General features: G+C 34.5%; 6 protein-coding genes and 1 pseudogene across 11 annotated transcripts; 4 read left to right on the top strand and 3 right to left on the bottom strand.

Moving 5' to 3' along the window:
* The first annotated feature begins 9,980 nt into the window (after positions 1-9,980).
* Positions 9,981-16,019, top strand: LOC110695105 (annotated as a pseudogene).
* A 3,959-nt stretch (positions 16,020-19,978) lies between these two features.
* Positions 19,979-26,425, top strand: LOC110695104 (transmembrane protein 56-like). Of its 3 annotated transcripts, XM_021872317.1 has the most exons (10): positions 19,979-20,232; positions 21,149-21,204; positions 21,286-21,421; positions 21,618-21,706; positions 21,796-21,934; positions 24,628-24,702; positions 24,903-25,024; positions 25,116-25,191; positions 25,422-25,481; positions 25,955-26,425. In XM_021872317.1, the coding sequence occupies exons 3-10, from the start codon at positions 21,308-21,310 to the stop codon at positions 26,084-26,086; spliced, it is 807 nt and encodes a 268-aa protein (XP_021728009.1). In that variant the 5' UTR covers positions 19,979-20,232; positions 21,149-21,204; positions 21,286-21,307; the 3' UTR covers positions 26,087-26,425. The 3 variants fall into 3 exon arrangements, with proteins under 3 accessions (XP_021728009.1, XP_021728008.1, XP_021728010.1); XM_021872316.1 differs by lacking the exon at positions 21,149-21,204 and having other exon boundaries at positions 19,981-20,232; XM_021872318.1 differs by lacking the exons at positions 19,979-20,232; positions 21,149-21,204 and adding an exon at positions 21,503-21,530 and having other exon boundaries at positions 21,332-21,421.
* A 1,511-nt stretch (positions 26,426-27,936) lies between these two features.
* LOC110695103 (protein TOM THREE HOMOLOG 1-like) lies at positions 27,937-35,264 on the bottom strand. The gene is made up of 11 exons (XM_021872315.1): positions 34,792-35,264; positions 34,380-34,470; positions 34,210-34,262; positions 34,015-34,107; positions 33,842-33,913; positions 31,496-31,568; positions 31,356-31,401; positions 29,497-29,560; positions 29,312-29,365; positions 28,671-28,748; positions 27,937-28,544 (listed from the first exon to the last, which is right to left on the bottom strand). Exons 1-11 carry the CDS (start codon positions 34,945-34,947, stop codon positions 28,452-28,454), a joined length of 873 nt encoding a protein of 290 aa, XP_021728007.1. The 5' UTR covers positions 34,948-35,264; the 3' UTR covers positions 27,937-28,451.
* Positions 35,265-38,971: 3,707 nt separating this feature from the next.
* LOC110695101 lies at positions 38,972-44,837 on the bottom strand. Of its 2 annotated transcripts, none has more exons than XM_021872313.1 (6): positions 44,579-44,837; positions 44,119-44,251; positions 42,446-43,048; positions 41,805-42,294; positions 40,495-40,585; positions 38,972-39,469 (listed from the first exon to the last, which is right to left on the bottom strand). In XM_021872313.1, the coding sequence occupies exons 1-6, from the start codon at positions 44,606-44,608 to the stop codon at positions 39,266-39,268; spliced, it is 1,551 nt and encodes a 516-aa protein (XP_021728005.1). In that variant the 5' UTR covers positions 44,609-44,837; the 3' UTR covers positions 38,972-39,265. The 2 variants fall into 2 exon arrangements, with proteins under 2 accessions (XP_021728005.1, XP_021728006.1); XM_021872314.1 differs by having other exon boundaries at positions 40,495-40,576; positions 44,579-44,836.
* Positions 44,838-46,224: 1,387 nt separating this feature from the next.
* LOC110695100 (vacuolar protein sorting-associated protein 26A) lies at positions 46,225-57,190 on the top strand. 2 transcript variants are annotated; one of them, XM_021872312.1, is made up of 12 exons: positions 46,225-46,506; positions 46,618-46,708; positions 46,809-46,883; positions 47,172-47,246; positions 47,364-47,436; positions 47,597-47,641; positions 51,810-51,921; positions 54,113-54,179; positions 55,334-55,378; positions 55,645-55,700; positions 56,008-56,183; positions 56,605-57,190. In XM_021872312.1, exons 2-12 carry the CDS (start codon positions 46,706-46,708, stop codon positions 56,784-56,786), a joined length of 909 nt encoding a protein of 302 aa, XP_021728004.1. In that variant the 5' UTR covers positions 46,225-46,506; positions 46,618-46,705; the 3' UTR covers positions 56,787-57,190. The 2 variants fall into 2 exon arrangements, with proteins under 2 accessions (XP_021728004.1, XP_021728003.1); XM_021872311.1 differs by having other exon boundaries at positions 46,226-46,506; positions 46,670-46,708.
* Positions 57,191-59,354: 2,164 nt separating this feature from the next.
* On the top strand, positions 59,355-65,739 carry LOC110695098 (uncharacterized WD repeat-containing protein C343.04c-like). 2 transcript variants are annotated; one of them, XM_021872308.1, is made up of 6 exons: positions 59,355-59,507; positions 59,637-59,715; positions 60,871-61,737; positions 63,485-63,586; positions 63,969-64,598; positions 65,351-65,739. In XM_021872308.1, the coding sequence occupies exons 3-6, from the start codon at positions 60,940-60,942 to the stop codon at positions 65,564-65,566; spliced, it is 1,746 nt and encodes a 581-aa protein (XP_021728000.1). In that variant the 5' UTR covers positions 59,355-59,507; positions 59,637-59,715; positions 60,871-60,939; the 3' UTR covers positions 65,567-65,739. The 2 variants fall into 2 exon arrangements, with proteins under 2 accessions (XP_021728000.1, XP_021728001.1); XM_021872309.1 differs by having other exon boundaries at positions 60,808-61,737.
* Positions 65,740-66,957: 1,218 nt separating this feature from the next.
* On the bottom strand, positions 66,958-69,151 carry LOC110695099 (oxygen-evolving enhancer protein 2, chloroplastic). The gene is made up of 4 exons (XM_021872310.1): positions 68,748-69,151; positions 67,866-68,098; positions 67,710-67,760; positions 66,958-67,375 (listed from the first exon to the last, which is right to left on the bottom strand). The coding sequence occupies exons 1-4, from the start codon at positions 69,025-69,027 to the stop codon at positions 67,115-67,117; spliced, it is 825 nt and encodes a 274-aa protein (XP_021728002.1). The 5' UTR covers positions 69,028-69,151; the 3' UTR covers positions 66,958-67,114.
* Positions 69,152-70,257: the final 1,106 nt, after the last annotated feature.

The raw sequence follows: 70,257 nt of genomic DNA, 5'->3' as shown, positions 1-70,257 counted from the left end.
GAGAGAGGTCTGTAATGTTGAATGATGTTTGTATGAATGTTGGTAATGACAATGGAGTGAATTTGTTTTATTTATGGCATTCTAGATTGGGTCATGTTAATTACAATAAGTTGAATTTCATGTCCAAACTAGAGTTAATTCCTCCTTGTGATATTTCTCTTGATAAATGTTCTACTTGCATGCTTAATAAGATCACTAAAACTCCTTTCAAGAAAGTTGAAAGATGTTCTAAGATCTTAGAATTGGTTCATAGTGATTTGTGTGACTTTTATAGTACACCTTCTTTGGGAAATAAAAGATACATAGTTACGTTTATTGATGATTTTTCAAGATTTTGCTATGTGTATCTTTTATATTCCAAAGATGAAGCCTTGGTTAAATTTGATATTTATAAGAAAGAGGTTGAAGTGCAAGTAGAGTCTTTTATTAAGAAATTGAGAACCGATAAAGGAGGAGAGTATTATGATCCTGCTTATTTCCAATCTTTGGGTATTATTCATGAGACTACAACTGGTTATGCACCACAATCAAATGGTGTGGCTGAAAGGAAGAACAGAACTCTTCAAGAAATGGTTAATTCCATGCTCTCTTACTTCGGTTTGAGTGAAGGGTTTTGGGGTGAAGCTATGTTGACGGCTTGTCACATACTTAACCGCGTTCCCACTAAGGGAAAGGAATCCACTCCTTATGAACTTTGGTACAAAAGGAAACCAAACTTGAAGTATCTCAAGGTTTGGGGTTGTAGGGCAGTTGTAAGAGTGCCCGGTAACAAAAAGAGAAAGCTCGGTGAAAGGGGCTTGGAATGCATTTTTATAGGTTATGCTAAGCATAGCAAAACCTATAGGTTCTATGTTATAGAACAAAGTGACTTTATTTCGAAACATTCGATAATTGAGTCAAGAGATGCAATATTTGATGACAATCGATTTTCATCAATGAGTAGACCTAAGGATCAAATAAGTACCAAAGGGAAGGAAATTGTTGATTATGATAATCAACATGTTTCTCATGAAGGTTCAACTAATAATGAGGATGAGACTCCTCATGTTAGAAGAAGTAAAAGACAAAGGAAAATTAGGAATCCTCTAGATGACTTCATAATTTATTTGGTTGAAGGATCTAGGGATGTCCTTAGTTCCACTACTCCATATTGTTTTAATGTGGATAGTGACCCAAAAACTTATAGCGAGGCCATATCTTCCTAAGATAGTGCATTTTGGAAAGAAGCTATAAATGATGAGATGGACTCCATCATGGGAAATGACACTTGGGTCATAGAGGATTTACCTCCCGGTTGCAAACATCTTGGTTGCAAGTGGATTTTCACTAGGAAAAGGAGACCGGATGGCTCCATAGTGAAATTTAAAGCCAGATTGGTTATCCAAGGCTTTAGGCAAAAGCATGTTGTTGATTATTTTGACACCTATGCACCGGTTGCAAGAATCACCTCAATAAGGTTATTAATTGTAATGGCTTCGGTATATAATCTAGTAATCCATCAAATGGATGTCAAGACGACATTTCTTTATGGAGATCTAGAGGAAGAAGTGTATATGAAACAACCCGAAGGGTTTGTTTTGGAAGGACAAGAAAAGAAGGTGTGTAAATTGGTTAAGTCATTGTATGGACTTAAACAAGCACCTAAGCAGTGGCATCGAAAATTTGATGACACGATTTTGTCTTTTGGATTCAAGGTGAATCAAGCTGATAAGTGTATTTATAGCAAATTTGATGACAAAGGTCATGGTGTCATCATTTGTCTATATGTTGATGATATGCTTATCTTTGGTACAAGTCTACAACAAGTAGAATTGACCAAGGAATTCTTATCCTCGTCTTTTCAGATGAAGGATTTGGGGGAGGCGGATGTCATTTTGGGCATCAAGATAATTAGGGACAATGGAAGGCTTATGTTAAGTCAATCTCATTACATTGAGAAAATGATCAAACGGTTCAATATGTTTGATAAGTGTCCCGTGAACACCCCCATGGAACCCAATGTAAAATTGGTTAAGAATTCGGGGAAAACGGTTTCCCAATTGGAGTATTCAAGGATAATTGGATCCTTGATGTATGCCATGACAAGTACAAGACCAGATATTGCATTGGCTGTGGGAAAACTAAGTAGATTTACTAGTAACCCGGGTTCACAGCATTGGTTTGCAGTTCGGAGGGTCTTGAGGTACCTTAAAGGTACATTGGACTATGGTTTGTCTTATAGTGGATTTCCTTCGGTTTTAGAAGGATATTCGGATGCAAGTTGGATCACTTACAAAGAGGATGACTCTTCTGTAAGTGGTTGGGTGTTTATGTTTGGGGGAGGTGCCATTTCAAGGTCTTCCAAGAAACAAACTTGCATTGCCGATTCCACTATGGCAGCGGAGTTTATAGCTCTTGCCTCAGCTAGTAAGGAAGCTGAGTGGTTGAGAAATCTCATGTTAGAGTTTCCTTTATTGCCTAAGCCAATCTCACCGGTGGCTATTCATTGTGATTCGAATTCGGCTTTAATAAAGGCTTATAGTCAAGTGTATAATGGTAAGTCTCGGCATATTTCACTAAGGCATAGCCTAGTGAAGGAGCTTATCAATGTTGGGGTCATAAGTCTTGACTATGTTCCTACGAAAATGAATTTGGCGGATTGCTTTACTAAAGCAATGCCAAGACATTCCATCATATTTGCTTTGACTGGAATGGGTTTATGTCCTATAGCACAAAGTTGTGAAACCCAATATAACGCTTGAAGAAACATCAAGTCTTAGATTCAATGTGGTTGAATTACAACTTTGTTGTTTGTTAGCAATATTTGATGACCCATATTGCTATGTTACTTGTGACGGTAAGGTAGCGTCAATTCAAAGTTCTCAAAGATTTAGAGTTGAGAAGCTCTAAATGAAAGTGTCTTGTCACAAGGACACGTTTACGTATATGAGAACCTACCTATATAAGTTCGAAGTTTAGCCACTTCAAGAAGTCTAGTTGGACATATAGACTTTGATGAACTTATGAAAGATACGGACACATGGCTGTATAAAAGTGTCAAGTGATGTTAAATTCGAGTTATCTTGTGTGTATTTCATCTTCGAATGATTAGAGATATCCGTGTGATTCAATCCATATGGAAATCATGGGATATGATCATCGTTAAGTGTGTTATACTGAGTGTCAATTCAATCCGTAGGGACATTGACATTGATGCATGAGATGAAGCTTATTTGATGGAAGTAGAGAAAGGATTTAAAGGAACACTCTAAATGGGGGAGGATTGTTGGATAATTTAGAGTGTTGTAGTGGAGAGATCGCTCCACTTGTTAGCGCGCTTGTGAAAGACAAGCGCGGACTGCTCCAAAAGCGCGACAAAATCGCGCTGAGTTTCTGGAAAATCTGTAAAGTTTAGGGGGGGGCGCCCGCGCCTTCGGATGGCGCGCCCGCGCCATGATTTGGCGCGACCCGCGCCTAAACCGCGACAAAATCGCGTCAGGTTTCTAGAAAAGGTGGATTTTTGGAAGAACGAGTAGGAGCGCCCGCGCCCTATGGTGGCGCGCCCGCGCCCTATGGTGGCGCGCCCGCGCCTCCTCGCTCGCGCCCGCGCCTCCTTGCTCGTCTTCGGTTTTTGCGGTTATTTCCTTTATATCGTTTTCGATGTTTTGTTTTTGGATATACAGAAAAACAGATTCCTCTCTGAAAAACTCTCTCTTCTCTACACTTTTAATTGAAGAATCTTGCAAACTCTTCATTAATTCTCCATCATTAAGTATTAGTTTGAGAATTTAATCATCTTATCACACATCTTTGTGCTTAGAGTGTGGTGTTGACTATTGTATCTCAAAGTGAGTTTCCGGTTTCAACCCAAGCACCGTGGTGGGGGAAATTATCACTTTAGGAAAGTGTATACACGCCTTAGTCAAGTATCCGGTATAGAAGACTCACGTGGTCATTGTTTTTCTCATGTTCTTGGTGGATATCGGCTTGGAGAGAGGCAAGTAAAGTACCTTTTACATTAGTGTTATTTTGTTGTAATTTTCTGAATTACTTTGTTTAATTTAGTGCTTGGTTTGTAATACTACTTGAAGTATTTGGTGTTGTATATTTCATTGAAATTTATACACATTTGAGGGTTTGTCCACCATCGTTATTTGATTCTTGTTGTGTAGAATCAAAGTAGTAAACCTTAACAGAACCTACATCCCTATGCATTTGCATAGTGCTCTACCACTTGAGCTAATAGGGTTTTTTTTTCCTATGTTCTAAATTTTTTCACCCTATGTTCTAAACTTTTTTCATATGTTCTAAAGTTTTTCACTCTATGATCTAAATTTTTTTCCTATGTTCTAAATATTTTCACTCTATGTTCTAAACTTTTTGACTATGTTCTACATTTTTTTTTCATGTTCTAAATTTTTTGTCTATGTTCTAAATTTTTTTCATACGTTCTGGATTATTTTCATATGTTCTAAATATTTTCACCCTATTTCTTCCCTATGTTCTAAAACCAAGGCTCCTCTTTTAGCCTACAACAATTTTGTAGAAGCCATATTTGTTCTAAATGACTGTCAAACTTATGTAACAAGTAACAAATCTCAAAATTCAAGAGTTGAGAGAAGACATTTATCAATACTTTGTTGTAAAGTAGAATTTTTTTTTTAAAAAAATGCAATATATATCTTGTTCTCAAGGCAAGTTAGTTCTAAAAAACAATAAGCTTAATAGGGCAACCAACTTGATAAATTAACAATACCAAATATCACATAAATGTATCTTATACTTTGCATGTGCGTGATAGAAATTATCACCCAAAAAACAAGTTAACCAAAAAGATTTTGATTCTTTCTTTCAAACGTTATGATAGGAGACAAATGTTAAGCTAAAGGTACAAGAAAGTCTTTTGCAATCATGGAGCAAAGATAACCTAACTCCACTACCATAGCTTTTCAAACTGTAAACAACAGCATTTGGCACATATTCCTACAACATACAAAACCAACCTTTCAAAAGAGTTTGCATATCTTTTACCAAATGCAAGTAACAACTTCAGTTAACTAAGTCACATTCACTCACAACATCAACAAACACTCTATGATCTGGGTGTGCCGGTGTGAAGCCTCGTGACATACTCATTAGTTCCAAACCAAAACTAAATATTGATTCTAGACATCATCATTGTATTCGAACATATAATTTAGAACATAATTCTACTAATTTTAGAACATGATTCTACTAATTTTAGAACATAATAGTAAATCTTTAGAACATAATTCTACTTTAAAAAGCATAAATTATCAAATTTAAACATGTTAATCATACATAAGGTTATTATTTTACAACACATTAGACGTAAATTCCAAATTTCTGGAGCATAGATATAGATTATTAGAACATAAACATAGACACTAATGTTAGAAAGGTTTTGAAATTAGCAAAAATCAAACAAAAAGCCAAATAAATACATAAAGTTCTTCAAAATTGTCAAATTATCAATTACCTTTGCATTTCGGCAATAATTTCTGTACGATTTGATGCTCTTCTCCTCCTTGCACTCAAATTTTTCTTCAATTTGTTCTTGCGTCAAATTAGGGCTCGTATTTACAAGATTGGCAAATAATTTAAATTGATCAATTTAACTTGTTTAATGAAAATTAATGTTATGAACACTAATTTTCGTTGAATTTGAGTGAAAATTAGAATAAAAACCACTGGAATTTCCTTTAAATGCAGCAATTTGGGTGAGTTTTGCCTATTTGGAGTGAATTGGGGGATTTTAGGAGAGAGAGCGTAGAAAGTACTGTGGGTTATGTTTGAGGAGAGAGAAAGTTTGGGATATATGTATGTAGATGGTTACTTTTCGTATTTACTATAATGCCATTACTTGCGCCCCTTTAATCTGGATCATCTATTCAATATAATCCTACGGATTAGATTGGTCCTTATATAGACTAGGGTTCTTATATAGGGAAGAGTTCTTACCGGATTCCTCCTATATATATATATATATATATATATATATATATATATATATATATATATATATATATATATATATATATATATATATATATATATATATATATATATATATATATATATATATATATAAGAACCCTAGTTATATAAGAACCAATCTCAGCCGTATGATCAAATTAGGATGAGCGGTCAGGATAAAACAAAATAAAATGAATTTTAATCTTTCCTACACTTAAAAAAAAGCAACTCTAACTTTCTCTCTCTTCGTATACATTCATGACTTTCTCTCTCTTCATCCCAAAAATCTTCATAGAAGTTGCAATTTAAAGGAGTTTCAAATCAGGTATGGTTTCTTTTTTTCGATTTTGCTCAAATTTGTATGAAATTCGCATGATGTTCAAGTAGATTTTCAGATTTTTCGATTTCATTTTTGCGATTTTTGTGGTTTGATTTTTTGCGATTTTTGTGATTTGTTTTTTGCGATTTTTGCGATTTTCTGATTTAATTCTCATGAATTTCGCATGAGTTATAGTTTATTATCATTTTTCAATTTCATTTTTGCGATTTTTGTGGTTTGATTTTTGCGATTTTTGTGATTTGTTTTTTGCGATTTTTGCGATTTTCTGATTTGATTCTCATAAATTTCGCATGAGTTAAAGTTTATTATCACGCTACTCTTGATTATTGTTGTTTGATTTTATTTTTCGTCATTTTACCATTTTTTGTGCGATTTATGTGAGGTTTTGTTGGGCGATTTTTTAGCTTTTTTTTTTTTTATTGTTGGTGTCGTTGTTGTTGTGCTATTTTTGTGCCATTTTTTGGTTGTTTGTGGTTGTTGTTGGGTGTGATTGGTGGCAGAGGAATGAGAAGCTTGGTGATGTTGGCAGTTGTGGAGGATTTTGTGTGATGATCATATAATCCATTGTTTTCCAGCTTGTGTAGTTGCCTCTTGATGTCATCCTGATTCTGAAAGTTGTTATCTGGCGTAACTACCCTCAACTGTTGCCACAAAACAAGTAAATAAATTAGTCATTGTACTGCTGCTTTAATTTGTTGTGTGACTTACTTAAGGAAATGCTTGTGTTGAATGCTGATTAATTAAGGCTTACTGGTTACATTGCATGGACGGGCACATAGTTCAACAGTATGTTTGCCATATGGGTGTCTTTAGCTGAGACCTGAAGCAACATAGTGAATTATTTGTCTAAAAAGGGAGTGAAGAGCATGCATATCTAGTTAAATGGTTAAGTAATGAAGTATTATTGTAATTTGAATTCATCTAAATAGGTAAGGAAATCCCAACTATTTGCAAATCAGTATTATATTATCATGCCAAACAGTAAATTAAGGCATAACAACCACTATGGATGTTATGGAGCACAGGACTTTCAATGGATTTCCACTGGTAGCTCTAACCTCATTTGCATAATTACATTAACGGAGTATTATATTAAATAAAAATTTGTAGATATAAATTTAATTGATGAGCTATTAAATTCTCAAGTCAATTTGATTTGTATAAGTTTTTGTGAGTAGTTGGTGTGGCTAAATTTAGAACATAGGAAAAAAAAACTTTAGAACATAAGTAGACTAAATTTAGAACATAGGAAAAAAAAATTTAGAACATAGGTAAAAGAATATTTAGAACATAGGAAAAAAAAAAACTTTAGAACATAAGTAGACTAAATTTAGAACATAGGCAAAAAAATTTAGAACATAGGTAAAAGAATATTTAGAACATAGGAAAAAAAAAACTTTAGAACATAGGTAGAAAAAAATTAGAACATAGGAAAAAAAAAATTTAGAATATAGGTAGAAAAAACTTTAGAACATAGGTGTAGAATAAACGAACAACTTTAGAACATAGGAAAAATTTGGAACATAAGAAAATGATTTGCAACATAGTAAAAATTTAGAACATAAAAAATTAGAACATTGGAAAAAAAAAATTAGATCATAGGAAAAAAATTGGAAATCTAGGATATTGGGAAAAAAAAAATAAGAGCATAGAAAATAAGTTTAGAACATATACTAAAAATTTAGAACATAGGGTGAAAAAATTTAAAACATAGGATAAAGTTTAGAACATAGATAGAAAAAATTTAGAATGTACAGAAAAAAAAATTAGAAAATAGGTAGAAAAAATTTAGAGCATAAGGATAAAATTTAGAGCATACGGAAAAAATTTAGAACATAGGATATAAATTTAAAACATAGACAAAAAAAATTTGAATATAAGATATATAATTAGAACATGGACAGAAATATTTAGAACATAAACAATAAAATGTAGAACATAGGAAAATAGTTTAGAACATACATATATTTAGAGCTTAGATTGAAAAATTTAGAGCTTAAGCAATAAATTTTAGAACATATGCAAATAATATTTAGAACATATGATAAAACCTATTAGCTCAATTGGAAGAGCACTATGCAAATGCATAGAGGATGTAGGTTCAATTCCTACATAGGTTATCTTTATAAATAACTAAAAAAACTTCAAATGTTTTTTTTTTTTTTAAAAAAAAAAAAAAATCCAATTAAACAAATTAAATTAGCACTAAGTTATATGAGCAGAAAATAAGTAGACTAAATATAGAACATAGGAAAAAAAAACTTTAGAACATAAGTAGACTTAATTTAGAACATAGGAAAAAAAAATTTAGAACATATGTAAAAGAATATTTAGAACGTAGGGAAAAAAAAAACTTTAGAACATAGGTAGTAAAAATTTAGAACATAGGAAAAAAAAAAAACTTTAGAACATAAATAGACTGAATTTAGAACATAGGCAAAAGAATTTAGAACATAGGTAAAAGAATATTTAGAACATAGGAAAAAAAAACTTTAGAACATAGGTAGAAAAAATTTAGAACATAGGAAAAAAAAAACTTTAGAACATAAGTAGACTTAATTTAGAACATAGGGAAAAAAAATTAGAACATAAGTAGACCAAATTTAGAACATAGGAGTGGGCAAAAAAAAATTAGAACATAAAAGAAGAATTACAGAAATGCCATTACTAAATGATCATTTTAGATTGTTGGATCAAAACTAATAAACAACTGAAATTGATTCTTATATAAGATTGGGTTCTTATATAGAGGAGGGTTCTTACATGAGTCTTCCTCTCTCTCTCTCTCTATATATATATATATATATACATATAAAGTAACAAAAATGAGAAACAAAGCTCTTGCTGGCAACAGATATTGAATTCACAAAAAAAAAAAAAAAAACTTTAGCGTACCTTATTCTTGAGAGGATCACAAAGCTCTTGCTGGCAACGGATATCCCCATTCTCGAAGCCCTAAATTATACTGTGAGATGAGTAAGAAAGCTCTTGCAAGAGAGACAAAGTGAGATGATAATTTTTGAGGGAGACATTAATTCTTGCATATAAAGCACAAAAGTTGTTTAAAATGAGTTTTTGAATAGTACAAATGAAAATTATGGTTGAATCAATTTATTGACAAAAAGTTTAGTAGAATTTAACTGTGAGACAAAAAGATGATTTTTATCTGATTAGTTCGCTTGTACTCAAAAAATTGATAAATGTTGTAATTTTGCGTGGTTCTTTATCAACGAATCAATTTCAAGCATTCATCTACAATGTTACATGTCAAGAAAAGCATAATTAAGGACGTTTTCCCAAACTAAGCCCTATTTGCAAAGTATTTTGCAAAATGTATGCGTGGCAAAACTATTTACCAAACTAAGCTTCTAAGGTAAAACGCTGTCCGATACCCTGATTTAAAATTCAATTTGTAAAACGTTGTCCGAGACAGCGTTTTACATGTTGACTTTTTTCTTTTTAATTTCGTAATTTTTGATTTAAAATTTTCTAAAAAAAAAAATTGAATATGTAATAGCGTTTTACATATTGACTTTTTTTTTATTAAAAATTATCAAGTTTCTGATTTTAAAAAAAAAAAAAAAAGTTAGTGAAACGCTGTCTGTTTCACTATCTAACTTTTTTTTTTTTTACAAAAAAATCAGATAATCAGACTTTTGAAATATCAAGATTGCTATGCAGAACACAGATCTTATATGCTCTTATGCTTGACACCAAGGAACCTGAAATTCGTATTGGATTTCTGAAGGATGGGAAGCCCATCCAACTGACAGAGGGACAGGAAATCACTGTTTCCATTGATTACAGCACGTTCTCCATTGAAGCGTACTCCACGATCACCATTGAAGCAATTACAACATTCTCCATTGAAGCACACTCCACGTTCTCCATTGAAGCAGCAACCATTACAACATTCCAGCCTTCCAGGGTTTATCATCAAATTTTATTGACGGTAAGATCAATTATTGAAAGATGGTGTGTCTGATTTTTCGAGCATAGTTTACTTTTGAACCGAATTTGCGGTCAATATTAAAGAGCTATGAAATTGACCTTTTTTTCCCCTAAAATTTGTGATTTTTTCGAGCCTAATTTTGGAGGAATCAAATTTGGTTGTTAATGAAGGAACTACTTCGTATGAAATTTGCTGCTTCAATGGAGAATGTGGAGCATGCTTCGGAGAACGCAAGGAGCGGTGGAGTAATTTTTTTAAAAAAAAATTAAAAAAAAAAAAAAAAGTTAGTGAAACGCTGTCTGAGGCAGCGTTTCACTACTTTTTTTTTTTTTTTTTTAAATCAGAAATTTGGTTTTTTTTTTTTAAAAAAAAAAGTCAATATGTAAAACGCTGACTGGGACTGCGTTTTACATATTCAATTTTTTTTTAAAAGATTTTAAATCAGAAATTACGAAATTAAAAAAAAAAAAGTCAACACGTAAAACACTGTCTGAGATATCGTTTTACACATTGGTTTTTTTTAAAAAAACCAGGGTATAAAACGCTGTCTCAGACAGCGTTTTACCCTTTAAGCTTAGTTTGGTAAATAGTTTTGTCACGCATCCATTTTGCAAAATACTTTGCAAATAGGGTTTAATTAATGATGATTGACATTTGACAGTTTTGTACGATGAACATTGTCAGCATTCATATTGTCGTGCACATAATATTGAACATTATCTTAACAGAATTGTATACGTACCAATGATATCGAGTTGGTTAATCCCTTTGATATGATAACACCAATCAACAATTTTCTTTATGCTTTAAATCGGGATGTTATTATCGTAGTGCAATTGCTGCTCACATTTGTTGTTGCTATTAATCGGTGCCATTTCTTTTATATGGTACTCCCTCCATCCCTTAATTACAGGCAAATATTTCTTTTTGGGTGTCTCAAAATGTTATGCCTATTTCTAAATATATCATATAATCATTACTTACTTTTTATCTTTTCCATACAAAGTACACATGTACCCAAAAATTCATTACTCACTTTTATCTTTCACATACAACATTCTCTCCTTTTTACTATTCTCATACAACATTCTCTACTTTTTATCTTTCCCATGTAATATTCCTTAACTATTTCCATCCACCTTAATTCCCATGTTTTTTGAAATATTTGCCTGTAATTAAGGGACGGAGGGAGTAACGCTTAAATTATCACTTAATACCCATTACTTCCAATTATAGTGTTAAGCCCAAAGTTTGGTAATCCACAAGCTGTCTAAGTACTTAATACCGGCCTATGACTATCAAGACAAGGGCAATGGTGCATTGATGTAGACGGGATTAAATAATGTCATTGTATTCACATTGCACACTGTATTTCGTCTGCCTTTATGTGGCTCTCTTTAGTAGTTCATGCATAGTACAGAGTAGACATTCATGAATTCGGATTTTCTAAGGAAACTAAGCCATCATTCACTTCAACACTTCAACAAAATTTAACATTTACTGCTTTCCTCTATCATTACTTGCTTTATAAATTTGTACTTAGAACAAATGTATCATGTTCATTCCTTCTTCAACTCTTCAACTTAATTTCTCATTATCTTTTGAGGATAATTCTTGAAATTTCCCTTCTTACTTTCTTAGAAACACTATCATCTCTCTTTTGAAGATTAAACCGCGAACATGAAACATTTGATTCAATCAATCTCTAAGGCAATCAAGGCCTTTAAATCCTTCCGGCCAAATAATTTATAATCTTATTAGGCCGTTAGCAATGCTTGCTTAATGTTTTGTTTACTTGCATTATCATTGTTAACATCCATTTGATAACATGTAACATTATATATCTGTTAGCTCCATTTGATAAAATTGATTTTTACATTTCCTTGTACTTTCTTATTAACATGTAACATTATTATCTATACAATTGACTGGATTATTTAGGCTAGTTGCTCATTTTATGTACCTTAAGTACTCCTGACACATGTTTGCTGCCTTTTTTTTTTTTTTTTTTGAAACTATGTTTGCTGCATTTTCGATTCTGCAGTCGAGTTCAAATCCAAAACATGCTGCTATTTCTGCCCCCCGGACCTCAAAACTGACCAGATATGCAAGTACAACTGATGCATCAGTAGACTCAACTACAGAAAGCAAGAAATGGTATATATGTAATTCTTTTCCAATCCTAACTTTACCTGTTTCGGTTTATAATTCAGATGATCACATCTCAGACATAGGTTCTGTCTCTATTTGTAGTTTTAGTTTCAAAGGGCATGGTATGCTGGCACCTTTCACATCTGGGTGGCAAACGACCAAATTAGGTCCATTGGTGATAGATAAGTCTGAGGTAAATCCTTCTTCATCATACTTCTATTAACTGTATCATACTTAAGATTGAAAGTTATATTGTTGTGCTTATACACTTATTTTCTCCCTGCAGGGTTGCTACGTGTATGATGTCAATGGCAATAAGTATCTTGATTCTCTTGCTGGCCTGTGGTGCAACGCCTTAGGTACTGATCTTAATATGATGAAAATATATACCTCAGTATCATTCATTATTGCTGATTTTGTTGTTACCTCGAATATATAGTTCAATTTTGTTGGTTGTGCTGCAACTTGCACACTATGACCATGTCTGATGCCTGGACTGAAACTTGCAGGAGGAAATGAAGCTCGACTTGCTGCTGCTGCAACTGCACAGTTGAATAAATTGCCGTTCTATCATTCTTTCTGGAATAAAACTACCAAAGTGTCTTTAGTAAGTGCTGCATACTGAGTTCTTCACACTCAGAAGTTACCTTTTGAGTTCTTACTCAGCATGTTATGATTAATAGTTTGATCTCGAGTTCTAGACTGTAAATTATATTCCAAGGCCTTTTGCCTTGGAGTTTTGATATTAGGTTGTTCGATGTTCATGTCAAGGTCTAATAAGTTAGGGAAGCAAACCTGGTATTTGTTCTGTGCTCTTGACATCCTGCATCCAATTCGAGGAATTGTTTATAGTAATGATTTGGTCAATTCTGCAGGATCTTGCTGAGGAGCTTTTGCAGACTTTTACAGCACGAAAAATGGCAAAAGCCTTTTTTGTAAATAGTGGATCAGAAGCTAATGATACTCAGGTAAGTAGTAAGTTCTCTGTGAAGTTTATTTTGTGTTAACATACGCGTTATTTTGTTTATGGGTGTTATATCTTGACACGAGGGTTGGGGAATTTATTTGTGTGCAGGTGAAGCTGGTTGGGTACTACAACAATGCCCTTGGAAGGCCTAAGAAGAAAAAAATTATTGCTCGAATGATTTCGTAATTTTTCCATCTTATTTTGTGTAATGTCTCATTTTCATTTTAAAGGAATTGATGAACTTTACCCTTTCATTCCTTACGTTTGACAGATACCATGGTACTACTCTTGTAGCTGCTAGCTTATCAGGGTAAGATAGGTTGCATTGTGGATACTTGTCGACTTCTTCGTGCTCATTATCAAACTAATTCTCACATGTTTTTTTTGAATAGGCTTCCTCCCATGCATCAGCAATTTGATTTGCCAGCTCCTTTTTCTTTGCACACTGATTGTCCTCATTATTGGCGTTATCATCTTCCAGGTTGCTGTTGATTTTTCAGTTCTGTGATCAATCTTCGCTTTGATTGTTCAGTTCCTTCTTGGACTTATACATGATACACTTCTTCTGTAATAGGTGAAACGGAGGGGGAGTTTGCAACCAGATTGGCAGATAATCTAGAAAATCTTATCCTCAAAGAAGGACCAGAGACGGTATTGAAATGCTATGGATTAGTATTTTGATTTTTGTGATGAAGTCTTCTATCACAAATTTGTCCATTGATATAAAGCATTTTTCTGTTTCAGATTGCTGCATTTATTGCCGAGCCTGTCATAGGAGCAGGAGGTGTAATACCTCCCCCAGCAACATACTTTGACGAGGTAAGAACTGATTATTATCTGTTTCAATATGCCAGTGTCGCGTCCTGAGTTTATGTTACAGGATCTGTTAACTGATATTTGCAAAGTTTCTACTACAATGTTTACTCCCTTAAATATCAAGAGTTTGATGCACCATTACTTACTGTATACTGTTCTAGTAAAACCGCTTGTATGTCATGTATACATCAGTAATTGAAGGTTTCTATCAATTGATTTTATATTTCTTCTGGCTTAGATATTAAACTTTATAATGTGGTCATACTTGGCACAGGTTCAAGCAGTATTGAAGAAATATGACATCCTCTTTATTGCGGATGAGGTATGTAGTTGTATATGTTCCCTTTTAATTACATATTTCGACAAGTTTGTTGGGATGAAGAAGTAACTATTGTGCTGTTGCTTCTTTACCTATATATGTTGTCTTGTGAAGGTTATCTGTGCATTTGGAAGACTTGGAGAAATGTTTGGTTCTGATAAATACAACCTTAAACCAGACATGGTTTCCATTGCCAAGGTATGGCCTGCTCGATCTTCAAAATCTCGGTCTCATAATAGTGCTAGCTGTAAGTCCTTAATTAATTATCTCCACTGCTTTTACAGGCTCTATCTTCAGCTTACATTCCCATTGGAGCCATTCTTTTAAGCCTGAAATCTCAGAAGTTATCTATTCAGAAAGCAACAAACTTGGTGTGGATCTATTACAGTAAAATAGTACTGCAATTGATTATATGTAAAACATTTAATTTAGTGCTTTGTTGTAACTTGTAAGTGATTAAGGAATTTAATTATATATTTACTTCAGGTTCCTTTTTCCATGGATTTACGTATTCTGGGCACCCGGTCTCATGTGCTGTTGCACTCGAATCATTGAAGTTGTACAAGTATGATTATCTATATAGTTCTCAGTTATGAAGTAAACTTTCAACTGCTTACTGCGTGATTATGGATTGTTAAATATTGGTAGAAGCTGATGTTATCTTATTTTTCTAGGGAAAGAAATATTGTTGAGCGAGTAAGAAACCTTACACCAAAATTTCAGGACGGAATGAGAACTTTTGCTGACAGTCCTATCATTGGGGAGGTATCTTAGTGTTCTAGTGGTTTTTTCCGTCTCTTTTTCAGTCTAGTGTGATAGTGTGTGCTGTTGCGCGCTGCTAGCTTGCACTTAATAATGTTTAAGTAATTTTGTGCTACAGATAAGAGGAACTGGCTTAAATCTTGCAATTGAATTCACTGACAATAATTCACCAAACGATCCATTTCCTTCTGAATGGGGCAAGTTTCCTGTTTCCTGTTTCCTGTTATCTGTTTTCTGTTATCTATCAGTTGATTTCAGTAAAATTGTTATCAGGCTTACTCCAATCTGTTCTTGGAGCGCAACTGATTCATGTTACTCTATTCTGTTTAGCCATCTCACAGTCCTGGACCTCCTTGTCATCATTGATGTGCAGGAGTAGGTGCATATTTCGTGACACAATGTCAGAAATACGGTATGATAGTTCGTGAGGCCGTTGATAACGTTATGCTATGCCCTCCACTAATTATCTCTGAAGAAGACATTGATGAGGTAAAAATTTCCGTTAACTAAAATAGTTCTTAAACTTCTGTACCATACTGATTTTTAGCATCTTCTGATACAATTTTGCATCAGTTAATTAGCACATTTGGAAAAGCACTTAAGGATACTGAGGAGAGAGTGAAGGAGCTGAAAGCCCAGAAGCAGTCTGATTTTATGTTTTAGAATTGAAGGTGCCTAGGGATGACATTGTAATCATTGTTAAAACAATATATAAAAAGCATCATTCCCCCTTTTATTATCATTTTTATACTCCACTCGTCAAGAGTTAATAGTCGCATAAAATCCATATTTTGAAATACTAATTGAAAAAAGTTTCTATCTTTATTATGTATAGAGTAGTAAACTAGTAAGTAGTAACTAATCATTGATTTGTTATTAATTTTCTCAATGTCACTACTTAATTACTGAAGGATCTTTTTGTAAAATGTTAATATATCTTTAATGTTGAGAGATAAAAAAGACGCTAATTACGTAATTCAAGTAAAATGGGCTTTGGGTCTAGTGATCACTAGTCACAAAGGACACACAAGCATGTTTGTGGAGTCGTGCAGAAAATTGAAGTTGCAAAGTAGCAAATCATGTATTCTAAATTTTGATTTTTTTAACACCACAAAAAATTCAAAAAATGGATTTTATCATCCGTTAACAGATTTCATTAAGAATTCGTTAGTGGGGACCATAACGGTTACATGTCGCCATGATATTATTGGTTAAAAAAAAAGGAAAAGCTAACCTAGACACCCCACCCCCACCCCCATCACCGGCACCCCTCCCCCACCCCACTTGCGCAGCCGTCGCCCTGTGCCCCACCTCCAACACACCCCTTCCAGGCTCCAGGCCAGCCATTGAAACCTGCCCCCCTCCCTTGTCCCCACCCCAAAACCGGCAGCCACCCCTTCCCTACCCAAAACGGCCATCCGTTTTTTCTAACTCCTTAATAATAACCACCGGAAATGGCCTCTAGCGTTTTAGGGTCGAATTCGACCACCAAGGCATTACTCCACGAAATATGTAAAATGCACATGCATGCATGTGTGGAGAATGTGTATGGTGTAAGTACTACGGACTAGTTAGTAGGAACTTGTGCTCCTTTTTGAATACTAAAATACGATCATTTGCTTTGCTTAAACTCGTCAACTTTGAGAATATAATGCCTGTATATTATGTATATGCTTTTCTTAAGTTGAGATATGTTGTTCTTCCAACCTTTGTCAAAAATTGGATGATATCTTGGAAAATTATTCTACTCCTTTTACAATAAATTTTTGAAGTTAATACAATCAATTAATAAATCTTAATCTTATATACTTTGTACTTGTATAATTTTTATAAACTATACAAGTACATATGTTGGCCTTTTCAATTCATTGGCATAATGACATAATGCTAATATGATTTGACCTCATAATCTACGTTATAAGGTAATTTTTAAGTAACTACATCAAATTAAATCTTTCACAATAAATTGTGCGAGATTAATTATGTAGTATAAGTTTTTTTTTTTAGGATATTTAGTTAGTTTTGCTTATTCATTCAATCATTCTTCTCTAATACACCTTTCAATATTTCACTAGTGTGTGACCCGGACTTCGCTCGGGGTGATATTTTGAATAATTTCATTTTTGTATTAGACGCTTTAAAAGATTTATTAATTTTTTTAAGGTTGGTAAATAAGAATACAATAACAACAATAATTTATTTTGGATTCTTTTTGGTTTTTAATCTACATTCTAACACATGTATGTATTTGTATATGAATGTGGGTTAATAGAGCATGATTTAATTCTAGCTAAGATGGTAATGCATATGGTTTCCATTTAATGAGGTTCGGGGTTCAAATTTTTTTTATATGAATTTTTAATTAAGATAATTGAATGATGATGTGGTATGACGCTAAGGTTGTTAAATGGTGATGTGGTGTGATACTGATATAAAGAAGGATACACGTGGCACATACACAGTTTTATAAACGCCTTTTAATATGTAGTATAGATAATGCCTACATTACATTCTAGTTCTTTTTTGTTTTTTACTCACACGCATTTTACATGTGATTGATATCAAAAACAACAAACTTTAGAAACCTATTAATTCAATTAAGAGAGGCACAAAGAGTATGAGCCTATTAAATTTCCAACTTGTACGCCATTGGATGGATTTTTCAACGGGTACTTTACACTCGTTATTTACTTGAACTCAATGTAATCTTTAATTATTAATTTATCTAATTTTATTTATTATATTACAAAATAATAAAAAGTTAGTTTTTAAAAAAATATGTTAAAACAAATCAAATAAAATCTTTCGTGATTATGTAGTATGTATAGTAGTCTATGTAACAATAAGAATTTATGGCCAATGCTTAGATTTTAGATACATAATCAAGAGTGTTAAGAAATTTCAAGATCATAAGTAAGAGTCCAATGTAGTATCCAAAAATCAAGATAATATCAATCAAAGTAACACATTGGCATATGTGCAGGTCAAAGATAATGAAGACTATGGAATACTTAAAAAAAAATTAAAAAAAAAATGAAGCATGTACAATTAGTCAATTACTCAACTTTTTAGCAGCCCAACTTCTAACACTATACTACACTATGTAATCTTTACCCTATTCACATGTGATACTCAAAATCTCGAGTCAATATCTTGACAACAAACACACACGATCTGTTAATGTTGATCTGGTTGCTCCGTCTCCGTCTAGTCGGCAGTCGCCTGCTCCGTCTCCGTGGACGGTGGACTCCGTCCTCTTCGCCTCAGCGCCTCTAGTCTTCGCATTTCGAAATCGCTAGTGCCTAGTAAGTTGATTTCTAATTTTTATTTTTAATTTCTAATCTTCAATTTAATTCAGTCTAATTAGTTAATTTTATTAAACTTTGGTTTAAACTTTGGTTGATTTGTAGTTAACGCAATTTAACTCACGCGGTCACGCCTCGTCGCCTACTCGCCTCAGTGCTGCTGACTGTTGTGCCGCCTGTGCGGGTTGTGCTGATGACTTGCTGAGTGTTGGCCGTGGCCCTGCTGCAGTGCTGTTCCGCCTGCTCCGCTGCTCGCCTCAATCAGCGCCTACCGCCTCCGCCTAGCAAGGTAGGTAATCATCAATTGATTCTTTTTTTTTTGTGAATTTTTGATCAAATTTGCATTACTTGTCTCTTAAAATTAGTATATACGGTGAATGTTCATTAAATTTGCATTATTTGTGTAAATTGTGTTTTGACTGTTAAATTGAACTTATTAGTTTATCTGTTTATGTCATCATGTGAAATTGTGAATATGTGATGCCGGACATTGTATAAGACAGCAATTAGACTATTAGAGTATTAGTGTAAGGAGGATTATAAATTTATAATTAGATTACATTGTGGACTGGTTAGTGCTTAGTGATGCTAGTCGCATATTCGACTGGAAGTTCCGTATAGACTAAATGGAGATATTAGATTGGAAGTTCCGTAATCTTGTCAATTTTCTATTTGGATGATCTTTGTAAATAATTTTCTTGGGGAATATTGCTTGATTTAGTTGAATATTTATTCAAATTTCAGAATGAAGAGAAAACACATTCTAAATGAAATGCAAAACATTACTAGCTTCTTTGCTAAAAAGAATCCTACTCCAACTTCTCTTCCACATCCAACACAAAATGAACAAACTATATCTCCACCTCAAGAAAGTGAACAACTTTCATCTCCATCTCATTATTCAACTCAAATGTTGAATGATTGTTTAATTACTTATTTGGAGAATGATTTGTTTTTGAATGTTAGTATGGAAGATATCATAAATCGATATCAAAACATGAAAACTCGTCGAGAACTATTGTAATAAGTTTGCATTACTATTTAATTGTCTTTTGTAGTATTACATGAACATTTGGTTGTATTTTGTACTATTTGAATATTTAGATGTATTTTTTAGTACTATTATTTGGTTGTTTGGTAAAAAAAAATTTTTACATATTTGATTATCAATTGTGATTCACCAGTCGGAAATTCCTGGGTCCGCCACTGCACACGATATATATAGTATACAGTTGGTCTACCTTTTGTCCTCTTTCTTAAGAAATATATGAAAATGAATTATAAGGTGTACTAATCACAGAAGAAATTTATATATCATCAAATAAGGTCAAGTTCTCATAACACAACATTAATTACTCATGTCACCTTTCGTACACAAACTCATTTAATAATGATCATCAAAAAAATTCATATTCATAATTCATAATAATAATAATAATAATAATTCATTTTCCATCAACTTCATCCTCCAATTTTTTCTAGATTCTTTAATTTTTCACATAATCTTTCTCTCATTTTTCATACTTATATAAATATATAGATTCTTCTTCTTCTTTCATCAACCCCTCTAATTTTCTCTCTCCTCTCACAAATTTTACATTCTAGAATCTTCGAGGAAGTTCGCTAATTCTCTCTCTAATTCTGGTAATCATCTTTAATCTTTGCTTTGATTTTCTGTAAATTTTCTGCTGTTATTTTTCTGTACTTAACAAAAAGGTGATGATTTTGTTTATTGTTTATTTATTGGTTGCTTTTTTTCTGGAAAACGACATTCATGTGTTCTTGGAATTTTTTTTTTGGAATGATTTTTGTTGTTATTGTTAGCATGATTACTGTTGATTATGGCAATGTACTTTATGAACAACATTCTTGAATAATTTTTGCATTAATAATATATTTGATGCTAAATTTTGCATATAAATTGTTAGCATATTAATAATATTGTTCGTTTTGATTAGTATTAATTGTTAGCAATATTGCTTGCATTTTTTCGCCGAATTATGTGATAGATAATATTTTGAGTCGTTTGATTTGTTAAACCTGGAAATTTTTTGTTCAAGATACTTTGTATTAAGTAATTATTGACGATTTTCGCAAGAGCTGTATCAAATGAAAGATTATTTACTACTTATATGTCAAGAATTACATATTTACATGTCATATGAAATGATTCTATGAATAATGAACTGGTTATTCTGTTCTTTTGGCGAAATATTGTTGTTAGTGGAATCATATAAGGAATTAGATTTTGGAAATGGTCATTTTGTGACTAGATTTTACAGTTAGGGGTTCTAACTCTATGTCAAGAGCTATGTGTCCAACAAGTTGACTTAATGAATATTGATTTATTGAACGATTCATATCCTTCTTTCAGTGAATTATTGCTGTTAGAGGAATCATGTGTAAGAATGAGGAATTTGATTTTGGAAATGGTGATTTTGTGACTAGACATTACAGTGTCTTTGCGGGGTTCTAATTCTATGCCAAGAATTACATGTTAAACGAGATTTTGTATTGAATATTGAATACATAGTATTGTAACCCAATCCTATTCTTTCAGGGAACTTTTGTTCGTGGAATCATATGTAGAATATGTGGAATTAGATTTTGGAAATGGTAGCTCTTTTGTACTTTTTTAATCTATGTACTAAGGTCATAAATACTAATACATGATCCTTGTTGATCCCCTTGACAAAGATCTTGGAAGGTCCATATTGCTATGACGATAACGGACTACAAGAATTGGGTCACTGAGCTTTCGAAAGAGTATCAGTTTGAATATCCATGGGTTCCATTTACTTCTGTATTATGTGGTATCTTCGCCTGCAAATTGGTATGTCTTCATTTTCCCTTTTAAAGAGTTGATTGTCTCCTTTTTTATGTTCAATCTGTTGAACTGACCATTTTCAAATAGGTATATGATTTGTCTCACTTAATCAATGGTATCTGCTTCAAACACTTTTCCCTTTTAAAGAGTTAATTGTCTCCTTTTTTATGTTCAATCTGTTGAACTGACCATTTTCAAATAGGTATATGATTTGTCTCACTTAATCAATGGTATCTGCTTCAAACGCTACTCTACCCTTCTGAAGATTAAACAAATTGAATGGGACAATAGGTGACTTTCCAAAGGCTTCTTTGTTGATTTATATTAAGTAGTTCTCTCCAAAGCTTCCATTTTTTTACTTGAATTTTGAATATTTGCAGGGCTATATCAACTCTGCACGCAATCTTTGTTACAGCTGTGTCGATTAATTTGGCATTTTGGTCTGATCTTTACTCTGATGACCTACAACGGGGGTCCATCCTATTTCGAAGTTCAACGCTGTCAACATTTGGTTTAGGGGTATTTTTCCCAATCTTTGTAGTTTCTGCACCTATCAAACTCTTTGATGGTCTTGCTTTTCTTTTCCATTTTCTTGGAATCTGTGGGGTGAATTATATGCTTAATCTCATCATAGCTTGATTACTTTTACCATGTCCTTTCATTGATAGTCTCTGTTGGGGCCAGGTGATGGCTGGGTATTCAGCCATTCACTGGTATGTCTTTTGATAAATATCTAGGTTTCTAGAAATTATTTGGTCTGCATCAGTGTTGATTGTTGCCTACACACTGTGTCTGCTATATGGATGCTGCAAAATCAACTTTTTTTAATTGATTTAGTTTTGATAGTGGTCTTTCTAGGATTTGTGTCATATGTCACTGAGGAGAATTTAGCTTGGAGAGTTGGAGAGAAGCAGTATATGATCTTCAGGTAGCTTTATGTCTAGTAGGGAAGAACTCCTAATAAGTGTTGTTTGGAATCTAGAAATGAGAGCTGGATTGATCTATCTACAAAGAGTACAGACTACAAACCTCTTTTTATTTTTTGGGTTGGGGGGGGGGGGGGGTGGTTAGAATGAATGCCAAATTCCAGTCCACTGTTAATACATTTCTGAAACAATTATAATCTTTTACATTTTTCAAACCAGACCTTGAGACTGGGCAGATAGGTAAGGCAACACTGTAGCCTTCACCAAGCCTCTTGATTATCCTTCTTATTCATTCCACCTTTGCAGTGGAATCCTCTTTACTTTAGAATTGATGTGCTTATACTTATTCACAGGTGCTTACCTGTTTGGCACTTAAGACATCCAATTTATGTGAATTGGCAAGTTATGGATCTATAAAATAAGCAATGAATTGTTCCTGAAGAGAATATGGGATTTTGTTTTCTCATGATAGCTAGAGAATGGGAAACTGAGCCTCAATCAAATGAGGATAGTTTCCCACTGTTTAACCTTGAATCAATGCTATGTAGATCTGTTGTGCATACATGTTTACTGTTCATTGAAGGAAAAGTGCCAGAGTGGTGATAGATCACCATAAGGCAAAACAGGTAGGTAGAGAGATTTAAAATTGACAAATAGGTGCATTCACATAGCAAAAGTCTAAAAACTCTAAATTATGTGGTTGGAGGCTTAAAGTCAAATTATGATATTCAGAGTTGTCAATAAGGTTCATAGCTGTGGGGTTTTTTTTATGCTACATTGAGGTTATTGGACGCTTCAGGACATGGAATTTCCCATAGTATTTTTTGGTACGGTCATTTTTTTGTTATATACGAGAGTCAAATATGTTTATGTGAGCAGTATAAGTTGTGTAGGAATTATCTTAATTTTCTGGTCATTCTCCTCTATTAATTTAGATCCTGAAGTCTGCACTAGTCTCAACTATCAAGAAGATTGTATTAGGTGTACTAAGCATGAGCGTACATGAATCATTTTGGTTGATCTTATTAGTCAAGATTACATAGCCTCCTTCCAGCTATTACGTGCTGTTGTTCTGTTAATGAGCTTAGACTCGTTTGTCAGCAGTGCTAGTTTCCACAGTGCTCCTGAGGTTTATCATACCTGAAGTGTGATGACTGGCAGTGGCTTGAGCTAGTGGTTCCAGGATGCGGAAGTGGTTGTGATGGGTTTGAGACTTACCTGCTTTAGATGTAAAGGGTTAATTGAGTCAGTTGGGTTGATTATGTGTGAATTTTACCTTTCCAAAAAAAAATAATGCTGCCAATCTGGTTTTAGTGATCACTAGCTCACAGACTTAGTTACTAGAAGTATGATGATCAATCTTATATTGACAGTTTACACTATGTTTGAGTTTACAACTTATGTTTCATATGTCATTGTTGGTTTGGCAGGAGTCACCCTTTTGGTCATGTATAAATGACCAAGAATTGAGTCCTTATGTTAGTCTGTGATTAATTTTTTCTGTAATTGTGCATAATAAGTAAAAGTTTGCCGAGACCTTTTTTTAGTGTTTCTAGAGTCCTATATTCAAAGCTGAAAATATGATTGTTGGTATGATTTGAACTGGTGAAACATTCTTTAAAAGCTAGCAGATAGCAGCTTCCAGAAGTTAAGGGTGTGTATATAAGATCCAATTCCATACCTTAAGCTCATCAATTAAGTCCATTAGATTGAAGTTAAAGGGATGGCTGCTGGAAAGAATTAGTAGTATTTAGTAGGCCCTTCTTGTATTTGATGAATTCCAGTTGATTGGGCACAGTGGAGGTGATGATTGGAATGTGGACTCTAGTGATTGAGATTACAGACCTTAAGGGATTTCGGAACCAAATTATGTACTTATTTACTAATTACTAGTACCATTTAGAAGCATTGTAGAGAAAAATGAGAGTTAAGTTGCCTTCAGCATTCTTTGTGATGTTGACACGTTAATATTATGCATTTATGAGGCAAGAACTAGTCATATGTCGTAGATTTTGAATGTTTTCTGTGGATAGTATTAGGACACTGGTGAATTGTCTTCTTTGACCTATCACTTGGAATTTAGAAATTATTTACTATGTGCTTGTCATTTCTGACTTGTGAAGGCATGGAAATGGGGATCACTATAATATGTGAATATTAGCTTATGGGAGGATTTTTTTTCCTCAGTATCATTAATACAATGTGTCAACTTGATTATATTCTGTTCTTGTCAACAATACTGTGGTAGAATTTCAAATTTATGCTGTGTCTTGTCTACGTTGACAGGTTTCAGTTGGATACTTCCTTTCTGATATTGCCATGATATTTTGGTTTTATCCTGCTTTAGGTGGAATGGAATATGTAAGTAATACCTTAACTTTATGTTTCACCTTATATTGATGTATCAATGGAATTTAAGCTAGCTTATTAGTTTAAGCTGCTAAGCTTAAAGGAAGCAACAAATGCTTGAGCATGGAGGACCAAATGTTGATATCATGTTTTTTTTTCTAAAATTTAAAAAGAAAAAGACATATTTTTACCCATATAGTTCATCTTTACAGGTGCTTCATCATCTTTTGTCAATGGGAGCACTAGCATATGCTATGTTGAATAGTACAGGGCAATTCTATACATATATGGTTCTTCTTTCTGAGATAACAACACCAGGGATCAACATGAGATGGTAAATCTCTTATCATTTTGTAATCGTGTTAATCAGGAAAAATTTGTTCTGCCGTTCCCTTGTATATGATGTGAAGCTTTTGTTGCTGAAGGTATCTCGATGCAGCTGGGATGAAAAAATCCAAAGCTTATGTTGTTAATGGAGTGGGTATATTCTTGACTTGGCTGGTGAGTACAATGAGAAGGCCTTTTATTGAAATTTAATCATTTTCAGTTCTTGTTCACCTTATTCACTACACTGTCTACATATATAGTTTTGTATTGTCTAGAAACTGAATTAAATTGTGATCATATTATGGGTTAGATATGTAAGCTAAGTTGGTGTGATTTATACAACCACATTTTGTGTTTAGCTTGTCAAAATTGCTTCCTGAAATCTTTGCTTTGCTCTGTTGCAGGTTGCTAGGGTTCTTCTGTTTATGTACGTGTACTTTCACATCTATTCGCATTATGATCAGGTAAAGTAATGAAGCTCTTGTAAGTTCATACTCTTATGTTTTTCTGATAGCATGCGTATCCTGTCATAGAAACTACCCATGTACCAAACGTAGGAAGATTTTCAAAAATTAATATGAATCATCAGATACAAATAACACACAGCTGGTTCATGTTAGATGAGATTGTGGCACTAAGGTTGCATTTTACTTAATATTCTCTTCTGACAAGGCAAATTTATTTTAGAGTTGTTTTGAGCTTATTGATTTTGTTGGGTAGTGTCCTTAAATGAGGATGGCGATTTTGATTGCATACAATTATACGCATGCAATCATGAATAAAGCCTAAAGTAGTTTGGGGGTTACACATATCATACAGGTTATAGATAGTGTATATCAGACCAATTGACCTCAGTTAACGAAACTCTTTTAACTTTTGTCATTTTGTTATCTCATTTTCTGTCCTTTACGTCTTCTTTACTTCACTTGTTTTTCAGATCAAGCAGCTGCCGTGCTTTGCATATTTACTTACTCTAGTTGTCCCGTGTGTGCTTGGAGGCTTGAATCTGATGTGGTTTGCAAAGATTACGAAAGGAATGATTAAGACATTGACTGCAAAGAAGGATTAATGTAGGTCAAAATTGCATTTGTTACTCTGCAACTCTGTGCATACTCTTTGTAAATGGTATAGAAGGTAAATCAAAATGAAGCTGACTGATATCATACTGAAGCAAAATCTCTAGCAGGCTGGGTATGTGATAGAAGACATTCATAAACTGGTGTACAAATGAAACAGGATCAGTGAATATGCAGTGGTATTTTGTACACTTTACACGATAAAGAAAAAAAAATAGTGTATTCAAAGAGAATTTCTTCTGATACGTCCTCAACTCTTGTATATCAACATTGGATGTATATATGTATAGACATCCTCATATTTATAAGCTTGGTTCATCTTGTGAAACGAAGTCCTTGTGGTTCTGAAAGCATAAACCAATACTTCTTACAGGTTGCCTAGTCCAAATAAATTTGATGATCTTAAAATGATCTGATATTCAAATGATCAGACATGGTTTATTAAGAGTTTATGACATATTTTGCCAACTTTCTTGATGGTATGCAAATATATGGCTATAAAATTGGTCTTGCAATTTTAGGGTTTGAACCAATATTATTCCCAAAGACCACCAAAATTTTGCTACAAATAATTGGTCTCACCATTAAATTCCTGATACAAAGGCACTTTGCAAACGGAGTACATCTTTGATTCTTTACCTTGCCACAAATAATTCTTTGCTAAAGATATCATTAAGAGAAACATGGACTAGATTTGTGTCAATCACTTTGATGGCCTTAAAAATGCATATTATTTCGAAAAACAAGGGGTAATTTACGTTGTTAATGCGTCAAATATTTTACCATTTTTTTTTTACACATCAAATATTTTACCATTAAATTGCTCTAAGCCTCTAATTGGATGAATTATTCAGTTCTATATCTTGAACCAAGATCAACTCTAATAGAAGTACATGGAACAATTCGTGTTTATGCAAATGCCTTATCTTTCCCGTGTTATTGCTAGTTTGTACGAGGTATTACATTGACTCAGTTGACTGTTGAGCTTGAGTTATACCGATTTTTCTCTACAAACAAAAGTTTTGAAAGAATTTATGTTATATATAAATGAATATTGATGTTTATCAAGATTATAACTCTAATAACAATCTTATCCTTAAAATTTATTTAAATCCGTTTAGCACTAATTTATTTATTACTCTAAATTTTTTTTGTAGGCGAGGAGAAGACGCCCTATTAAACCGAAACCTCTTACAGGTCAACCCAACCCGAGTTAACGAGCAAATGCTCCTTAGAATTAAGAGAAAACGGTAAGAAATCCCCAATCCCAAGTTAATCCTAACTAAAATAGACCCACATCCTTATGGTCATAAAATACATTCCCTACCACTAGATCAAGTACTAGTTAGTTTTTATATTCCATACATGGCTAAATGAGACATGCCAACCTTTTGAAATTACAAGGGTAGGTACAACATCATACTACAACTATTTTATCCTAAAATTAAATTAATTAAGAATTTTATCTAACTATTTGAACTACCATTCCATATCTACAAGTCAAACTGTAAACTCAAGTTCAAGAAGAAAAGGAATAATGTTGAGTTTGATCGCCATTGCAATACTCCCTGTTATCTGTATCAGGGTATTGATTCAGAAGCCGCTTCGGCCACAGCTCACTCAATCAACACCACCACTTTCCAGGTATGTACTTAGTTATTACTATCTTATAAACATTGTTCTCTGCCTGTTTTATTTCTGTGCCACTTTATTATTTCACTTTTATTATTTAAAAAATAAAAGAAAAACATTATATTGTGAGAGCAGATATATTTACAAATTTATCTCGGAGATCAACTTGGATTTTCCCAAAACAAGAAAACTTCAATTAAAGAACCCAAAGTTTCAATACTTCGATCCTTGTTCTCATGTCACTGTTTTCTCAAGCTCTGCTGCCAAACTATGACAGCTTTACATTCAAAACTTCTATCCATATACATAGCTAAAATCATGTAATTCAACACAAAAACAGAAAAGTCCTCCAAACACGGAGGAAGAAAACCAAAATATATGTTTTCTCCTCCAAATTTCATTTCTTTGTCAACACAGAATCTGTTTCTCATCAAATTTGGCAGAATTAATTTTGGCAAGTAACACATAATTTGAGGTAATCAGATGAACATGATCCATCAAATCATATACTGTCATGATTTCACATAAAAATCAGACGATTAGTGGAACAATCTACAAGCATTGAGCAAAGACAATTCACACACGGGAAGAACTCTTCTTGGACAGTTCACTTTTGCCATCCTGCACTTCGTTTTGGGGATAAGACTATAAGGGTAACAATCAATCCCAGTACATCACTTGAGGTTTACTTATTCATTTCTTTTTCCTTTATTCACCCTCACTCCCTCAGCGAATTGAATGATATTGGGTGATTCCGCGCTTTGGAGGGAGCTTCCTCAATATAAAGAGAACCAGAGAAGAGGGTAGAATTTCCACCAACTGAAATGGAAAAGAAAAACAAGAAAATTTAGAATGTATTAAAGGTAAATAATACCCCAAGCCATTATTTCCCCTTTCTTTTCGTTAGCAAAAAGTAATGTAAAAATAGAAAAGGGTTAAACTCACCAGATAGTACATGAAATTGAGAACTGGATGATCTAAAACGTCAAGATCAGCGGCTTTATCAAAAGCATTGAAGCACATCTGCAACAGAGAATGGCCAGAATAGGAGTTAAACTCAATAAAGAAGACCCTTCAAATACTTCTCTAAACACACAGATTAGTTAATTTTTTTTATTTTGAAAAACGTTTCCTTGTTGATTAGATTTGTAAAGTTGTTTCTGGAAAGGCAAGAAAGCTGATGTTACAGCCTTTCAGATCAGTCAGATGAAACAAATTTTAGTCAGTAATTTAATGTAGTACAGAAAGTAATAAAGACCAGAAACTAGAATTTCAGATTGCCACCTCCAACAAGTGCATACCATTCACAAAATTATGATTCACTGTTTTCTAATAAGTACAGAAAAAACATGTATCAGTCCTTAAAGACACTGAGCACTCCACCTTTTTCAATTGCATCCAAACAAAATTTATGTTCTGTTTGCCTAACAATCATACTAGAGCAGCAGATTGCTACAGAGTATTATTTTGTCAAAATTCACAGCTTCATTGAGAAAGTCCAGAACATTGGCAACTTTAAAATCCTAGATTTATAAGCAAAATTAATGAGTGAAACTATAAAGCCTTAAAGAAAACACAACACTTACCATGACACATCTTACGAGGAAACATGTAAAACATATTGTGGTTACATAGCCAACCTGCAAAAAGTGCACAGCAAATAACATTATTAATCACAAGGAATGCCAATTTTCAAATTTTTTTTAAAAAAAAGGATCTGTGAACATAAACCCATCGGGAGAAGAGGGTTAAGACAGAGAGAGCAATGCACCTCCTGAAGCTTTTTACGTCTTCCTTTTGATTCTACAGGGAACCGTTGCAACATTAAGAAAAGCCTGCCCATAAAAACCATCAAAATGGAGGTATACAAATAATGATAAACAAAACTACAATTATAACAAGAATCTTCTTTGTATGTTCAGGATTTAAAAAAAAAAAAAAAATTGATGGATAAACACTTTAAAAAAGAAACAATCACTCCACCTAGAAGTTTAAAGCAACGGAGATAAACCATGGGAAACATGAATATTGCTACAAGAAGAAAGCAATATTGCATAATCATATATTTACATATACTACTGCTGAAATGAGACACCACAAGCTTTATGGAGCTCCATCACCAGGTGCAGAAGTGCGAACTACTCTTTCACTACACACAGGGATGCACCATAATGAAAAACCCAATAGAAAACTAAATCACCAAGAGTTGTGAGCAATTGTAGGCGCAGCAGAATTGAGCAATCATTTGAATTCCAGCAGATACTTCTTATTGTGGGATTGGGGGGGGTGTGTGGGGTTGCGCAAGATTTTAGGAGGCCACTAGATGAGAAGAGAAATAGAGAGATACAACAAAGAACCCATGTGATGAGAGAGTGAGAGAGAGAATAACCCAATTACCAAATAATATAACATTGCAATAAATTTGAAACTTCCTTAGAAGGGAAGTGTACTGTAATGGACTGAGCTTACTGCTAACTTACACACGCAAATAACAGGAAAATAGAGAGAAAAAGTTTGATTCTTTGGGTGAACTATATAATCTGATTTTTTTGTAAGTTGATTAAATATGAAGAACAAATAAAGATAGAAGCTTTAATATTGATTGATAATGGTGGAATGGTTACAAAAGGATAGGGTTAATAGCTTTAGGCTATCACTCTCAAAATAGCTTGAGGCTATCAATGAGCTTGAGGCCATAACTCTCTCTAGGTTTCCCTAATACAATTATCTGCCTATCTTTGTCTTTCCCTTCTCTCTCTATTTACACTAAAACTAAGGACTACTATCATAGTAATGCTAGACTTCCCAAATTACCCCTCCTAAGGCTAGGCTATTACATGTTCCAATATTTTGGAACATAGAAAGTATCAATCAGGTTTCCTACCACATTTCCAAGATAATTAGCGCCTTCTCTCAAATGAGAAGGATAAGTAAGGACAATAGCGTTGTTCATCATGATTCAAAAACAGCCAATCATCTTTCTCATAGACGAAATCGACACTCTATTCCTAACCGTGGTGCTAAGCGATAATTCAGCTCAATCAATCCAAGAGCAAGCATCAAACCACAAGGTGGAAGTGGTAAAAGTATGGTTTACACCAATGAGCTTGAGCTATTCAGTTTCTCAGCTGGAGCTACTATCAATTTCTCAGTCTTTAAAAACCTTCTTTTCTCGATCAACCACCAAATATAGGCTGAGGCACTAAGCTCAATATTGGCAGGCTTGCAGTCTAACAAAAGGCTCAAGCCTTGAAAAACCTACCAAGTATCATGCTCAGCCAATAGAGATGGTCCATTAGAGCTTCTACAGTTGTATTAAAGACACTATTGCTGAAAAAACCAGCAAAGGGAAACTATAAATCCCTTTTAAAATGTTGGTAAATTGCATGCCAATTTTGTACATGGTGTCAAAGGCTTAGAAGCTGACTGGCCTGGCATAGATCATAGCTCACATCATAAATTCATAACAGCTTATTTGGAAAAATTGGAAAGAGGATACATGTCAACCTTTTGTCCAAGGTTCCAGAAAAGCCAATTTCCTCCAGTACAACCTCCATTAACTGGGAGCAAACACATGAACTCTTCTTCATATTTTTTGCAAATTCAATGAAAGAAGTTGCAATTAATTACCTTCCTCCATAAAGAAGAAAACCAAGAGCTGCAAACAAAGACACGCCTGCCAATAACATGCACATACGAGCAGTCAGATAATTTAAAGGTTATGTAATCAGCCTAACAACTTGTAAGTAGTAAACTAATAGGAGACATACCTGCGAAAAACACCTTTGACAAAACTACGAGAAGAGGGATTGGTTTCCACCACAAGATCAACCACAAAGCGATCTGGAATAGTCAAAGGGTATATTTAGTAACAGAATCACTGTCTATGATCCAGCAGAAAAATCTCACTTTCACTACTACAGTAATAGGATGCTGCATGTCAATGTAATTGATCAAACTTGAACAAGAACAAATAGGTGGCAGAAGAATAAAAAATAAATAAATAAATAAATAAAAGGTGCAAAAGATTTAGTAGTATATAAACTTGAAAAGATAAAATGAATATCAATTGAAAAAGATTCACAGACCCAGCTCTGATCTTCTATTAGAAGCGAGATTTAAATGACATTACACTATGAAAATCTATGGATCAGATACAGCCATGTCCAGAAACGGTCTAAACAGCTTTCACTCGTACAGGAATCCCTTGCATAAAATCCAATGCAAATGCACATGAGGCAAGTAAATATCATGATAATGTAAATCTAAATATATGAGCTCTTCCAAAATATCCAATAAAATTGACTATAAAACCAAATATAAAATTCAAGAACTTTTTCTAATTTCCTAAAATCAAGCTTTCTTTCTTTATTCTATGCTTCCATCAATGAGCAATGTTACCCACCTCAACCTAACATTTGGTGCCTTTAAAGAGAACAATTCCGATGATGTTACCTTATCACTAAAGTAGAGAACTAAAAAGCAAATCTGAGAAAGAACAGAAAGCAGCAATGTTACCCCCCTCAACCTAACATTTGGTGCCTTATATGTGGCACAAAAGAGAACAATTCCGATGATGCTACCTTATCACTAAAGTACAGAGCTAAAAAGCAATTTGGAGAAAGAACAGAAAGCATCGGGTCTAACTGTCTAAGGATGCCTCATGTGAGCATCTATCCTGCAAGTACATGCATGACACACAGAAGAATTGTAAGGACTAAGGAGAATTAAATACAGCTAAAATCTTGTGAGCCACTGTTTCTAACCAAGTAAGCAATAACTGGGCAACAGCACCAAGCAACAAAGAAATTGGGTGAAAGTACAAAATAAATTTTTAAGGGATTGAGGGAAAGCATGGGCAACAATCTTCATGACCTTTAGACAAAAAAGGCCTAACAATTCAATTCTTCTGAATGCCAAAGCCACACAGATACACAGATTCTTTCTCGCAACTATACCTTGCCTCTATCACAGACTATACCTTTCAGAAGTGCAAAGGATCAAAGCAGGCAACAACTCACAAAAATATATAAATCAAACCAATATAAGCATATCGCCCCTTATCATACCTAAAAAAAAAAAAAAAAAAGCTCAAGAAAAACTCTCGATCCAATGAAAGAGACTCTCACATGAGTTACTTTCAGCAATATACTCTATTTAGTATCTATTTGGGAAAAAGAAAATATTCAACATAGCATTGTTTTTAACTCTCTTGGTTAAAAACATTCCAAAAAACACATTCTAAAACTAAGTGATTTACTCTAACCATTTGATCCAACAAACTTAAATTAAGCTAGGAAACATTCTCTACTTGAAGTTTCCCACTAGAGTGTAGACTGTAGAACCAAGATACCTGAAATCATCATTTCAAGAGAACTCGATGGTTCAATTATTTCAATCAAACAAAAGCAATAATAAAAGAAGATAAAGAATGAAACATCTATTTCTCCTTTCCCTGGATGTTAAGAGAGGTTTTGCATTCTACATTCTACACAAGCGGCAATTTTGGCACGATAACCGAACAATTTATGAGGGTCTTCTTAGAAACTCTCCAATAGAGTTGACTAATAAAGGTTATACAGGTGGACGTGGACCTGCTCAAAGCCTATCTCAGCAAGTTTCATACTAAATCAGGGGTGTAATTCCCAACAAAAAAAAAAAAAAAAAAAAAAAAAAAAAAAAAATTCAAAGACTGCAGAAATGCCTATTAAATTAAAGATCTTGATTACACCAATTACAATCTGTCGTACAATCATACATAAGTTGCGACATCAAAGTTTAATATGTCTAAAGCATTAAAAAAAAGGCTTGGCAGTGTACAGCTAACTTTATCAGGAAATCAATCAACCATGTCATGGGTCCACATCATTTTACTTTAAGAGGAATGCCATGATAGATTCAGCTATAATATCAACTTTTTAAGCTAAAATTTAAACAGCAACTAAGTTGGGCTGCAATACAACACAACATCTTGTATTGGTCAAATAAACTGCCTCAACAATCTTACAACCCCAATACCACCCTGCTTCCCTCCCTAAAAAATACATTAAGAGGTGTTGCTTAAAAGGATGCTACATTAATTTTAAAACAGTCCTCATATGTAGAAGAAAATTCACCTGAATGGTATAGACCACTGCATTAATCGTAAAGAAACTAGGCCTGAGGCCATCAGTAGATACAGCACGCGCCTACCAAAGACAATCATCAGTTAAGGAAAAGCATGTATAACTAACACAATAATCAAGTAGAAAAAAAAGAAAAAGGTGAAAAACTAAAAATCAACTCAAACCTGATAGTATATCTCTGCCCAAAACAAGACCAAAAGTACATAGGTAGTGAAGAATGCAAGACTTGGCAAATCAAGCAAGATATGCTGGACAAGCTGAATTACATAACATAAGAAGTACCATAAGAAAATCTCTGACAAATACAACAAAAGCAAAGAACAACAATGAAACCAATTTAAATCAAAATGATGCCTAACCTCAGGCTGCAAGCGCTGCACATCACGACGAAACACAAAAACTACACATCTAACTGCACAAACATCAACATACAGTAATTAATAACTATCCACCTAAGAATGTCACCAAAATTAAAAAGAGCCATCAACCAAATAGTGCTACTACCGCGAAAACCATCAATTCAACATACCTCCATTAACCAGAAAATTCAGAAAATGAAAGACCTTCTGAGTGGTCCATCCGTACTCAGGAACTCTCAATTGTATTCTAATCAATTGTACCTACATCACCCACATAATATGTCCCACAATATCAATGACCCATTAAAACAAAAAATTCCATAGAATACCTAAATTCATCTGTCTTCATCTCTAAAACAACATTCTACTTTCATATACTTAATTTTATTGATTACAATATATAATATATACCAAATCAGATCATATAGTCCATTTTCCAAAGTTCAATTCCAATTAAAATAAACTAAAAAAACCCAACAAAACCCATCAATTATTTTCACCAAAAAAGCAAGAAATCAAACAAATTAATACCATATAAAAACCCAGAAATTTTAGGGTATTAAAAAAAATTAAAGAAATTACCAGGGCAACAATGGAAACAATCCCATATAAAAAAGATAAGATATGAAAAATTCGATCTTGCCAAAGAAGAGAAGCATTGATATCATCCCACCAATTAGAAGCATCTTTCATAAGAAACGCTGTCACCGCCAGCGAAGGGTCCAGCGTTTCCGCCATGAAAATCCCAAAACTAAACTTCGATTTTCAGCTATAAATTGATTCTACTCTTTTCAACTTTTTGCCCCAAAAAATTAATTCTTTTTTTTTTTACGAAAAAAATACCGAGAATTAAAGATTTGGGCAAGAATTTTTTTTCTGATTTTTTATGATGGTAATTTTATTACTTCTTGTTTATCTGCAAAGAAAAAAGCCAGGAGAAAGGAAATTTCGTGAAATAGAGAAAAAGAATGTTGTTTGGTTTTGGCTTGTGTTTTTGTTTTGTGTTCGTCTGATTTTTTATTTTTTAAAAATAAAAATTGATTTTTGTATTATTATATGATTTTTTTATTATATTCGTGTTTTAATTATTTTTTATATTTTATTTTATTTTTTTCCCTGGTGGAAGAGAGCTGGATTTTTGACGAAATAATAATGCATGTCCTAGTTGAAGTTAGGGATAATAAATACGAAGTACTTGTAGTATTAATTACTCCATGAAAAAGTCACGTTTTTCTTTCTTTTTATACTGTATAACCTTTATTTATTCTAATCATTGATTTATGGTGTGAAACAAATGTAATTAAGTTGTTTTTTAAAAAAGGCGTCAAAAAATAAAAAATTGTTTTTTTCGTCTAATTTTAATTTCTCTATATCTTCAAAAAAAAAAAAAAAAATCTACTTATACAAATATTACTTTTAAATTAAAAATGGATATTTATATTTATATATATAATGTACTTTTTGTAGTTTTGTTTATAAATAGATATCTATGTTATATTTATTGATTTAAATTATTTTCACTTAATTGAAAGTATTTTCACCAAACTAAAATTATTTTTTTACTGATTCTCTAATATTTTCTTTAATAAGTTAAATAACAATGTATAATACCTATAAAACTGACCAAGTAACCCCTGTAATACTAACTGAACCTCTAACACTGACCAAATAACCCCTATCTATAACACTGATTGAGTAACCGCTATAACACTGACCAAATAACCCCTATATCACTAATGAAGTAACTCTTGTAATAGTTGGTGACATGGTTTGGCCAGCTACGTATAAAAGTTTGTGATTATAATATATTATAAATTTGATGATGGAAATAGAACAGAGTTACAGGATATTTATTAAAAGTTATCGTTAATTTTGCATATATGAAATATTAGAATTCTATCTATAATAAAACTCTATACAACAATTTCATCTTAAGAAATCTATCAAAAAATCGCTTATGTGTCACAATAAAACCTATTTGTCGCCTATGTGGCGCGACACTTGGCGAAAAACTTGAATGTCAAGTGTCGATGTCTCGTGGCCTCGCTGCGAAACCGGCTTTATATATTAGTGATATGATATGATATGATAACATACTCAACCAAAATGATCATATAAATTTCTCACTTTCTTTATCTTCCATCGTTTCGATATCTTATGTAATTTACAACTCCTAGTTTAAGGGCTTGCCCGGTTTATCACCTTGATAACACATGAGTTGTTTATAAAATGGCAAATTTGTAAATAAATGGATAAAAAAAAAAAAAATGTTCATGGTAAAGCCGCTAACACCATTAGCAATTCTACCATGAATAGTGTTTTTTTTGGCACTATTCATCGTAGAACCTCTAATGGTGCTAGCGGTTCTACCACGAATAGTGCAAAAAAAAAACACTATTCATGATAAAACTGCTAACTTAGCGGTTCTTCCTTGAACAATGTTTTTTATTTACAAATTTGCCACCATGATAAACAACTCATGTTTATCAAGGTGATAAACTTGTATTTTCTCCAAGTTTAATCCACTTAATAAACATTCCACATTTTGTTTTTTACCCTTATTTCATTATTATCTACTAAAAAATCTAATACGAGTATATCTTACTAAAATCATATATGCACAACTCTAATATAAATATTATTTGTTGATGGATGGAGTACTTTCATTGACTTATGTAATTGTACACACATTGATTCAAGCAATAAAGAGGATAATAATGTTGCATAAATGATATGTCCATTTTATATAGTGATTTGCCCCCATCCCTTGGTCATATTTAGGAGTATCTTTGGCTCTACGGAGCTACTTTTATTACTAATATGCGTTTTCTAGTGTTTTCGTAGCTTTGGTATTGTTTTATAGGAAATTGCAGATTTGGAGCATTTTTCCGGATTTATTTAAGCCATTACGAGCATTGGATTGGGATCGCATACATATGACCACTTTCCATAACCCAAGGACGCGTTGGAGCAATCAAACCGGTGATTAAGGGCTCGGCGAAGAAGAAGAGAACGAGGAAATGGACCGAGTCTTAAAGCCCCAAAGAGGAAACCCGGATTAGGCTAATTAAGAGCCCAATCGAAGAAGTCCATGGAGCCCGGATGCTCGCCCGACCGGGAAGTGCCCTCGCCCTGAGGTGCGCCCGGCCGGGCGAGGCAAAAAGAAAGAAGTGCCCTCCACCCGGATGCGCACCCGACTGGGCGCAAGGAGAGGAGTTCCCCAGCCGAAGGCGCGCCCGGGCGGGCGAGATGGTGCCCAACCGGGCGCGTGTCATTGAGGAGCGATTAGTGACGATTTTCACTTTGTTTTAATTTAGGATTTCTTAGCTTAGTATAAATACGCTTTTGCTAAGCGAGATAATTACGTCATTCATTAGTTAATTTCCAGATTTTAATTTTAAGCTTTTGATTAATACTCTTGTTCTCTCAAATCTTTTGGTTTATGCAATTCAATATTTCCGTTTATTTTGGTAACGATTTCTTTCCCTTTTATTTTCAGTAATTTAATTGCTTGTTTAATCATGTCTAGTTTTATTGCTTTGCTTAGCTTAGATTTCAATATGTGTAAGTAGTTTATTTTCTAGGGTTCGTGGGGATCCATAAATAAGAAGGGGTAATTTATTATTGTTAATTGTCAATGCTTTGATTGATTTCCCCTATTGATTGATTTACTGCTATGCAATTAGAGTAAACCTGATTAAATTGTATGAGTTATGCAATATTAATTCGAGATTCGACAGATGAGAATTGATGTTTAATTAGGCTTAGTTTCAATAGGCAGTTTAATTTATAAATGGTTAAGTCAAGATTCGAGAGATGCGATTTAATACCGCTAAATTAATTCTGTGATTGTAATACGTAGCGAAAGCCCTTTATGATCTGATTGATTGATGCATTGATGATTGATTATTGTGTTTTACCCTGGAATATTATTTATTGGTGAACCTATAACCTAGCCTTTGATTTATTGATTTTCACTTAATTTTATTTGCTTTAGTTTATTTAATTCTCCTTAGTTTAATTCTCATAAAAACAACTTGGTTACTTAATAATTTAAATTATTTTAATTATTTAGGAATAGAAAGACATTGTTTTCCTGTGAATTTCACCCTACTTCCCTATCTGCTTTAATTAGAGGACTTAGGTAATTCTTTTGATTAGGTGATACGAACATGTCAATAAACCTTAAGTTACTTATAATAGGTGGTATGCATCATGAAGTCGTGATTTGGCACATAAATGAATCGTGATAGGTGGTTTATTTGATACATAATAATAATAATAATAATAATAATAATAATAATAATAATAATAATAATAATAATAATAATATTTCTTATATAAAAATGGTAATTTGTAAGTTATTTTAATTCTTTAAATGTTTATTTATACTATACTATTTTTTGTGGCTTTGTTTATTGATATCCTTGATTCCTTGAACATATTGGACTTCGCTTTCTCATCATACACATATAGCTTTTCCTGTGCTCTAAATACTGTCATGATTGTGATGGTCATACAGTTGTCAACTAACTAAACTACTAATTTGGTGAAATAAACTTGTGGTGAAATAAACTTGATTTTATAGAGCCACAAACGATATATACAAACAGGTTAATGGATTGTTGTCCACTTCAAGATTGCATTTTCGTCGGCATGAAATTGAGAACTTCTTGAGGAGGTACTGCCTGGTTTTCTTTCCTAATCGCGAGTTGGGTGGGGGTGGTGAAGGTGAAGAGAGCAAGAAATCTAATTCGACGGCTGTTTAAAATGCACAAGGCTAAGCACAATGTATTTCGGTATATGAGTTGATTTGGTACGAGGATTTCTTCCAGTGATTCCCCTCCATTTCACAATTTTTAGAGCCGAATTAATCAGAATAGGCCTAATTTGCCTGAAATAGTTCATGTTCTTGTATAACAGAGAAAATTGATTACAATTTCAGCTGCTGAGTAAGGCTCCACCTAATTTCCTTGAAGTGGAGAGAAACCCCAATCAAAATAGAGATAGTTACAAAAATGATCAAGGAATATAAGAGAATGGCAAGCACATAACATTAACAACAGCAACTCCAGGATGAAAATTTGGAAGGTATTCGGCCAGTCTGTCTGATATACTCGGCCTGCTGCTCAGTCTTTGCTGCTTGCTTATTCATTTTCATTTCAGCAGCTGCCCGCTTTTCTTCAGCCTTGTGCCTTGCAGTAGCAAGCTTGTTCATGAACTTATCTTGTGCTCTGGCTTTCATTCTTTCCACCTCAACCTGAACAGTTAAATTTGGTGATGCAATTAATACAAGTATTTTAGATTGACAGGACCACAACTAATCTTGTACATTATAAACAATCAAAAGACTTAAGCACATAGTATAAATCCCTATGATGGTAACATATGGAGTACTCTGTTCCGAGAGAAATAAAATAAATTGTGTACAGTCAACACAGGAAGATAACTTTTGGAAATCACAATGTATTACTCCGTATTTATAGCACATATATGTGGTGAAAGAGTAGCTTCTAACGTTATAAAGGTTATACCATGCTGCCCTCGTAAAAACCTGGATATACAGCACAAGATTGCAGCAGAGTCTCATGAACCAAATACCTGGAAGGATACTAATGCTTTATAGCCCAATGCTTGTAATTTTGAGCAGTTTGCTCCTGTTTTTCTCCTTAAACCATCATCATCTCTGCTGTCAAACAATGCTTTACAGTCCAATGCTTGTAATTTTGAGCAGTTTGCTCCTGTTTTTCTCTTTAAACCATCATCGTCTCTGCTGTCAAACAACTAAACCACCCCCCAAAGGGACACACACACACCAACCAAAAAAAATCTAATGTTTCTTCGCATATGCTACTAACTCCTGTATGAATACACTTTCAACAAGGTTGTAATTAAGATGGGCTATCCCTCAACCTCACACTATATGGACTTGTAATTAGATATCATTATTTCTGAATTGTTCTCTTCCATGAAAATGTAGCAAGCTATTAGTTATTTTATTTTTTAAACCAAAGACCAAATAGAAATACCTTCTTTTAAGTGTTAATCTCATAGCAAATTTTAACTAATAAATTTGTTCCTAACTCCTTATACACGCTAACACACACCATCCATGACTTTAAATTGGTAATTCAATAGAGTACAAAGATATGGGATGACAGATACAAATCAAAGCTAACTGGTCCAAAGAAAACTTATAACTCAATGCAGACAAAAATTGTTTACTCTCCATGATGAATAAAGCAACATAAACAATTGGTAAAATATAATAACAGTTAAGAGTACCTCATTTTTTCTCATCTCAGCCTCAGTTTTAGCTTTTTGATGATTTTCCCATGCTTGGATCTTCATTTCTTCACGTTCAAACCTGAATAATCTATAACTATGTTACTTTTTCTCCAGATAACACTAAGAAAGGTTTTTAAGATGTATAATAACAAGTCAAATTTGGTTCTGTAGACTTGGAGTAAGATTATTTGTTTTTCAAGTGTAAACCAATGAAAGTCAGGCCAAAAAAATCTCTACTGGTCTTGCTTTGTTTGGTGATGTCTTGCTAGTTGCTAACCCTGGGTGGCTAGGCTCTCCCCATTAAAAGCTCAAAGAGCCAGATTCACCATGGGGAAACCAAAGATACTAGGTTCTAAACCTAAACATGTACTCCATCTACCCACTATACTTTTTTGGAGGGAAGTTGGTAATAGCCTAATTGGTAAAAATATGAAGAGAGAGAGAGAGAGAGAGAGAGAGAGAGAGAGAGAGAGAGAGAGAGAGAGAGAGAGAGAGAGAGAGAGAGAGATTCTTGATCAAGTCCAGAGCAATGCACATTCAAGACAACAGAAGTTCCCAATTTCAGATGTTACAAAGTACGAGAAGTATAGCATGAATATCTAACATCTTCACATTGATTCTTTTTTTTCCATTGGCTTCCCCAGTTAGCAATTTCTATAGCACGAATTCTCCCACTCCAGACACCAGCTTTAGACTTTGGTGAGACTCTTGCTGGGTTCTTTGGATAGTCATATTACATTGAGCTTCCCCAATATAAATTTCTTTCAGAAGGAATATAAACCATAAAGGGCAAGTGGAGACCTATGTCACCTACCCCTTGACTTCTTTTGTGTTTCCACAGCGCACTGAGAGGCATACAGTAGATATATTACCTTAGATTATCGTGATTTTCTAATTTCTAGATGGCTAGATTGGCTACTTGCAACAAAAGCCTAACATTAAAAGATAAAGTGCAGTCTTCCCTTTTTCTTCTACAAATATCAGCTAGATACTTTTGATGGAATATTAAACTCAGAAGCAAGGGCAGAATCTGAACCATCCCACTGCACTTGAGTGGGATGATCTTGACTAAAGGAGAACAGTATTCAGCAATTACGTTACCCACTACAATGGAACAGTGTAATTGCCTAATAGTGGGGGAAGTCTCTTATTAATTTAGCAGATTGGGCTAAATACCACATAAATCACTAATAAATCTGGATCCATTAAACACCACCCAAAATAAACCTTCAAAGCCACACAACATTGCAAGGAAAATTTGGATGATTTCACAATATAGGAACGCAACGATAAGAGAATTACAGTACCTTGCTGTGTACTTTGCTTTCTCAGCCTCCTCCCAGGCTTCCGCTCTTGTCTCAACAACACTCTTGGACGCTTGTTCTCCAGCCATTGTGTTAGCTGAAGATGATGTTTCTTCATCATCTTTACCAGCCCATGCAGCTATATTCACCTTACCAAGCTGCATGCCAAGTTCCATGATTTCTTTTCTAGTTTTCATCTGCATCTCCTTCTCAGAAAGTTCCTTTCTCTGCTGGTTTAAACTGCCATTTATCATATTTGTCTGTGCTGCTGAAAGATTAGCTCTTTTAGGCGTTGATGATCTTGAAGAAGTAGGACTGTGCATCGGTGATTTCACCTTAACAGGAGTTCCAGTTCTAGAAGGTTCCTGGCTTGCTATTGGAGTCATCTCTGTACCCATATCCCTCATGGAAACAGATCTGGCAAATGAAGTAGGCGGAATCATGGCTGTTGATGTTTGGATTGATATAGATGAATCATGTTGACTGAGATGGACTACAAAAAAGAGCAATGTGTTCATTTATACAAGTGCCGTTTATGGTAGCCATAATATCGTTACAAAGTAAAGTTGTAAAACTAGTAAAACTGAGCTTGACAATGATACAGATAATGGGGAAACAAAATATTGAAGTCAGCAAACTCTTACTTTCAGGATCGCCAAGAGAATTTTCAATCATATCTGCTGCTTTTCCATGTAGATCAGCATGTGAGTATGGATCTGACCCCCAGTTCACCATTTTTTGGGTGGCATTTGCTTTTATAGCTAGACTTGAATCCATCCTCTTCATATCAGGCTCTTCAAAAGCAACTAATTTTTCATCTGGAACTTCATGAACTACTTTTGTAGCAGTTTTTCTACCTCCATGGCCGAAAATGTTAGTCTTCCTAGCCCCTTGCACACCATGTGACTGACCAGTCTTTGGTCTGTTTGAAGTAGGGCTTGCTATCCACTTCTGTGCATCATCCCATTTCGATGGTGGCGGCTTTGAAAATGGTGCAGCTGGCACTCTTGGTTGCCCTCGTTCTGTCTTCTGAAACTCGAAAGCTGACAATACCACACCCAAGTTGTCATGCCCGTTTTCATAATCTTCCTCAAACTCTTCATTTAACCCAATTCTTGAGCTGACAAAATTTTGATCTTTCAAATTACGATCTGGAATCATTTCTGAATCCCCAGTTGTTGAGGTCGAGCATTCAACAAATTCACGCACAACGTCCACATCCTTGTAACTTTCAGAATAATCAGTACCTAAACATATTTGTTAGAATATGAATTTAAACCATCACAAGTACTAATCTATGACATGATAGACTATAGAGTATTAAAGCTCTGACTATGTCAAGATGAACCTTTTTGCAACAAATTATTGTAGCATTGGTTTCAGCATGGACCACAGATATGACAAACACTACTTCTCGCCTGTACTAATAATTTATGATACAAACTCACGGTTATTACATGAACTCTGATTTTGTCATTGAATATAAAAGCGATGAACAGGCTCCCATAGTCCTTATGGGTGGTTTAAATGGTTTTTTCCCAATTGAGAAGGTGTGGTGTGATGAACAGGCTCCCATTGTCCCTAGGGATAGTTTCATACTAAACTGCTCAGGAGTCAGGACGGCTGCCACCTAGTGGAGAATAAAGACAGAAAAAGAACCATATATATTACCCAACAATGCAACAAATTTAGTTAAAGATTATCCTAAGCACAGTGTGTAATGAAACAATCCCACTAGTTAATCATTGGATTTGATCAAACTTTATAAGAACCTTAAAGGCTTTATTGATGAGCTCATTGCATAGCAGGTAAAGTCGACTCATTACCTTTAAAACTAGCTGCATCAAACCTTTATGGCTTTAACATAAAAGTAAAAAAATTTCCTTTGACTACATTATTCCAAACTACCAGCCCCCTTTATAGAAACTTCAGGAATCTCTTTAAATTCTTTCTCTGTTTTTGTTGATTATTTTTTTTATAAATACGTAGTATATAAAATGATTAAGCATACAAGTTTATGACCATTATGTCAATAATTGCGCCTTTACATTTCTAATTACATAGTACCATACAACATTAATTAAAAAATATAGTTATACATTAGATAACACACGTAAAAACCAAAATCATAACATGTCAATATTAATATCCATTAATCCAATATATATATAAATAATAATAATTCATATCACAAAAACCAGCTTAATTGATTAAAGTCTTAGCCGTAGTACCAAGAACTAGGATCAAATCTCGCCTTGGGGACTACGACACCAAAACCCTTAGAGACTAAGAAAATCAGACAGTGTAGCAAATATACCTGGATCATATACACCAGAATGCTGAGATCTCAAAGAACAAGATGAATCCACTTCTCCAAGAAGTTCCCTCCTCTTCTTCTCTACTCCCATTAACATACTCCTCAGCTTCGCTGGTGACAACCCTCCTCCTCTCTATACCCAGAAAACTCAATGTCAAAAATCAAACTGAATACCAATAAAAAAATAGTAAAAAGTTAATTCAACCATAAATGGGAAACTTGCAGAAAACCCCAGAAAACTCATAATCAAAAAGCTAAACATAAAACCCAGAAAATTAATTTTTTAAAAAAGTCAATTTAACCATGGGAAATTGCAGAAATAACCCAGAAAACTCAAAATTACAAATCAAACTTAAAACCCCAGAAAAGAAAACTATTAATCCAACCAAAAACTTGTATTTTCTCAAAAACAATGGGAAATTTGCAGAAAAGGGGGGGGGGGGAGGGGAAATTAGCTAACCTGAGGTCTTTCAATCCTTTCGTACTCCATTAGAAAAGAAGTTTCAAAGATGAAATTTTTTTCACTATCAATCTTCCATATGAGGAATTTCTCTCTCCTCAGTCAAAGAAGAAATGTAGGTTTTGCTTCCATGAATGAAAATGGCGTGTGTAACGGACAAATTATCAGCAAAAAAATGGAGCTCAGATTTAGCAGACCCTTTTCTCTGTCTTCTAGTGTGAGCCTTTGTCTACACTATTTTGAGTAGACTGTAGACTAAACAATTTAATAATATAATTTTGTCATTGCTTTAACTTTAATTTAATTTAATTAATTTTTGTGTACTTTAATTTTATGGAATTTGGATTTGATTTGAATAATTATGAATTTTGTGGACTTTGGATTCCGATTTATTAGCCGTTTTTGGTTTGTAATTAAGTGTTAAAATCCTAATTTTAATACCCACAAATGAAGTAAAAATAATGGATTATTGAAAAGAAATGGGGACAATGTCCTAGTAATAAGACCCCATCTTGATTTTGGATGATTAATAAAAGCAATGCACATGGGGCATGGAAACTGGAAAGATGATGATGAATAAATTTTTTGATTAAAAGGGGGGTTTTTTTTTTTAGAGAGCTTGGTTATTGGATTGGCTTCAAGAGGACTTTGAAGGTCTAATCTTGAACTATTTCATGTGTATACTTTTGGTCACAAAGTGTAGTTGATCGTGGGACGGACTAGGGTGGGGTTAAGTTAGGACATATTTTAAAATATCGACAAAAAACATAGGCAAATTATGATTGATGTTTGAATTTGACTCGAATCAATTTGTTTAAAGCAATTAGTGGTTCAGTCATATTGATCGTCTCTAATTTCGAATATACTTAAAATGCAATATTATTGTTTACCACCATAAAATACCACAATTTATATAATTCCTTTAGATAAGCTTCAAGTACATACACCGATACACCATTATGGCATCATACAAGATTGTAATATAACAATTGACAAATAAATGGGAATGCAGTAGCTCATCTTAGTGCTAGGCTTGAATCATGTAATGGAGTTGGAACAACTATATTTGGACTCTTTTCAGCAAGGCATCTCTGCTTTGGCGGAAATTGATTTGTAATTGTATGTGATTAATATTATGCTGTTGTCCGTTTCTTCTCTCAAAAAGTTTACCACAAGGTACGTCATTTAAATGTTTGTTGGAACTAGTCACAAAAGGATATGTGGCAATTAGAAAATTTCACATTTGATGAACAAGTCACAAAGTCTATGCATGTTGTAGACTTGTAGTGTTGTACATGCAAGTAGAAAATTTCACATTTGATGGGGACATGTGGCAATTTTTATCATACAACCGGTTCTTCGACTTCTCTCGACTTTATTTCTAACAATCTAAAATCTGTTTTATATTGTTAAAAAACCTTTTTTACTTCTTCATTACAAAGAATATTTACAACGAATATTCATTAAATTTATTAGTACATATTTTTACTTATTAAAAAATAACTTATATTGTATAATAAGTGTTAATTAACTTAATCTAATTCTTACTAATTGATCTAAACTAATTTTAACTACTACAAACCCGAAAATTACAATGATACCAAACACGCCCTTAATTAACTAACGAAATTGTATGTTGATCATGGAAATATAATTTGCACAAATGCTGACATCGGAAGAGAAGTGAAGTGGCCCCACTCCTATACATTGTTCGCCAACTCTGTGTTGATGGGCTGTTGTTGCTGAGTTCTTCTTCGCTCCATTCTCCAACTCGCTGGATCTCGCTTCGTCAACTCATTCATTCACTCTCCGAGTTTCTGCACCGAGTCACATCTTCCTTTACTCTCAATTTCTTCTTCAAATTTAGGGTTTCTCCGCCCTAAATTCCCACTCCCAATTTCTACTTCTCTTTGACGATCGATCATCAGGTTAACGTCAATGATCTCCTCGATTTTCTCTGTTAATTTTCGGATTCATGCCATAATTTATGCTTAATTCGTCTTTTTTTGCTTCATTGTTTTGTTAATTTTATCATGCAGCTGAATTTTGTGATAGTTGGTGGAATTTGATTCATGTCGTGACTTTTTTCAGGGTTTGAATTTAAGGAATTTGGGGTATTCTAAAAGCATGGTAAATTTTTGTCATTTTTTTCAATTTGATGGTTTGTAAACTATATTTGTGGTTGGAAATAATCAAATTAACGACATTTGGGTGAATTTTGTTTTTTTAGAATTACCTCCTTGGAGCTTTCAAGCCTGCTTGTCATATTTCGATTGCATTTGCTGACGAAAAGAATCGAAAGAAGGTAACATTCCCGTTGTTTCAGTTCGTGGCGGAATAAGTAGTTGTATGTTGGTTGTTGATTGAGCAGTGGTTATTGTTGATTTTTCGCATTTTCGCCATTGCCATCATGGTGCCAATGCTCTTGGAAAAAAAAATAAAAGTAGATCATTAACTTTTCCAGTTTGTTTAGGGAAATTAAATTATGATGTTATGTTTAGTTGGCTATTGGGGGAGATTGGTTTTTATTTATTTATTTTGTGTTAGCATTCGGTTGCTAAAAAGAAATAGCTTATGTATCTTCTTGAAATAGGTTCCCATCAAGAAAGAAAATGGTCAAACTGTTATGGTTCCGCTCTTTCAAAGTCAAGAGAATATCGTTGGCAAGGTAAGGTTGTCAATCCAATTCAACATTGCGTTGACTGTGGTATGAAAATGACCGTGACAGTTTAGTTGTATCGTTTTTATCCTAGCATTTCTGATATCTGTTGTTGGGCCTTCGTAGATCTCCGTAGAGCCAGTTCAAGGGAAAAAAATTGAGCACAATGGCATAAAAGTTGAGCTTCTCGGCCAAATAGGTAGGCAATCGTTCTAGTTAACCTGGTTTATGATTGATTCTCATTATTTTCTTGTTTTTTAAGGAGTGTTCTCCCATTTTCTTGTTATACGTTTTGAAATTCATAAATAATATTAATTGGCTACAATTTTAACGTGTTTATAATCCTTTTTCTTTTGCAGAGATGTATTTCGACAGGGGAAACTTTTACGACTTTACCTCTCTAGGTAGGTGTTTATTTGTCTGTAGATTTTCCATCTACATTTTCCCACAACTCTAGTTCAACTTCATTTTAATTATAAGGTGATCTTTTGAGCTTTATAACCTTGAGACAAGATATATCTTCTGACACATTAAATACTTGTCGCTTAGTTTTGGAATCTATTGACTGTAAGACTTCATTTTCTGCAAAATTCATAAGCATCAAGTTTCTTGCACCTGTTTTGTGTAAAAAAGGATGCATGTCAACACTATACAAATATGAGGGTTAGAATAAAAAATTTCAATGCCTCAATCTTTAGCCTCAATGCCTCATCAATCATGTGTGGTCTTATTAGCCAAACGAAGGACTAATAACTGATGCTGTTGTGCATTCACATGATCCATTGTACAATATCTTCACAAAATATGATTGAAACACCTGGAGTGGCAATCCAAGGATTACTGCTTGAAAATCTGCCAGTGCCTCGCTTTCTATGTACACCACCAATTAGCCTATAGAACCCGCCTTCGTAATTCTGTTATCCGTTTTCTCTTCAGGCTCCTCTTCCAAGCTACCCTAACATCCTAGGAGACGTTTGTAGACGAGAATTCTCGAGGTGTTGCTTTAAGTCATATACCATTTATTGCTGTAGTATACTTGTATGTCAAAGATGGGCTATTATGTAGAATAGGGATTGCAGGCCTATGCATCCTTTTTTAAAGTGGAATGAGAGAGAAAAAGTAGTTAGATGAATTGTAGGAACATAGTATTTGTGAGAGAAGTTGATGTGATGGAGAGTGAAAAGGTGGTAAGAGAATAGCTTGGATGCGCATCACATGTGAATGCGATTTTTTTATTTTTTATTTTTTATTTTTTTATTATCAAAATAGGTTGCAGAAAGATTATTTTGAGACATCCCCAAATGGTTAAGGGAAGACAAATATAGGATGGAGGAAATATTTGACTGTTGAGGGTGTTTAAGATAGGGAAAATGAGGTTGTTGCCTCTTGTTTTCTCTCCAGTTTCTGTAAGATGACTTGATGACGTGAATTTATTGAGTAATGATAAGAAAGAAACTCCCTAGCTGCAATTAGCAATGGCACACAAAGTCGCAACCATGTGTGGGTGGTCAAACAAACCTTAAGCGATGCCAAGTTAATAAAACATCAAACTTTGCTTTTTATTAGCATAATGATAGCATATTAGATTTTAACTACTAACAAAATTAAATTACCAAGGCTAAACAAGAAGAAAGGTAAAAACTTGGAGCCAAAAATAATAATTTGGATGATCTTGAATCACATCACTTTGAAAAAGGTCAGGATTGTATTTACGAAGCTCATCTTTCAGGATTATGATTAATTAGAGTGAGGAGGCTAATATGAATTCCATTATTCTTTTTGGGTCCTTGTCTTTGATAACAACCATCCCTTACCCATAAAAAGAAAGAAATGAAATAATGATTCTCCTTAATTGTTTCTAGATTTCTTTTTGGGGTGCTATAGTCAAATGAACCTTAGAGGTTTTGCTTTAGGAAAAGGTTCACTTAACTCTCTTTACCGTCCAGTGATTTTACAAGAGGTTCGCACTAATTATTCTTCTTTTTGATGTGTGTGGCTGAATTTGGAGAAGGCTATGGTAGATTTTCTTTGGCAATTGGAAAGTAGGAGAGAGATCATCATGTAACTATGTGATTTGGGACCTATGTTGGCCGTGTATATTCCCAAACAAAAATAATTCATCTTGAAGCCAATATAATGGGTGTGAAGCAACTAAGTAAAAATGGCACAAGGATATGCTTAGGAACAATATATAATGTGCAGTTATTTGTGTCAAGAGAAAGAAGTACTTTTGGTCCTAGAATCAATCAAAGCCTTAATCCCATAAGTGGGGTCGCCTACATGAACCAAATTTGATTATTCCGTGATATCATCGACAAAGATCCTCCTCCTCCATCCCTTACGATCCAATGCCTCATCCTCATGCAAATCCATATACTTCATATTCTTCCTAACTCCTTCCAACCAAGTCATTTTCGGTCTTCCTCTCCCTCTCCCTTGTTTAACCCCTCCATGGTCCCATTCTTCCACACTTCGTACCGGTGCACCCTCGGATCTCCGTCTTACATGCCCAAACCAACGCACATGATTTTCCCTTAGTTTGTTTGCAATGCCTGTCATACCTACCTTCTTGCGAATAACCTCATTTCTGATTTTATCTCTTAGAGTGTTTCCGCACATCCACCTTACGCATTTCCGTAACCTCCATCTTTTTAATGTGCTCCTTCTTAGAAGCCCAACATTCTATACCATAGAGAAGGAAGAACTTTTGGTCCTTGTGGCTTGAAAATGAAGAATGAAAGTTTGAATTGTTATAGTGTCTTTTTCCATTTGCTACACAGGGATTTCTTATACCGAGGCTCTTTTATAATTGGAGTCAATCATTGCACCAAGCACCAACTATCCTGTGTAGATAAAATTATAGATGACAGTTTGAGGGCATGTCTTTCTTGATTCTACCTTCCTTTAGTACATAGGTGAAAGCCTTTGGTCGCTATTAATGTACTGACTTTGGCTGCCTCTTTTCAGTATTTTACTCTCTTGGCTTTAGCTATAAAGATTCAAGTTTCCCTTTCTGCTGGTTTGTTTGTCTCTTTTGCTTATAGCTACCTACTTTTTTTGATCCCCTTGCAAACTGAATGAGGCAAATTAATAGATAAAAGTGGTAAATTTTGGCCTTATATGCAACACTGCGTTTGCTATATCACCTGCTCACCTCATGAAAATAAATTCCAGGTGTATTCTTTGTCCCATTGCATGGTTATATATAAGGTAGGATTTGGGGCAACTTTGTTTGTAAGGGGAAGGGGGTGTTTGTTTCGTAAAGTGGTATGGGTTTAGAATCAAGAATGAGATTGTGGTATGGGGTTGGAACTTGATGCTTAATACCATGTGTTTGATTTTGTTTGGAAATGGGCAATTTTCTTTTATTACCTGAGAGTATGGTATGAGTCATATTCACCTCCATTTTTGGGTTTTTAAGCCCCATAGTCCCATACCTTGTGGGTTTAAGGTATGGGTTTGAAATGTTTTTAAACAAACACAAGGTATGGGTTTTATTCATCCTAAACCCATACCTCATACTAAAATTACTTAAACCTGGCCAGGTGCTCCTCTCTCTGTTGTCCTTTTGACTCTGTTATCTCTCATTTGCTACAGGCTTTCTGCATGGCCTGGTTTTTTTAATTTTGGGTAAGATGGTAGTTTTTCTTAAAATATCGTTTACGGGGAAATTTAAAGGATTAAAATCTGATCACTGGGGGCTCAAAAATTTATTCATGCTATTTTGGGCACCCCATAACAGAGATTTTGTTTGGCACTTTATTAAAATGTCTTCCGTAAACTTTTGCCATCAGGAGCTTTTAATTCCTCTCTTCTGTGGTTCTTTCCCATATTTTTTTCCAGAGAATCAGAAACCAAATGTATGTGTGAGGGATTTTATATTGATAATACCTTTAGCTAAACTTAATATGCATATGGGAGGGATTTATTGAGACATATGACACCACCTCTACATTGCAAGCTTGCTACTTATGGCATTTTATTTTTTGAGTTAATAGGGCCAGAATGGTATACCCACCTTTCAATTTTGCTCCCCGTAGGTTTCCTACATTGTGTTTGGAAGTCTTTTCCATTATGATTTTGTGCTATTGGGTGTTGAATTGTTGATCCAGGTCCTTTTTTAGTGGAGACAAAAATTGTTAAAACTGAACTGAAACAAACTGGCCACATTTTTGAACCTTGGGCAGATACAATTAAGCAGTGGACATCTGAACTAATCAACAATACACTTTAGTTGTATAAGACAATATTGTTTCAGTTTTAATTATATTCCATCACATAGCATTTAAAGATTTTTTTTTTTTTTTTTGGGCACCAAATATAGTGGGAGACTCAACTTCCTTGCGTGGGGTGATTCAGAATTTCAGAGTTAATATCTGGTTTGTATCTGTAGCATACTGGAACACTTAATGTATGGAAATTCCAGGATTAATAGTCATGTGATCTTGTCATTGTTTGTCTTATGTTTACATGTTGATGATTATTGAATAGGTTTTATTTCTGCTATCATATCTTTCAGAACCTGATTGGCGAGGAAAGTTTGCCTACTAACATATTGATGATTTTTTGCAGTTCGTGAATTGGATGTCCCTGGTGAAATATACGAAAGAAAAAATTATCCCTTTGAATTTTCCACCGTGGAAATGCCCTATGAAACATATAATGGAGTGAATGTAAGACTTAGGTATGTTAATATTTTGTAGTACCTTTTTTTTGGGTGAAAAAAGCCATTTGTTGTTATTCTAGTTGCCCAAAGAATATTTATATTATTTTAGCTGGAGCGTATATCTTGCATTATATGCTTGCTATCATATTTCATTACTACCCACTTCAACCTTTTCTACCTTGTATTTACTCTGCTGAATGAAGTTTAATTGTTGGTGAATGCAATTATTGGGCTTTCAAAGGGTGAACACAATTATTGGGCTTTGAAAGTATTGGGGGATGTTTTTGTTTCTTAGGTGTTTGTTTCGTGCTGTGGTTTTCTGCTGATTTTTTTCTTAGTAGTCCTTAAAGGACAGGATAATTCTAGAGGATAATTCTTTTTTGCTATCTTACCAGGAAATGTCCTGGTCTATTTTTTTTTTTGGGAAAGATTGACAGCATAAGTCCCCCATAAGGTCCCAAATAATTAACTCAGAGTAGTCCCAAACTCCCAACTTGTGTGTGTGTGTGTGTGTTTTTTTTGGGTGGGGGGAGGGGTTGTTAAGTGTTTCCCCTAAGCAGTTTCGCACTCCTGCATGATTTTGTAACATGTTCAACAGGCAAAGAAAAAGGGAGGCGGTGACAGCTGAAAGGGTTGAGAAAGGAAGAGAAAAAAAAAGTATCCTTCCAAATTCACCTCCTTTTACATACCTTTGAACTTCAGGCTAATTATGCGCTGTTTGGCTCAATAAAAAAACATGGAAAGAAATTAAGAAAGAGAAATAAAAGGAAACAGAACCCCTCTAATAATCCTTTTTAGTTGGTCACTTCTTAATCAACCATTTTCTCTACTCCACCCCTTCCTCAAAATCAAATTTTCTATTTTCATCTTCACTGCAGGACATCAACAATAACCTCCTTTGTCATCACCCCTTCTCATTCTGCCGTCTCCTCCCTCATTTTCTTAGAATATTATGCTTTCATTTTACCCTCACTAAGTCTGCATGCTTATGCTCTCAATTATATTGGTCTGCGGTTGAGTTGTTGGTGGGTTCACTGTTGTTTTTGGCCCTTATGGTTGGGAGTGCTGTGATTATTAGTGTTGGTTACGGTGGAATATATGGTTTGATGGAAGATGGTAGTGGGTCGGGTTAGAGATATTGAAGGTTAGGACTTAAATTTTGGTGGTTGGTGTTGGCTTGAATTATGGTGGGTAGGCAAAGGGTGGTTGTTAGCTGGAGTTTTGGCAGCGTGGGCGGTGGTGGGTAATTGTTGGTGTGAATGGGTAGGTGGTGAATTCGAAGGAAGTGGGGTAATTCTCAAGTCCCAAGGAAGAGGCAGGGGATGGGAATTCTAAAAAGGAAAGTGGGGAAAGGAAACTCTAAAACAGCCAGCCAAGTACCCTCAAAGGGAATTTAGTACATAAATTGTCTTTTCCTGTCTTGATTTCCCCAAGGCCCAAACCAAACAGCCCCAAGAGTTTTGTCTTCTCCTTTGTCTTGTAACAGCTTACCAAAAAAAAAAAAGGGCTTTTAGTTAATGGAGGTGGTAGAGATAGTATGTAAGAGCATCAATTCCTAGGGGATGCCATCCATCTGCAGACTAATTCACATACCATGGTTGGGACCTACTGACCTTCGAGGCTCGATAATTGGACTAATGAATAATGATTGGTTCATAGAAGCATAAAAAGTTAGAATATATGCTTGGGTCAGCAACCCTCGAAAGAAAGGACTAGGAAAAAAGACTACACTGCTGTGTATCTCTATTTAAGCTTACAAAATGTATAAGACACTTTTACTCTTGTAGTCTGGCTTCCTAAACATAAGGTTTGTCGCTTTTAAGGTTTCTCTTTTGTACTTGGAAGAAGTAACATGTTTTTGTCTTTTTATTATTCAAATTGGTTGTGATATACATCATGCTGTTAGAGCTAGGCATTTGACAGTGTTGTATAGCTTACAAACTTGACTCATACCATGTCCTGGAAAATGTTGCTACAGCTCTTAAACAAAATGAACTTTCTAATTTGTTTTGTATGGATAACTTTGTTAGGATTTGTAAATTTATATCTGCTTTAACTTCGTTGCATGTTTCAACCTTCTGAGAGATAATTGTTAACTTGTAACTTTGATATATATGATTAATGTGTTTTAAATATTTTGCCCTTTTTTATAGGACATATTTGGCATTTGAGTGATAGCTAATAAAATGCTCTGATGTGCTTACTCCAGGTATGTTCTCAAAGTAACAATCAGCCGTGGTTATGCTGGAAGTATAGTAGAATACCATGACTTTGTGGTAACCTCCCTGTCCCCATTCTTCATTATGCATCCCTTTGTTTGCATTTCTGATTCTGCACAACTTCGAGTACTTTTTGTCTTCAAGTTTGTACTGGATATTTTCGCTTTTCCAACAGTTGTTTTTCCTCTTTCATTAAATACAAAGTTAAAAGAAGTTTAACACTGTAGCCATCTGTATTCTGCTGCAAAAGACAACTTCAAACTAAAGCTTTGTTTCTTCCAACTTTAAAAACCAAGCTTCATAAAATAATGGTCACATCATTAAAGTAAGGGGCAATAAGTTCTGATAAGGGCTACCATTTTCAGTGTACATTTGTTGAATTAACAATATTTAAGAATCTGCATTTATTTGAAAGTGTCTTTATTATTAGTAATAAATAACATAAAAAGTGTGATATTATCTATCATTACCCATATTCAGTATTGTCTTTTTAAACATTTAAACTCATCCTTTCATCACATTTGTTGTAATGAAACCTTGTTCCCAATTGAAAATCGATATTTTTGATCTTCAGTAGAGTGGCTTTATGGTGTCAACTGTAATTAGCTGACAAATGGCAAATTAGGGCTTAGTATTAGTGACAAGCTTTGCAGTACTTCTATGATATGGAGTGTATTATCTACCCATTTGTATGTTTAATATGGAAGTATGTAATATGTAAAGTGAATATGTGCCATGTCAGATATTCTGCTGTGGAAAGTTCACTGGTACTTTATATATTTTAAAACTTTTTTCAACTTCATATATACCCAATTACCCAGTGCCTTGTGTACTGCAGCGGGAATAATAATCTAGTGAGTTAGAAGACCTTAGGCATGGCTGCATGGGTACTGCATGAGCTTGCATAACTAAGCCAAGTGGGGTAGGTGGTTGCTTTCTCAGCTCAAGCGTGGTGTTTTTCTGTTGCTATAATTCAGCAAGCCTGAGTTATAATACCTTTTTATTTCTCTAATTTTTTTTTTTTTTTGGGTCTAGAATGTGGATAGTGGAAGTGTTCTGTCTGGTCTTGCAGTATTTTTGTTAGCACTGTATGTTACAGATTATCACTTAAGAGTTTCAGGATTTTACTTACTGTTATTAGTGTTATATTTTATATTTTTATTGGCTTTGTAATCTTATAGCATGTAGTAATTGTGTTTATTATGGATCAGGTTCGCAACTATTCTCCACTACCGTCAATTAACAATAGCATCAAGGTCAGTTGGATATAATGTTTGTTATTTTCTGATAACCTGTATTATATTAAGATTATTCTGATAAAAGGCTCAGCTTTTCGTATACTCTTGCTTCTAAATTTCTGATGCAGTTCTTTATCTTTGTTACCTATTGCTTACTACTGTGTCTGTATTGAATCTTAGCAATATATGAAGTATATTATTCTTTTTTGGTATGCCCTTCAATACAAGTTCTTGATTATGCCTCAGTTGGGCAGTGACTTACATTAATATTACCTTTTTTGTAGATGGAAGTTGGAATTGAGGATTGCCTGCATATTGAGTTTGAATACAATAAAAGCAAGTAAGCTGACACTTCTTCAACCCCTTGGTTCAGCTTTGTAGCTGGTGCTTTTGAGAAGAAAAGAGATACCATGTGAATTGGTGATGTTGATGGATCTAATTTGTTTTGCGATTCAATCAACTGCCCTATATCTGGTCTTGTTGGGGCTGTTTAGCCTGTGTCTAAGATGAGTTACTGATTTGAGTTTTTCCACGAGAGGGGACCTTAAGGACAACACCATTTTGGTGTTCATCCCATACTTTAGCTGTGTACATGTGAATAATGAGTATTAATTTGAATTTTACAACTTTTCTTTACATGCTTTCAGGTATCATTTGACAGATGTCATCATAGGAAAGATATATTTTCTTCTTGTAAGAATCAAGATAAAAAACATGGATCTTGAGATCAGGCGTCGGGAGTCCACTGGTTCAGGTGCAAACACTCATGTTGAAACTGAGACTCTTGCAAAATTTGAGTTGATGGATGGGGCTCCAGTCAGAGGTACCAAGAATCTACTAATTGTCTTATATAGTTTTTGGCTACCTTTTGTTTTATTATTTGCTAAAACTATCCATAGTTTTTTTTGGCAAGCTTATCTTTCTTATTCAATGTATTTTTTGCGCATAGTGTTGCCTACTGTTTTTTGCAGTTTCTGAAAAATCTGACTAGGGCAATAAAACCAGGGGCTGTGCAACTCTTTTCCTTTTTTTTTTCCCCCATTCGGGATCTTAAATTTTGTGTACATGTTGATCTTTAAGAATACAATTCTGGACTTCTGGTCAGTGATGATTTAGGGTTTTAAAGTAAAGTAGGCTCCTTCCGTGCAGTTGATACAACAATGACATGCATTTTGGGATTTGTTAGCACCTGATATTGCTAGCATTTTATGCGCTTTCTGACTCTGCCGTGGTTCCATGTACAGGTGAATCAATTCCCATTAGACTGTTCCTTAGTCCGTATGAGCTGACGCCTACACATCGCAACATCAATAACAAATTCAGTGTCAAATATTACCTCAACCTTGTTCTTGTTGATGAAGAGGATCGTCGGTATTTCAAGCAACAGGAAATTACATTATACCGCCTTGCTGAGAACTCTAGTTAGCTGTTCCTTTGGTTTAATCTATTTCCATGATAAGCTATAGGTTATTCACTTATTCTGGATGGGAAAGGAAATAGCTATTCCAAAATCTGGCAGATTGGAGTTTTTTTTTTTTTTTTTTTTTTTTTTTTCCTGGAAAGGGTTTGGTCTAAAGCTGTATCTTTGACTCTTCTTGGTATATTTTTCCTTTTTTTTTTACCCCGATTTTCCGTTCCATGATTCTGTTTATCTGGCTTGTACATCAGGTGTGGTTGATGATTTAATAGCATATGTTGTTTTGAAATTGTATTCCTTTTTTTCTTTATCGATTTTGCATTTCTGAAAATGTATGTTGATGACTTGATGCCACTCATATTTGGCTTTCTACCTCCTAATTCTATAATTCTTGCTACATTGCTGTGATTCAATTGAATATTATGCTCCACATTGATATCTTTGAAGAGGAAAATGTTATGCTGTGTGGCAAAAGAAATCAAACGATGATCAATTTTTTTTTTTACAGGTTATCAAGTAGAATTGAGTTTGACAATTAACTTTTGGAAACTCGATATTATGCGTCCAAGTTAATTTCTCTTGCTTAAAAATAATGCAAGTTCTGACCATTTTTGTGAAAGACTTTCTAGGGAGTGCAACTTTGCGAACGATCTCAAGTGAAGTGTGAGTTGCCGAGTCTTACGAGTTATGACCGTAGTTGATAGGCCAATACGGCAATACCTTCTCCCCTCCACCCCTTTCCCTGATGAATGCGACAACCCAACCGCTCCCCCGGAGAAAACCACCACACCATGTCGCTGCCTTTGCACAGTGATGACCGAATCCCAACTTGCATTCCTTTCTTATGGTCTTCTCAAGCATATGTAAATGATCTACCATGAGTTCATGAGAAAATTAAATTAAATTTATACTGATCTTGATTTTGTTTGTTTAAAGCTCAACTTGGGATCATAATTATCTGATGGTCAGCAATTAAATTTTTTTTGGGTGTCAATTTTCCACTTTAATGGTCGACCTCTTAACTCTATCACGTGCTGCTTGAAGGAATGGAGGACAAACCATGTGAGAGTACTACCAATGCACTTTACTAGTTTCCTTTCTTTGAGAAAATTTACCAATAAGTTCCCTACCAAAAACTCAATAGTCATTTTTAAATGCTTGTTTAATTGATGTAACAATACATGAAAAATAGAAGTACGTATGAAGTGGAGTATGAGAAGTGTGGTTGACAAAATCTTGCAGAATACTTGTATGAGGTTTTACTTTCTTCGAAATAGAGGAAATAGCTTACCTAATCCCTTTAGGTTAATGGAATTTTCTCTGAACAACGAAACAACTTTGTAATTATACTTCTTTGAATAAATAGAGAAATAAATGTGCAAGCAATGCAAATATTGTAGGAAAGAAGCACTTACAATTATATATATATATATTTTAAACTTTGGTTAGCTTGAATGATTTTGTAAACCATAATTGCTTCAAACATCCTTTTCCTTCTTCATGTCCATGGATAAAAATTGCATAATAAGTCTCCCATTGTCCCATCCTAATACCACTCCAACTAAGCACACTTGATTGTGGTGTATGCTAGCATGTAACCTCTTGAAAACGAATGTGTATATTTGTAGACTACTATACATCAGTGCACTCATAATAAACAATAACTCTAATTACATGGATACTTCATAGATTTGCACTAAGGAGCATGTCATCTTTGTTGTATATGAGAACCATATGACTTATGCATCATTGCATTCTTTGACATATAATTAAAATTGAAATCATTCTTTGACATTAATCAAGATTCAATTTAATTTCATAGTAAGGGAATGACATTGTTTAACTTGTTAATGTATGTCATTTAAATTGCGAGTCAAGTCTGATCCTTTACCAATATTGCCGATGATTCTCCATTTCTCCAAATTCCCATCAATTTGTCTTAACAACCTAGTATCTTCTCTTAAATCGAGTAGTTATCACTTACCAGTCTTACCACACATTTTTTTGTTGAACAAACATTCAATCCCGCATGCCAAAGTAAACTCGTTTAATTTTTTTTTCTTAATCATTTTATAGTTTAACACTTTCCACTATAAGTTGCTTGATTTGAGGAAACTCATATCAAATTCACTATATTGATGGGAAACTTGACATGTAGACTTGTTACTTATTATACATAAAGTGTGTTTTGTTATTATTATCAAACAATTTTCAACAAAATTATTAGTGTTACAAGTCTTACAACCAACCTTAATTTGCCCCAATTATTTGAACAATATTGTAAGTTAGCTTATAAGTTGAAAACATTAACTCATTATGGGCCTTTTGGCATACTACTCCTCATGGATTTAGTTGATAAAATCCCCTCACAAGAATCACAGCTCGAATCAATCTTATTTTAAATCGGTTCAATCAGATGTAAGCTAGTCTAAATTTGTATCAATTATCAAGTCAGTTCATGCTTGGGTTGATCTATGATTGGGTGCTTTCGAAGTTATGATAATATTAAGTACTCTGTTTCATTTAAAGTTAATTTCGCATTATTTAAAGTTATATTTTTATTTATCAAAAATAAGAAGTAAATAAAAAGGGGAAAAGAATGAAATGCATACTTGTTTAGGAGTTTCAGCCCAGAAAATAGTAGTAGCACTTTGCAATGCAAAACTAACCCTCATCTTCTCTACTGTCGTGTCTCTCTTTCTCTCTCCTCTTTCTCTCTCTTCTTTCAAGGTTTGTTGATTTTTCCAGTTCTATCTAATCACTTTTTAAATCTTTAACAATTTGATATTTTTCACTTGCCGATTCTTTGTTCAATTTGCCATTTCTATTGATCCCTCAATTTTGTAATTCGATGATTAGGTGATTGCTGGATTGATTTCGGTGATTAATTGGGGACAATTTCTGAGTTAATTTGGCCGACATCGATTGATTTTTTGCGGTTAGTGTTTTCAATCTTTGATTTTGATGCTATAAAGTAACCCCCAAATTAGGGTTCTTGATTAGTAAAAGAACTTTAATTTCAGCTTTTTGGTATGATTCTTGACAGATTTTTGAAGAAAAGATTTAATTGATTGATCGGTTTGTTTGATTGGAATATGGAATTTGATAAGTTTATAGTAATTGTCTTTCATTTCAATACTCGTGTTCTTATTTGGTTGGTTTTAGTAGTTCTTGGTTGTGTAAAAAGCAATCATTTGGAAATTTTTAGGAGTTCATGTGATTATGGTTAAGAATTAAAAAAAAGAAATACAATAACTATAAAAGACCTTAACCGATCACCCCATCAATTTCGAGCTTATTCACTTGACTCAAGCTTGTAAAGTCGGGTTCGATCAGTTCGGGTTTGTCCCTCGTATCCAGTTTCATTGATGGATGGAAGGAGATGAAAGCATTTAATGAGAAATTAGTTTGCCATTTTGCTTACAATAATTGTTTATTATTTTAATTTCAGTTAATTAGAGTATATGCTTTCTATTAATCCCATATTCTTAGTTAGAAGGGGGATTGGTTTGTTTATTATTTTGTTTTTATTATTTGTTGAAGTGTGGCATGTATTGTTGCTATTCATTATTGTTTTTATTTAGTTTATTGCTTAGCGAAACAAACCCATGAAGTCGCAATGTGTAAGCGCTAAACTTTGTGGAGAATTAAATGAAATGTGCCATGAAGACCATGTTTTTTATGCCTTTATCTCCTCTGTGCTGTCGAGAAGTAATGTAGTTTAGCTTCTACGATTCAATATCTTGATTGTACGTAGTATTATATTTCCTTAATGGAAGATTTGTGTACTTGTTGCTGTTATAATTGGAAGATTCATGTGCTCAGCTCCACATGGTTGGTGATGGTGTCCATTGGTTTAATCCGCCTTTGGTCTTGTGGAGTGTGGACATATCAGTGATGACTGTGACTTATGGCTGTTTTTGATGCTATTATGTGTTATAATAGCATTGATCGGCCATACAGAAATAATATCTCTCATGTTCTCTTTTGTGTTTGCCCCTAACTTTATCTTCTTTAATTATGTGGAAAGGGGGGAAGATAAGCCAATGGTTTCTGATTCTTTTGGTAACAGTCCAAAGATGATGTTATGCAGGGGCTACAACAACTTTTGGTCAATATAGGTTGCTCTTTAGGTATATGTATGGGCTGACTTGTACTTTTCATGGGAGGTGTAGAGGATGGCCAACCACCCTCAAAGCGGCTGAGATTATCTTGTGCAGGATCTAGCAGTCTTTCAAGTAGCTTAAGAGCTGAAGAAACCGTTGCTACTGGCTCTTCGAGGGATTTGATGGCCCGACCTATACAATGCCAAGGGGAAGAAGAAGTGATTGGTTCAAGAGGGGTGATCAAAAGGCTAGAATTTGTAAGACTTATAGCTGGTGCTTTGTATGCTCTTGGTTATGAACGTACTGGTGCGTGCCTTGAGGAAGAATCTGGTATACCATTGCACTCTGCTGCAGTAAACTTGCTTATGCAGCATGTTCTTGATGGGAGGTGGGATGAAAGTGCCTCGATATTGCAAAGCATTGGTTTAGAGGATGAAACTATAATAAAATCAGCCAAATTTTTAATCTTGGAGCAGAAATTTTTCGAGCTTTTAGATGATGGAAAGACAATGGATGCTCTAAAGACATTGAGGACGGAGATTTCACCTCTACATATCAAGACAAGCAGACTACATGAACTTTCTTCTTGTATTCTTTATCTTCCGCAGAGTGAGAATGGATGTGCTCGCAAGGATTCGCTGAAAGGAAAATCTCGTTCAGAAGTTCTTAATGAACTGCAGAAATTACTTCCTCCCACAATAATGGTTCCTTCCAGAAGGTTGGAATATCTAGTAGAACAAGCCTTGAATTTGCAGCGTGGGACCTGCATATATCACAACTCTTCTGACAGGGAGATGTCATTGTATGCCGACCATCACTGTGGAAGAGACAATATTCCTAGTCGTACTTTGCAGGTTCGTACCTATTTCGAAGTTCCTCCTTTTTGCTTAGCTCCCCCCCTTTCCTGTCCTCCTTTTTCTCTGTGAAATTGGGCTCTCTACATACTAAATAGTCATTGCTTTGTGTTTCTTTTTTCTTTGGTTAGATAGTAAATTGGTATTTTGCCTCAAATCAGCCTACTTTTAGTGATATAGTTTTTATATGTCAGCATCATTACCATCTCTTATTTAAAGGCGTTAGAGTGGGTCTAGTTCAAAATCCCTTTTTTTTTGAAGTAACAATATTGGTTTATTCCTTCTAAAATTTTTCTTAGTGCACAAGACTTTCATCTTCTCTCTTTCTTCAATTGCCATTACCATTAAATTACTATACCAGCGATTCAGCTTTGACATGCTTACTAATAACAAACTGGAATCCCATATCCTACTAATGAGGCTTCACCTAATAAGATTATCAATGGTTTGTGTGATTTACTTATCAAGCTGTCATGTTTACTTTGCCCTCATCACCCCTCTCATGAAGTCTCATACATCAACTTTCATAAACCTTTTCACTTCCTTTATCTCCCAAGTAATCCAACGGAAAAGAGGAATTTAATTCTAGTATTCTGGCAGTTGCATGGGTTTATTTATCAGGTTATGGACCTGATATCATTTAGTTTTATTGATCTTTTTATGAACTAAAAATCAATGGACTCGCTAATCTTTCTTAACCAGTTGACGGTTAGATTCCCTTTAATTGCCTTCTCCATCTGCTATGTGTTAGCTTTCATTCAATTTTTTTTTTCCTCCCATTCCCTTCTAACCTAGCCGTAGCCAGGTGCTGTATTACCTGTCTTCCATCCACTGGTAAATCTCTTCCAATTTTATTTTCTTTTTGTAATTTTTTTTGCTGGCAATCTGGTATCAAGATCAAGACATATTGTTTATATTCCTACTGTGGTGCCAGTCACATCTTGGTACTGATGTTTATCTGGGTGTGAGCTTAAGTGAAAAGTTTTGGGTTGTTACCTAGTTGAAGAGGTTTAGAGCTCCTGTGTAGAAGCTAGTTTGACTTTAATGCAGTCCTGTGACTTCTGTCTCGGAGCTTCAGCAACTCTTTGTATGAAAATGAGGGATTAGATTGAAGATGATCACATTGAACAATGGGTTGTTGAAGTTTATGTAAAGATTGGGACACAAATTCAAGTATTTTTTTTACATTTAATCATTGATGGAGTGTAATGCATCTTATAGAGGATGCCTGTCGTATTTCTGAGATTCAAGGTTTACCTTTTTTATTCTCAAGCTTGAAGTATTATTGTTGACATATAGTACTTGTCACTTTATGTTCTCCCTTTCCCTTGTTGCTCCAACCCAAATGCAGATCTACATATTTGGTTGACTTATATAATTTTGGTTAATTCTCATTTGTTAAACATAGCTACATGTTAATGTCCAACATACAAATGGCTCAGGTAAAAATGTAAAATTTGATTTTTTTTTAGATAGAGAATAGGATTTTTTGCATATATGTCATCTTATGTGATCAGCTGATCATACTTTATACTTGGTGTGGTCTCTTAGTTTCTGAATATATCACTGATCTGCTTGTGGTTTTAGATCCCCATCTTCTCCCCTGTCTGGGGTGTGTTCTTCTCCCCTGTTTGAGAGAATGACATTTTGGCACTCTTGTGATTGCTCATTTAGATGTGACTGATAGCCTTCTTTATCCGATGTCGTGATCTGAAATTTATGGATCTGTTGAATGTTATATGAGCAGATTTTAGAAGGGCATCAAGATGAAGTATGGTGCTTGCAATTTTCTCATAAAGGGAAATATTTAGCATCAGCATCTAAGGATCGATCAGCTATAATATGGGAGGTAAGCTGCCTCTCTCTCTCTCTCTCTCTACTGTTATGGGCAAGGAGTTGGGTGTCAGATAGTCAAATGACCCAACTTGATTTTCTTATGTGTAAGATGTGGGCTTTATCCTGTGAGTTACCAAAATGAATTCAAAAGGGGGTGTTACCAAAACTAGCAAACAAGTCAAGCCTAAATGCTTGTGTATGTATAGTGTGAACACATGTAAAACTAAAATCTTTTAGAATCAGGAACTTGTTTTATGAATGTGTAACCCCACAATAGGCTCTTTGTTTCTGATATTCTGTACCTTGGCATGTCTGACACTTACACCTATACTTAAAATTCATATTTCTGTGAGTCTTGTCTGTGTAACATAGGTAAGTATTATTAATTGATGTAGGTCGGCGTAAATGGTGAAGTTGCGCTTAAGCATCGATTATGTGGCCACCAAAGACCAGTTTCTCAAGTTTCGTGGAGCCCAGATGATCAGCAGCTTCTCACCTGTGGGGCAGAGGAGACGGTGCGGCGGTGGGATGTATTATCTGGTGAATGTCTTCAAGTCTATGAGAAGGCTGGGATTCCTGTTGTCTCCTGTGCATGGTCTCCTGATGGGGAGTCTGTCTTTGCTGGCTTTTCGGATAAAAGCATAGGCATGTGGGATCTGAATGGAAAAGAACTGGAGTGTTGGAAGGGACATCGAACAGTTAAAATTTCAGATTTGGAAATAACTCATGACGGAAAACAAATCATAAGTATATGCAGAGAAGCAGCAATTCTACTCTTGGACAGAGAAACACAATTTGAGAGGTTGATTGAGGAGGACCAAGTTATAACTTCGTTTTCCCTCTCAAATGATGGGAAATTTATATTGGTTAATCTTCTTGACCAAGAAATCCATCTCTGGACCATAGATGGTGATATTAAGCTTGTAGCCAAGTACAAAGGCCATAAAAGGTCCAGGTTTGTGGTAAGGTCTTGCTTTGGTGGGCTAGAACAATCTTTCATAGCCAGTGGGAGTGAAGATTCACAGGTGTGCTCTCTTTTCTGCTGTTTTTACTTTATTTTAATTTAGTTATTGAAGGTCTATATATAATTGCCCTCTCTGTAGTATTTCTACTATTGGTTATCCACAAAAGTGCTACTGAATCCTGGTTAATTAAGAGATCGGTAAATTTTATTTTTGATTGAGCTTCTTTATTATAACCTTTACCTTGTCCTATAGTAGTACTCCAAGCGTGCTGCTGATGCACTCAAAAGGTTGTGAAGTGATGCTGATGCTTATTTTGGTTAATGTGTCTTGCGTAACTAGCATTTTGAGAAATGTTATTCTTGTACTCGTTGAAATATCACAATTTAGCAAGAAAGTGCAGTTTTTGTACTGGCTCCATGATGTATCTGCGAAGATTATAAGCATCATTGTTTGCTTTATAAGGTTGTGTTATTTCATCAAGTCAGGCTGCAATATCTCATATTCTTCGTAGTTATGTGCTTTTGTTGTTTGTTCGGCTTGTGTTTTTGGCTGACTGAAAATGTTGGATTTGCTAATTTTCATAGTATTTCCATTCATGCTTTTGTTAAATTTGTTTCCCATAGCTCCTCCATAGATGGTTTCTGTCCCTATTCTGACCTCTATATAATTTACAATAATGAGGATGCTTATAGATAATATCAGAGGAAACTGTTCTAGTGGGTATTATATACTTAGGAGTTGCTGTACTTGAACTCTTATTTACTGCTTGATCTGATGTAAGACGATATTAATATTCTTAAATATATCTGTAGGTTTTTATATGGCATCGAAGTTCAGGACAACTTGTAGATATATTGCCAGGTCACTCTGGAGTTGTCAACTGTGTTAGTTGGAATCCAGTGGACCACCACATGTTAGCTACAGCCAGTGATGACCGTACAATACGGATATGGGGCTTGAATGGAGCAAATATGAGGCGTAGTGTTTGTCAGAGCAATGGCACCCATCAATGCAATGGAAAATTATGAAAGCTTTCCTACATAGAGCCAATTGAAAACGAGGCACGTTACCTTTGAATTTATTTCTATTCTTGTAAATTTTCCTTTGACTTGTCTCAAGTGAATATTCATGGTGATAAAATGAGGATTATGTTGTTTTTATGACAATTGTTTTGACGTCTGGTTCATTTTGGATTCTGAAATCCTTTTTTCCCTTAATGTGCTGATAATTCTTTTAGTGAACAAATGGAAAAAAGATATAACACACAATTTCTGTTAGACTTCATTATCAATGTTAATTTTAAAACCTCTGAACTGTTTTATATTTTTTTTTATATTTTAAAAAAAGGAATTCAGAACTGAAAAGGGCACACTTGTAGCTAAATTGGGTCTAGGATCAATTGATCAAATGTATTCATTATCTCTTTATATTAAAGGTCTTTCAGTTGGATTGATCCATATGATTTTTCTTAGCATTCTCTAATGGGAGACTGCACCGATTTGCAGGAATTCCGTTTCTCTGTTAGAATATTAATAGTGCAGCTGGTTCTTGTAGATTTAGTCTCTATGTAGATGCGTAGGAACTCTGTTTCTTGCCGACAGAATGCACAATGGCTGCCATCGTGTTGGGGGCAATTGCATGAGATGGTGATGATGATGTTCAAATAATAGTCATTACAGCTTAAACTTCTTGGTCTTCATGAAATTATATATTGTGCTAACAAAAACTGGGTACAAACCCTGCCAAAGTCATAAGCTTGGCCCTTGTTAAGTCTAGATATGTTCCATTTTTACGATTAGCCAATCTGAATTTGTAGGACTCATTGCCGTTCTGGGTACACCATTATACAACACCTCTCAACACTTTGTTACTCACACGAGTTGTGACAAATGTCTGAGGTGCCATGGCTGTCAGGCACAGCAGTAAAAAATATAAGTCAATGAGCATAGAGGTTACAAGTAGGTGGTACAACTCTGGTTTGGTTTAGGTTAGTTTGTTTTGGATCATATTCGAGTGATGTGTCATTTAAATTCAGTTTGGGTTGATTGGAGTCTATGTAGCTTAACATGATAATTAGTATTTATTGGTCACAATTGTCGCATTAATTTTTGGGTCAAATTGAATCTATTGCAATTCTGGTTCTTAATTATAGTGATAATTGATCAAGGTCTCAAGGATATTTGAGATTTTTTGCGCATGAGTTTTCTCAATACTCGTATCTATTATAGGTTTTTGGTTCACACGCCCTATTGCTGCACTGCTGAGGGGCCGAGATGACTGAAATGGGTGCTTGCATCCTTCCTCGCTTCCAACCTTAATTTTTAGAATTCTATGCCTATGTGCCTGTAAGAGCATGATTTCAGGAAGTTGTGGTGACTGAATGTGGGTGGTCTAAGAGAGGAGACGACAGAGAGAGATGTATCTTAAACCATTATATGCTATTTGCAATTTGAAAATCCGGTGTTTATGTATAGAACCTTCTCCCCCTAGGCAACATCAGCAAGAAAAAAACTAGAAAGCCCAAAATAAGTAGAGAAGTTGATTTACAATAGAAATCTCTGAATCAGTTACATTATTTAAGCAACACTGAAAGAACTGACAGCATTCTCGACAAACTTCCTAGCACCCTTGAACCATCTCTTGTCTCCAGCCTGAGCCTTGCAGATGTAAAGCTTACCATCCTTGACAGTGGCTGTAATTACTTGGTGTTTGCCACCCTCATCACCATCGGCTGTTCTTGTCAACACAGTGATGCTGTAGTATTGTTTCCCATCAATCACTGGGGTGCTGCTTTCAAGGACATTTGCACTTGCAACAACACCTGAGTCGAAACCACCCTGCTCACAAAAAAATTACCAAATGGTACTTAGAATATGGTTCCTCCTTTTTGTCCATGAAAAACTAGGTTAGAACTCCAAAAAACAGCCAATATATGTTTTTTTCTCAGATTAATTTGTGTTAGGAAATAATTTATTCAGTTTGAAAACTTATTCTTAGCTCTTGTTATCCAGGGAAAATAACATGTTTAAGCTCTCGAATTTGTGCATGCATGGAGAATATTTCATAAAATTTAGGGTTCGATTACTGTGTACCACTGAGAACATGCCATTTAAGATTCGTAGAAAAGAAAATATGTTAGCAAAGCAGTAGTCTGCAATGATGAAGGATTACCTCAGAATCTGTCTGTCCGAAATAGGCTTGTTTGCCCAACAAGTAGTCCACCTGTAGTAACAAAAACATGAATTAAGTTTTGTTTTCAGAATCAGGTACAGAAATGGAACAATAGTGCTAGGAGGCTAATGTAATGTTGCAAAAAGGTGAAATTACTTGGGAAAGGAATTGCTCAGGGGAACCATAGTCTGTGATGGATTTCTTGTCAGTGGGGGTGACCATGACAGCTAAATTGCTGGTGGCATCGAAGTTGTCCTCGAACCTCAAAACTTGACCTGGGTACTCTACCTCTCTGCTCGGGTTCCATTTTGAAGGAACCAACAACTTGAATCCATCACCGTTGTAGGGCATGAATTCGGTGTTAGTCTTTGGCTTCCCGAATACATTGGCTGCAATCCAATATTGTAGACTAGTAAATCAGAATCTGAAAAAAGCTGCTTGCAGTTTTACACTGAGCAGACTAAAAGGGGTAAGGTTGTACATTTGAACGCTCTAGATGCTTCAGCAGACTTAATACTAGATTGTGACTATGAAGATTAAGTTAATCTTTTAAGTTAATTTTTGTCTGGTATCAACTTGAGTTGTTTAATCCAGCTTTTCTGAAAACTTCAATTATATTTTTGTATAGCATATATAAATCTTCTTTATGAACACCTTCATGGTTAACATGGGTGGATCTATGTAAGAAGGATACATCTCCATATGACAATATAAACCCATTGATCTGTTACTGTAATACAATCAGAGGACTTTTCATAAGTCGTTATTCTTTTATGTGTCAAGTATACCATTATAAAAGTACCTAAATTCATCATTGATGTAAACTATAAAGTTGGAAAACTGAAAATGATTCCAAAAGAAATCAGTTTTTTGAAGAGCACACAAGTAAAGTAATTACCGAGGATCAAGGAGTGGAGGGACGGTTATCTCCCCCAAGAGTGACCTGGGTTCGATCCTCACCCCACCCCTCTTGTAATAGGAGGGGCATCCCCCCGTATCTTACCGTGTATTAAAAAAAAAAAAAAAAAAAGTAATTACCTGCTTCACCATAGGCTGCATCAGCAGGGGAAACCTTAGAGCCAACAGCAGCAGCACCAATGAGAGCAGTGAGGGCCAATCGCCTCGACACACCGTCGTTGATGGCAATAACCTCGTCTTCCTGCTTCTGAGCCTTGCAGACGATCTGGTTAGGCTTAATGCTTGCAACCTGGTATTGCTGCATGGCCGAGCTTCTGCCAGCAGCTAGGCCAGTGCTGGCTGCATGGTGGTGTAAGAAGCATCCAGTAGATGCCATTTTCGTTATCGCGCACACACTCATAAGTCACTTACAACCAGCTCGCCTTCACCTCTCTCTTTCTCTCTCCTTATTTTTGTTGCTCTTGTGAATTATTTGTGGGTGGGAAAGAAAGTATAAGGTTGTTAAGTGATGAAGAAATTTGGAGGAAATGGTTTAAGATATCAGAGTTGGATGATGTAAAGATTAGATTATGAGGGAAAGATAAGGTTGTTGAGGACTCTATTGGTTCCACGTTGGCTTCTAATGGCCCACTTTAAGGCATCTAGATCACTAGATCTTTCTTTGTCCCTCTCTTTCTGGCTCCTGATTTTCTGACCATATATACCTTCTACTTCTACATGGGGGTAGTCCCTAGAAGTCTAATTTCATCCAACGTGGAAAAGGGGTGTGAAATATGAAGAGAAATTTGCGAAATATTACTCCCTCTGTTTTTAACTAGTTTATCCATTGTACTTTTATGAGTCAAATTTTATAAAATTTGACACAAATTATCACTAATCTGTAAAAAAATAATATAGTCATGTGAGATATTGTTGAATCTGTATCAAGGTGTACTTTTAGAATATCATACATTTACTTGTATAATTTTTGCATAAATGAAATAGGAGATGGTTATGTTTAAAGACATGACTTGGAGAACATGGAAAGTCAAATGAGGCAAACAAAAAGGGACAGATGAAAAATCTATGATATTACTGATGATCTTCAATTTTGATTATCGTCCTTGAGTTTTGACAAATCAGAAAAATGAAGTCATTTTCTAAAGAAAGCCTCTAGAAACACCATCTCTTCTTATTAGCCCTTCTTTCGCACCCTCTTCTCCATCTTTCAAGCCTTTATGTTTGGTTTCTCCTCCTGTCTCTTTGGGGATGTAGATATAAGGAATTAGGATTTTGCAGCCCTTGTCTCCGCTTCACTCGTTGTCTCTATCCTTGTTTTCACCTCCTTTCTCATATAAGGTTTTTAGAATTTTGGTGTGGGAGTGATGCTACATGAGTGTATTGTATGATGCTAACCTCGAGGAACGAATTGTTTTGTATCTATAATTAGGCCAAAATCTGAATTTTAGGGCAATGGTTTTCCACAAAATTTCATACCCATTATCTTAAAATTGTATTTGTGATTTCTCCACCCTATATTAGGCGTTGATAATGTAGGGAAAAAAAAAATTGTCAATGGATTTAAATTTGCTTGCTCTTGTCCGTGTTTGATACAATGAATGAGATGGTTTGAGGCACCAAGTAAAATTCC

The sequence above is a fragment of the Chenopodium quinoa genome, unplaced genomic scaffold (assembly GCF_001683475.1).
Source record: "Chenopodium quinoa cultivar QQ74 unplaced genomic scaffold, ASM168347v1, whole genome shotgun sequence".
NCBI lineage: Eukaryota > Viridiplantae > Streptophyta > Magnoliopsida > Caryophyllales > Amaranthaceae > Chenopodium > Chenopodium quinoa.
The sequence above is the reverse complement of the archived record's forward strand: the minus strand, read 5'-3'. Positions and strand labels throughout refer to the sequence as shown.

Excerpts from the sequence above, each read along its gene's own strand:
- LOC110695103 (XM_021872315.1), bottom strand. The coding sequence starts at position 34,947 with ATGGCGGAAACGCTGGACCCTTCGCTGGCGGTGACAGCGTTTCTTATG. Across the intron at positions 34,471-34,791 it reads TTGTTTCCATTGTTGCCCTG|GTACAATTGATTAGAATACA; the intron begins GTAATTTCTTTA and ends TGGGTGATGTAG. Across the intron at positions 29,561-31,355 it reads TTTCTTCTTTATGGAGGAAG|GCTTTTCTTAATGTTGCAAC; the intron begins GTAATTAATTGC and ends TTTTATGGGCAG.
- LOC110695104 (XM_021872317.1), top strand. The coding sequence starts at position 21,308 with ATGACGATAACGGACTACAAGAATTGGGTCACTGAGCTTTCGAAAGAG. Across the intron at positions 21,707-21,795 it reads CAAATTGAATGGGACAATAG|GGCTATATCAACTCTGCACG; the intron begins GTGACTTTCCAA and ends GAATATTTGCAG. Across the intron at positions 21,935-24,627 it reads TGTCAACATTTGGTTTAGGG|GTTTCAGTTGGATACTTCCT; the intron begins GTATTTTTCCCA and ends CTACGTTGACAG.
- LOC110695101 (XM_021872313.1), bottom strand. The coding sequence starts at position 44,608 with ATGGAGTACGAAAGGATTGAAAGACCTCAG. Across the intron at positions 44,252-44,578 it reads AAAGGATTGAAAGACCTCAG|AGAGGAGGAGGGTTGTCACC; the intron begins GTTAGCTAATTT and ends TTCTGGGTATAG. Across the intron at positions 42,295-42,445 it reads TTCTCTTGGCGATCCTGAAA|TCCATCTCAGTCAACATGAT; the intron begins GTAAGAGTTTGC and ends TCTTTTTTGTAG.
- LOC110695099 (XM_021872310.1), bottom strand. The coding sequence starts at position 69,027 with ATGAGTGTGTGCGCGATAACGAAAATGGCATCTACTGGATGCTTCTTA. Across the intron at positions 67,761-67,865 it reads CTGAGCAATTCCTTTCCCAA|GTGGACTACTTGTTGGGCAA; the intron begins GTAATTTCACCT and ends TTGTTACTACAG. Across the intron at positions 67,376-67,709 it reads TCGGACAGACAGATTCTGAG|GGTGGTTTCGACTCAGGTGT; the intron begins GTAATCCTTCAT and ends TTTTGTGAGCAG.
- LOC110695100 (XM_021872312.1), top strand. Across the intron at positions 47,437-47,596 it reads TGAGCTTCTCGGCCAAATAG|AGATGTATTTCGACAGGGGA; the intron begins GTAGGCAATCGT and ends TTTCTTTTGCAG. Across the intron at positions 55,701-56,007 it reads TTTGAATACAATAAAAGCAA|GTATCATTTGACAGATGTCA; the intron begins GTAAGCTGACAC and ends ACATGCTTTCAG.
- LOC110695098 (XM_021872308.1), top strand. The coding sequence starts at position 60,940 with ATGGGAGGTGTAGAGGATGGCCAACCACCCTCAAAGCGGCTGAGATTA. Across the intron at positions 61,738-63,484 it reads TTCCTAGTCGTACTTTGCAG|ATTTTAGAAGGGCATCAAGA; the intron begins GTTCGTACCTAT and ends TTATATGAGCAG. Across the intron at positions 64,599-65,350 it reads GTGGGAGTGAAGATTCACAG|GTTTTTATATGGCATCGAAG; the intron begins GTGTGCTCTCTT and ends ATATATCTGTAG.